General features: G+C 31.6%; 4 protein-coding genes, 1 non-coding gene and 2 pseudogenes across 7 annotated transcripts; 2 read left to right on the forward strand and 5 right to left on the reverse strand.

Moving 5' to 3' along the window:
* The first annotated feature begins 2,254 nt into the window (after nt 1-2,254).
* Nucleotides 2,255-5,498, forward strand: LOC124838797 (uncharacterized). Of its 2 annotated transcripts, none has more exons than XM_047314486.2 (7): nt 2,255-2,343; nt 2,706-2,802; nt 2,883-2,975; nt 4,068-4,185; nt 4,639-4,930; nt 5,022-5,076; nt 5,193-5,498. In XM_047314486.2, the coding sequence occupies exons 2-7, from the start codon at nt 2,725-2,727 to the stop codon at nt 5,265-5,267; spliced, it is 711 nt and encodes a 236-aa protein (XP_047170442.1). In that variant the 5' UTR covers nt 2,255-2,343; nt 2,706-2,724; the 3' UTR covers nt 5,268-5,498. The 2 variants fall into 2 exon arrangements, with proteins under 2 accessions (XP_047170442.1, XP_087953530.1); XM_088097404.1 differs by lacking the exon at nt 2,255-2,343 and adding an exon at nt 2,354-2,425.
* Nucleotides 5,499-7,245: 1,747 nt separating this feature from the next.
* On the forward strand, nt 7,246-10,579 carry LOC124838798 (nudix hydrolase 23, chloroplastic-like). Its single transcript, XM_047314487.2, has 7 exons — nt 7,246-7,499; nt 8,225-8,356; nt 9,146-9,222; nt 9,626-9,761; nt 9,862-10,002; nt 10,095-10,156; nt 10,262-10,579. The coding sequence occupies exons 1-7, from the start codon at nt 7,452-7,454 to the stop codon at nt 10,320-10,322; spliced, it is 657 nt and encodes a 218-aa protein (XP_047170443.1). The 5' UTR covers nt 7,246-7,451; the 3' UTR covers nt 10,323-10,579.
* Nucleotides 10,580-11,415: 836 nt separating this feature from the next.
* Nucleotides 11,416-11,501, reverse strand: LOC124838804 (small nucleolar RNA Z161/Z228). Its single transcript, XR_007028871.1, has one exon. It is a non-coding gene; the product is annotated as a small nucleolar RNA Z161/Z228 (small nucleolar RNA).
* Nucleotides 11,502-12,963: 1,462 nt separating this feature from the next.
* On the reverse strand, nt 12,964-15,459 carry LOC124838792 (putative L-type lectin-domain containing receptor kinase S.5). The gene has a single exon (XM_047314479.2). It carries the CDS (start codon nt 15,207-15,209, stop codon nt 13,194-13,196), a length of 2,016 nt encoding a protein of 671 aa, XP_047170435.2. The 5' UTR covers nt 15,210-15,459; the 3' UTR covers nt 12,964-13,193.
* Nucleotides 15,460-24,152: 8,693 nt separating this feature from the next.
* On the reverse strand, nt 24,153-35,766 carry LOC148194131 (uncharacterized). The gene is made up of 5 exons (XM_088097123.1): nt 35,750-35,766; nt 35,150-35,308; nt 29,915-31,889; nt 29,012-29,188; nt 24,153-24,428 (listed from the first exon to the last, which is right to left on the reverse strand). The coding sequence occupies exons 1-5, from the start codon at nt 35,764-35,766 to the stop codon at nt 24,153-24,155; spliced, it is 2,604 nt and encodes an 867-aa protein (XP_087953249.1).
* A 3,945-nt stretch (nt 35,767-39,711) lies between these two features.
* LOC124840165 (putative L-type lectin-domain containing receptor kinase S.5 pseudogene) lies at nt 39,712-41,968 on the reverse strand (annotated as a pseudogene).
* Nucleotides 41,969-46,814: 4,846 nt separating this feature from the next.
* LOC124840164 (putative L-type lectin-domain containing receptor kinase S.5 pseudogene) lies at nt 46,815-49,934 on the reverse strand (annotated as a pseudogene). Its single transcript, XR_015781522.1, has 2 exons — nt 47,789-49,934; nt 46,815-47,372 (listed from the first exon to the last, which is right to left on the reverse strand). The product of XR_015781522.1 is annotated as a putative L-type lectin-domain containing receptor kinase S.5 pseudogene (transcript).
* Nucleotides 49,935-58,794: the final 8,860 nt, after the last annotated feature.

Raw genomic sequence — 58,794 nt, forward strand, 5'->3', positions numbered from 1 at the left:
TCAACACTCTTCTCCTCCAATCTTTCATATCATCTCATCTTTATTTTTTTTCTTTTAACTACTTCACTCTACTCACTTAAAACATTCCAACCACCACAACCCCAACTCTTTTTTAACCTTCCAATTCCCACACTCAACCTTGCTCAACACTTCTATCTTCTCTGCATTCCCTGTCGTGGGACCTACACCCAAAATATATATTCAAATAAAGAGCCTCTGCATGCAAGACCTCCCTTGGCTTATTACTAAATTCCAAGAATACACCACACTCAACTCACTCCTATATCATCTTCCAACTAACCGTTATTCACTTCATTGTTCGCCCAACTCTCAACTCTCAACCCGAAAACCCTTCATTCTCTTTTCCTCCTACCACTCAAACCCGAGAACAACCCATCCTTCCTCTACTTCTTCTCTTCTTTCTTCTGGTTTACGTACAAAACTCTATCTTTTGTTGCCAAACCAACTCTTGCATGCTCACTTAAATGACCTCACCCAATACCCAAACGTTGTTAATTGAGTCACCCACAACTACCACTGTAATACTTCTTTCTTGTGCAATCACTATATGTGGTTGGACGGATGTCAACATTCGTGTACCCTCAATTCTTAAACGGATGTCAACATCCATGGACGAATATCGACATCTGTTTGTCCTTCAATGGATGTCGATATCCATCCATAGATCTTGTCATCTGTTTAAAAATCTAACACATATTCACATTCGTTTAAATATTACCGTTTAAATATTACTGAAGGATAAAAGAGAAATGAAGAGGTGCAATAAGCAGTATGTGGTGGTGGAGAGAGTAACTCTCTTTTACAAATATATGGACCCAATTGAGACAGTTGGAAATATGAGGACTTACTTGAGATTCTCGTACAAATACGAGGACCATCCATCCGAGGGTTTAAACCAATTAATGTTTTAGCTACATTAACGTCTTTATTTATAAATAATTATATTATTAATTTTTTAAGAGAGGTTTCTACTTTACTCAATAGTGTCATATCATTTAACAATTCAAATTAAATACAGTTTAAATATTTATTTTTTATTCAATCTTGTGAGATATTTTTAAGAAAGACTTAATACATATTTTGGTTACTTGAATATGTCATTTGTTCAAAGTGGTCATACTTTTTAAAAAAAGTTTAAAATTTATTGATTGGGCCGTGCCTTGAAGTCAATTGAAATGCAAATTTTAAAAATAAAAGTTTATAACGTGAAAAAGTTAAATTTAAGGTTATGGAAAATTACAATTAGGTTAGAAACAATTAACCATCAAAGCTTTATTTCAAAAACAAAACAAAAAAAACCCACAAGATGAAAGATTCTAGAAACCTAAAAAATGCAAGATCATAATACAATTTCAGATAATCCCAAAACGTGAAATCAAAAAACAAAACCCCAATTCGAAAACCCTAACCCCCAAATAGCATTAACAATCTGGAGAGGAGAAACAAGAGACAATAAATTTTCAAATAAAAACCCTCAATTCCAAACGAAAACCCTAAAATCCCCAAATTGTAACATCACGAAGAACCCTAACCATTGCGCCACTAACCTGCAGAGAAAAACAAAACACAAACACAATCCAATGAAGGAAACCCATCGTCGCGAGATCAGAATTTCAAAAATAAAACCCCAATTCGGAACCCTAATATGAACAGAACTATAACAAGAAGAATGAAAGAAGAAAGGTTCCCAATTATGCCAACCCATAAACAGAGGAGAGAAAGGAGGAGGGTGTCTCCTTGTTGGACGAAGAACCCACGCTGCTGAGTTTGTTCAAGAAAATGCAAGTTAAGATTTTCTAAAACTTTGATTGAGGTAAAGGGTAATTGACCTCAACGTGTCACGCAATAAAAAAGTAGACAACTCATTTAGTTTTGGTGAAAAGAACAATTACACTATTAAATTTTTAACACGTAAAAATAACTAACTTTTTTTACACAAATGAAGATATTTTTAATTTTTTTTAAACAAACGACCACTTTAAACAAACGACCCTGGGACCAAATTAAACATTAAGTCTTTTTTTAAACAAAACAAGGGTGATAGAAAAAAATTTCAGAACCCACGATACCTCAATTGGAAGAAAGATTAATTATGTTTTTAGAATACAATATAATTTTGAAATTAGTAATTCAAAAATTTAATTTTATTTAGTAATTATACTTCATCAATGAACGAGTAAAGTCATGGTGATTTAACTACCTTAATTATTCATGTGTTTCCACAATTTTGAAGGGTTGATGAGTTTTGGGGAGAGGAAGTGGGAGAATTATGCAGAAGGCAACTCACCACTGAGTTAATAGTTGTGAGATTGAAACACAAAGGTTGTTCCCACCCACTCACTACCATCCTTGTCTGTTCCATTCCATCTTCGTTCTTCATGACAGCATTGCATTACTCTCTAGGGTTAGCTGTCACATTTTTATCTGCACATATATTCCACTCCAACTTCTGACAAAATCAATTTATTAGTTTCAATTTTAATCTCTTCTCTATTCAACTTTATTCATTTAATAAGTTTAAGTTACAATCGAGTTAATTTTAAAAAGTGTAAATAAAAAATTGTTAAAATATTACTCTTTTAAGATCTAGTGTTGAAACACAAATTACAAAAACACTCTTGGGCATGATTCACCCTCTTAGGAAGAATCAATGAGTTTTTACCTTTCCCTTTTTTTGTTCACAGTTTCAAGATTCTGAGAAAAATGAACAAGACCAACTTCACCAGACTCTTTCATTCCACTCATCACTTGCAACGCAAAGCTCACACCTTTCGGGAATCCGTCAGTCCCTTGAACTGCACCTTGTCTAGTTCAACATAAGTTCTTCACAATTTTTTTTTCTTACGCCCTTTTGCTCGCAGAGATGCAACGATCACTCGAGAAGATTCGGAAGACTTCGTGCCAAACAAACACTGCTCCGCGATGTCAATGCTTACGCGCAATTCATGTTTCCGGTTAGTGTTGCTCAATACATTTTGGTGGGTTTTCAAAGTTCTCATCGAAACACTATTCACGGAAAAAATGATTTTTATTGGGTATATGTTAAGGTTCAAACAAAAGTAGCTACTATATTTTTCACAATTAACTACGCTTAAAGAGAGACTTCACCATGTAGAAATTATTTCCTGTTGACTTCTCCAAAATCTAATTTTAGCTTATGTATAGAGTAATTTTAGCATGAGGAGAAGATGGTTTCTTTTTTCCTTCTTTTTCCTTGAAGGGCTTGCGGGAAAGTTTCCTCCAAACATACCCGTTGTTCAAATTGATTATTTCCATCTCTTGTTGATTTTTTTCCCACTCAAACAAAGTTCTTCTCCATTTCAAATTCCAACACTAGCTATCATATTGCCATTCCCTTATTCCATTTATCGAGGTATCTTTATTTACAGAAACCACAAAATCTTGGAAAAAATCATACCAGAGTTTAACTTGATCACAGCACCTTGGCTTCCTAATGTTTTTTCTCAGATTTATTTTAAAGACGGAACATAGGGAAAGTTCGTTAGATGTCTTAGGTGTTGTTATGTGATTAAAATTTGAGTGTCATATTGGTAACCTGTCCTAGTGAGGTCCTCATTTAAAGTCAGAATTAGTTTCTGAGGTGAAACTAAAACAGCAAAAACACCTAAAGAGATGCATCTAAGTTCTGTCCTTTGTTTTATGTTATAACTTTGCGATGACAACATTTCCACTGTGAACAGAATTTGCATTTGTCCAATCTGGACTATAACCTTTGATTGCCTATTACTGGCTAATGTTCTTACTTTTCAGTTATATGATTTGTTAACTGTTTGTTCACTATGTTTTGTAGTGAACCCATATAATTTTCTAGTGTTGGTAATTTTGGATAAAGTTTGTATTGCTCTAAGCCCCCTAGTGTGGTGATGTTGAGAAGTCCACAGTATCATTACTTTTGTAGTTCTTTTTAATATGAACTCTTTTGGTCCTAGTTTTAGATGGTTCCCTTATATGCGCTCTATCCTGATTTAGTTATTTGTAAGATGTTGCATCTAATGCTTGTGCTTTCTTTTTTTTCCATGTCTTAGAGTGGGAAAGAAGATGTCGATGAGGATGATCCTTCTCCCAGTCAAGGCCCGTCCTGGTTCAGAAAACACTCTGGAAGGCACTGGAATGGCAAACAAAGATCAAAACATCGGTTCAGAAGTAAGGATGCTTGACATAGTTATGTTATAATAGTATGACTACCTTGCAATACTGGCTCTCTTGATTAGAGTTTGTTAAACGATTTCTTCTCGAAATCTTCTTACTGCGTCTTGTCTGGAAAACTTTCTCTGTTATTTTTTGTTGAAAGAAGATTCTGGATATTGTAGGGTTTGTTATGGATTTATATTTGAAGGCTCTATTGGTTAGAATTTGATAGATGGTTTCATCTGGGGATTTTTCTAATTGCATCTTGTGTAGAAAATTTTCATGCCCTGTTGGGAAGGATTGGTGGGTTTAACTAGTACAGATCATGTAGCGGTTTTGGTTTAACTTGCATCACAAGTTTTCTTAAACAAGCTGCAGTGTCTTTTTTTATTTGTAGTGCAAAGAAGATTCTGGATATTAATGGGCTTGTTCTGGATTCATGTTTCAAACAAACTTGATGTCTTTCAGGAGGTCATGAATTTTGCAAAGATGATTTTGATGTTGAGACTGGTTTTCGCTCTTCCTTCGGTGGCAATGGATCTTTCTATTGGTCCTTTATAAATGAGGAGAATCGTCAGAAGAGGTCAGGAGGTTTTTCTAATAACAGGAAATCTCAGAAGTGGAGACATCAAAGTGAAAATGAATATGGCAAATCAACCAAAGCAGAGTCTGATTGTTCACACTCAGATGTAGTTTCATATAGATTAGCCCTTGGATTGAGTGATTCTGGCCCTCTGAAACTTGAAGATGTGAAAAATGCGTGAGTTCTTTTCTGTTTTCTCTTTAATGTGTTTTCTGAGTTCTTTTGCATTTTCTCTTCAATGTGATTCTAAACATCCTTATGAAAACAGGTACCGCATATCTGCTTTAAAGTGGCATCCAGATCGTCATCAAGGCTTTTCTAAGGTATTGCCAGGCTCTAATAGCTAAGTAATTCTTGCTTTTTTGTTCTTTTCCTATTGAAGAATTTCTGTCTTACATGTTGAGTTGAGCTTACTAATTCTTTTAGTTATTCTTGATAGGTTATAGCAGAGGAAAGGTTCAAGCATTGCAGTGCTGCTTATCAATCTTTGTGTGATAAACTGACCTTGTATTAGGGAGTGAGTGCTTCTTTACTCCTTTTTCCTTTAAAATGGAGAAGTCAAACTGTAATATCAAACAGTTTAGAATAACTTGTACACATTGTTCAACCAACTAAGCTAAACCCTTGCTACAACCCTGTGGCTCTTAGCAATGAGTAAATGCCCATGCTAATTTATTGTACACAAAACCCATTTCTTTATATTTTTGGCATGTATAAATTCTATTGTTCTAGAAAATTGATTGTATGGTGCTTCATATCACCAATTTAGAACTAGATCACTTCCATTCCTTTTCATCAATTTATGTATACTGAAGGAGTGAAGTGAGATATTGTTCTCCAACATATTTCAATTCTTCATTCATATGTCTTCTGATTTTCTTTCAATAAACGGAAAGAATTTAGCTCTGCCTTCTTTCTGGAGTTGCAAACTTTCTCTTTTAAGCAAATATTTCTTTCAGAAAATGTCAAAAAATTTAGCTATGCTTTCTTTCTGTGTATGGAGTAGCCATTTATACCAATTTAGGAGTAAAATTCATAAGCCAGAAACATTTTGGCAGAAATCATGGCAATTTTACCCGAGTTAACTAACATTCTTTTTGCTTGGTGTTTCAGAAAATCAACCAGAGTTACATTCATGAGACATGCCATAGTCTGTCATCATCATTGTAGTTGAGTTGTCAGCATGGTCCTTTTCTTCTACCTCAAAATAATGCTGATTATTTATTATTGAGAGAAACCTGTCATTTTAAGAAAAAAAAATAGAGAAATATCACTTGTGGCTTAGAACAAGCCAACTAATTGCTTGAGTCATTTTAAAATATTGATTGACCTCAACAAGAATTGATAATAAGACTAAAATGGGTCCTTTGTTGAATAAATCTTTCTTGGGTGAAAATATTCTCAAAATTAGATTTTTCTCACTATAATTGATCCATGTACTGTTCTTGGGAATTAATTGGTTAAACATGAAAAGAGTCTTTCACATGTAATGTATTTTCAGTTTTGATTATATCATGGTAATTTAAACAATAATTGGATAAGAGAGAGACAAAATAAACTTGTCTGAATCTGTCTTCTATTCATCCTTGTCAAACTAGTATTGTATCCTACTAGATAAATTTATGTTTTTTTTTTTGTATAATTAAAAATTCTAATGAATAATTTATTGAAATATATAAATGGTAATTTAAAGTAAATACTCTAAAATATATAAATTGAATCTTGAAATTATAAAAATAATTTAAATTACTGTATAAAATTAATTTTAAGTAATGATCATTTCTAAATAAGAAACATTGAAATTTAGTTAAGAGGTAAAAGAGAAGAAATTGAATATAAATCATTGAAAAGTTCGGATATGAATAAAAAACTAAGAATAATTTGAAAATATTTTAAAAAGCGATTTTTTTCTTTGAAATTTGAAATTAGCGAGTAAATTCGACCTTTAAAAGTGAAAAAAAAAATATGAAAAATGAGACATAGAAAGGTTGATTTTAATTTATAGTAATATTAAAATAATTAGATAAATAATGGAACTTAAATTTATTTTGATTTTTATAATTTAAATAATGATATTTTTACAACATTTTTTTTAAAAATATTTTAACACGTGTCATTTTGTCATCTAAGATCATTATCCTTATCATTTTACGTGTACGTACAGCTTTACTTTCTGCAAAAATTTAATTTACTTTTAGTTTTTCAATTTTTTTAAAGTTTAGTAATTTTAGCCTATGATAATCCTTTTTTCAATTTTAGTCTATGATAATCCTTCATAAATGTCAATTTTATTTACAAATTTATTTATATTTTCTTTTATTTCTTCGCTTACTTTTCCTTGATAATAACAATCTGAATTTAATTCAAATGTTGTCGCAATCACATTTGTTGCTCCCATGTCATCGTCTGTCGGAAATGGTTCTTCGCTATTGAAATTTGAGAAGCACAAATCTCCACCGTCCAAAAGTTTCATCTAAAATCATAAAACAAAATGCAAGTTTGTAAACGGTGAAAGATGGAACTCCATGACCCTACAGTTATGCCACAACCCTAGAGGATAGCCTTCCTTTTCTGTTTCTCTGTAAATCAGTGTCCTTGTTCCTCGATTCACAACGTGATTGTTTCTTCTTCCTCTGCTCTTGTTTCTTGCCTTGCGAAACCTCGTAAAATCAAGGGTTCTTTTGAGTTCAATCTCCTTATGGATTCTTCTTCTGACCACTCTCCTTCGTTATCTCTTCATTCTACTGTGAGTTACTTCAACTGTTGAATTATAACAATGAATATTGCCCTTCATTGTTTTAGTCTTATCAAATATTTGGAAAATCAATCCTCTAATGTTGAAATTACGGCATGGATAATTATCTCTGGAAACTTTTATTATTATTTTTGCATAAGTTAGTTTTAGTTTATACAATTTATGCAGAAATTTATTGGTGCTGATTAGTTTTCTTATAAACTATTTCATCCTACTAATTGATTGAACTCCAGTTGCAACCTAGTGAGGGCAAGGTTTACTTCTACATAGTTTTGTGAGATCTCTAACAAATTTCACTTACTTTTATAATTAAGTTTGATGAGTTTGTTGTATGAAGGATTTGAGTAGTTGGTGGTGGTAGATAGATGAGCAATTCTACTCTTTTATATTATATATAGTTTCATTATGGATTAACTATTGATTTTATAAGAATGCCCCTTTTCTGCAGCAGATTTTCCATGGATTCAATCAGAAAGATATCTTTTATTCTCTACAAATCTTATATGAGAGTTACTATGGTACCCACAGAAATCTATGGGTTTTTGTAATATTGTTTTTTAGGCCAGTATCTTAATGAGTTTAGGCACACTAATGGTGAGAGAGGAAAAGAGAGTTTTTCAACAACGGTACCAGAATCCTTAAATTTCAGATGGTACCATAGAGTTTCTCTTATCTTATAGCTATTGGTCTTATTGTCAAGTTCCATTGCAATGTAGGGAGATGTTCAAAACGTTGAGTTCTGTCAGTGGTGTGGTGGTCCAACGAAGCCTGGAATACCTGAAGGAGAAGAAAGATTCAGAGCTATATGTACCAGCTGTGGGAAGATTGCATATCAGAATCCAAAAATGGTAAATGCTTAAAAGATCATGCCTCGTTTACTTTCATGCCATATAAGAAAACCACCTTGTTTTTTCCTAAAATCTCACAATGTTTCTGATGTTATTAAATAATACTGTTGCTATTTTCTGATGGATGGTTTGATTCTATTGTTTTTGGTGTAACTATATGGAGATTGGTAGTTTTATGGATTACCTAACTTTATATTCAAGTTGATTTAGTATGATCCTTTAGACTGATAGTGTTTGACAGTACTTATAAGTTATGACTTGTTATTTTAAATATTATGACTTTTACTAGATTTTTAAGGGAAATTTCATGCTTGCATTGAGAAAAAAAAATGTGGTTAAATCTTGACATAGCATTAGTTGATTTGAGGAAGCACATTGTTATATCAGCTTTTGGACTTTATTTAATATGTAATGCATGAATTATTTCTGAAGTTGATGTGGTTCATAATTAATCACGTGCTAATTGTTTTAAAGTGGTATGAAGTACTTCTATTTTGTGCAAAATTATGTACTAGTTGTGCAAGCAAACCCTCTGCAGAAAACTTCTCATTACTGAGGATCTCCAGATTTTAAAAGACCACAAATTTGCACTGGTCCTTTCTTTTGTGCTTTATTTTGTAAAAATACAATTATATTACAATAGCTTAAAATATTAAAACTGTGCCTTAAATTTTAAATATTAGGAGTGATGAGGCAAAATTTTCATGATTACAACATCCAAAATTATTAAGAGGACTCTGCTCACTACTTTTTCTTCTGATCATTACATGCATTTGGATGACAAAGTAGGTAGTCGGTTGCCTCATTGAACACGATAACAAGGTCCTCCTTTGCAAGAGGAAGATTGAACCATCTTATGGCCTATGGTAAGATTGCATTTCTAACTTTACTGGTCATTTTCATTCATTCCACTTACATTCTTGGCAAAACTACTAAAGGGGAGAAGTTGGAGGGAAATTCTGCTGTATGCCACTGCAAAATACAAAAATAATAGAAGAGTAGAGTTAGACAACAATTTAATGAAGAATTTGGTGATACCATGTTATTGTATCTCTTTCCTTCAGTTCAGTCTTGTAATTCTTTGTAAATTCATCTTTATCGGCAGTGGAATCTCACTGATATTGCTGGTTATTGTGAAATATTACAGTACACACTTTTTCTGCATGAACATATCATGTTGGTACCACGTTCTTTTATCTGAAACCTTTATAAAAACAAAAATGCTAACGATGTTGTGTTATGTTGATTTCATGTTTTGGTGTGAACAAGGACACTTCCTGCTGGTTATCTAGAAATGGGAGAGTCAGCTAGGGAAGGTGCCATCAGGGAAACGAGGGAAGAAGCCAATGCTGAGGTAGAAGTGATTTCCCCCTTTGCTCAATTAGACATTCCTTTAATTGGCCAGGTAACAAATAATCAGCATTTATTTATTATTTCACTCTTTTTACTTGATCTTCTAATGTAGCTACAAATTTTTAGTCATGATTATGGCATGTTTGAGGCAGACTTATATAATCTTCTTAGCAAGGTTGAAGAATCCCCATTTTTCACCTGGTCCAGAATCATCAGAATGCCAGCTTTTCCCTCTCGATGAAATACCTTTCAACTCTCTATCCTTTTCATCAATGGTGGTCACTTTAAGTTTGGTATGGTTCAGATGCTTCAACATATTTTTATGCTTAAAGTCTTAATTTTTGCATAGTAATAATATATCTTATGGCATTTTCTCATGCTGCAGTATGTTGAAGATAAGAAGGCAGGAGGAAAGCCTAAATTCCATTATGGTACTATTAACAAAAGGTATTTCCATATTCTGTGTAGAATATCTATATGTTTGTCTATAATATTGAAAACTGAAACACCAATTTTGGCATTACTAGATCATCTTTTTCTTCTTTTTGTTAGGCCTGGTACCAGTGCTTCTGACATTCATGCCTATACACTGGACCATCATATGCAGTCATGATCAATTAGGAGCTGGTACATATCTACCATTAGATTCAAATATATGAAGATTGTACCCGGTAGATTCAGAGATTCAGGAACTCCTTTCATTATAAGATTCTGCAATCCAGATTTTTAAATCAGCAGTAGTGGCATAGCATTTAATATGAAAAATTCAAATTCATGAAACTGTTGCAAGATTGATGATTACCAGCAAATCCCTGCTATTATGTTCAAATTCTTGTCAATTCTCAAAAAAGAATAATTTGTTTTCATCTAGTCCGAATTCTTTGTTCTATCCAGAAAACAAAATTTGCAGCTGGGTTTTCCAATATTTTGTTTCTTTTTTATTCCATAAAATGAACAATTCTTTGATTATAAATGTTAAATTTTGAAATATTAATTTGATGTTCAATTTAAATATATTTAGATATAACTAATATAAATATTTGTTAAATATATTAAACAAACATAAGTTAAAAAACAAATATATAATCCTAAGAGTTAAATGATTATATTTCAAATTTTGAAATCGCAAATTTTTAAATGATTATTATTTAATTTAAATTTAAAAGATTATTTATCCCAACAAATTACATACTTATTTATCATTAAAAAAACACACAAAGAACTAGACATTTACTTAAAAAATAACATACATTTACTTAAACATAACAAAAAATAAATGCAATTGAGAAATCCAAATTCTGATTGATTTTCCAGTCCCGTGGAACAGAATCCTCTTCAAATAAAAAATATACTTCGTTTGAAAATAATGGGACGAGGATACAAATTGGAGAAAAAAATTTCTTAAGAAAAACTGAGGATTCTTCCCACTTCTGTTCTAAAACAAATGCTATCATATGATAATATAAAACATTCAAATTTCAACAAGTAACAATTATCAGTAGATGAGAAAAAGAAAAGGAAATGAAGTATAATCGTTTTCTGAGATTAAATTGACGTGTAACTTCTTGTAAACTATAACTTCATTTCAAAATCGACAAGTCATTGATGATTCAGATGATTCTGTAGTAAAAACCGTTCTCCAATAAAGAAAAGCAAAACGAAATGAAAAACTCTTTCACCAAAGAAAAAATCAAACACGCCAAGAAAACCATCAGAAAAAGAGGATCATTGCATCAGGAAATCTCAGACGACCGTCGTGAGAAATTGTAAATCCGAATTCATCACATGGTTTTCAAGGGAAAAAGAGAATTTGCAATAAAATATTAAAACAATACCAAACAGTAAAGAACCAAACAGAAATCGAAGCCGCACAACATATTTTCAATCCTTCCGATTTCAAATGAAGGAGAAAAGTGTAGAGAACCATTCATCGAAGGGATTTAAAGAGGAGGGATTAGGGTTGGGAGGGAGATGGGAATCCACAGGGTTCGTATTGACGATTTTACCCTTAGTAGTTTTTAGTAAGGCCCAACTACAATTTGGGCTGTCAGTGTTCTTATGGGCCTTAGTTTTTATCGTTTCGTTCTCCTTTTTATTATGTCTGTGTTGGTTACGCAACAAATATTTCTTTCCGCTTTTACAGTACTTTTTAAACTGATTAAATTAATAAAAGGTACAAATTATTTAGTTTGGTTATTATATTATATATTTTAACTCAAATAAATCATGACTAAAATTATCATTTACATTAATATTCAAAATAATTATTCAGAAAAATACACTTTTTAACAACAAATAATTAATTGTGACACTAATTTATATCACAATTAAATTATTATCAACCATTTAGACTTATCCAATTGTTTAACAACAGTTATTTTACAAGGTAAAACTATCTAATTCAAAGTTGCTTTCACCATCAATGTTGCATACCTTTCACTATTATGAGACCATGTTAGGGAGAAGATGAAGGACGAGAAATGACAGGGACCAATAACCTTCTTAACTTTGACAACCTTTAAATACTAATAATATTGATTTTTTTTCCCTGATAACTACAATCCAGGCTTAATTATTTTTTCTTTGATATTTTGATGTTTTTTGCATATGAAAATGGTCCTTGTAAGATTAAATATAAACAAGACCCCTTTTCATCATCATAAATAAAAACTGTACAAAGTGAAAATGCCTTTTCTAATTCCTTAGTTTTTCTATGTCGACATCAAACTTTCAGCATGGACAGTCACAAGAATAATTCATTGACTAGGTGATTAATGCTTGTTGAACCTATGATTTTAGCAAAATTTTCTTTTTCAATTAATACTATATATTTTCATTCAAAAGACTTGCATTCAAAAGAATCCGAATTTAGTTCTATTCGAACAAATGTCATATAGAAAAACATATTACGAATTTGATATCATACTGTAATACAATTTTGATATGTGATAAAAATAAAGCATAATTTTAGTATTCATCCAAACAAAATACAACCGATATGATTAGTTTTAACCAGTCAAACAACTTGAACACATTCAAGACTAGTTTAATATCTCGTAAGTAGCAATATAATTCCTTCATAATAAGATACACAATACAAAGAAATTACAAAAGAATGTATCAAATGTCTAAATTTATTAACGAAATTCGAATAGAAGTAAATAGAATTTTAGTTTAATACTCAAACAGCGGGACTAAACCCTACTTTTGAACTATTCAAGCAAATGTTCCATCACGAAAGGAGATAAAAGTCATACAGTTATAAACAAAACACTTTCATTTTGAATACATGCTGAGCTCAATGACATGCAGAAACAACCTATGTACATGATTGAGTGACACCAAAGATTACACAAGTTTGTGTGCAATACATATATATCAAGCTGCAACACATTTAACACCAGTGTACGTATTTACATAGAAAAGCTAAGATCTGTGAATCCAAGAGTGCTTTAAAATCTTCAACTAACCGGTTATTATTTCATCATCTTCCAGTGATCTCAGTGAAAGGAGTGAGAGTTCCCTGGATGAGGGAGCTATCTTCAGCATCTTTGAAGGATGGAGGCATAGCAGGCCACATAAAAACTGGTCTTTCCTTAGGAACTTCAGGTGGAGCTGCTTCCCCATTCAGAACCTGAAGAACTGTTCTCATTGATGGTCTTTTGTGTGGATTTGGATGGCAACAAGCCAAGCCAAGAACAAGAACGCAGTCCACCTCTTCCTCCTTAATCTCCTCCTTCTTCAACCTTACATCAACAGCACCAACTACTTTTCCCTTCCCATACAAATCCCACACCCAATACACAATGCTGTTCTTGTAGTCATCCTGTGAATACACATTCCCTGGCCTCTTTCCACACACTACTTCCAACACAAGAACCCCAAATGCATACACATCTGTCTCCACCGTTGCCCTCCCAGTCAGGAAGGTTTCTGGGGCCATGTACCCGGGTGTGCCCGCAATCTCTTTTGTAGAGTGATGCGTTTCATTTCTCTGCTGAATTGTTCTAGCCAATCCAAAGTCTCCCAGCTTGGCATTGTAATCTGAGTCCAGCATTATGTTGCTGCCCTTGATGTCTCTGTGGAGAACCCTCTTCTCACACCCATCGTGAAGGTAGTCAAGTGCTTGAGCCACCCCATTAATCACTCTTCGCCTAGTTTCCCAGTCCAATGTTATAGAATACCCTCCTTCAAAGTCATAATTATCACCACAATCTTTGTCACCAAAGAGGTACTTGTCTAGGCTTCCATTAGGCATGAACTCGTATACAAGGAGAAGCTCTCTATTCTCATAGCACCAACCAGTGAGTTTCACCAAATTTCTATGGTGAAGGCTTCCGATTGTTGTCACTTCTGCTAAAAACTCTTGCTTCCCTTGGCGTGAGTTTTTGGAAACTCTCTTTACAGCTACCTCTTTATTTTCCAGTAGCCCCTTATATACAGTTCCAAACCCGCCTTGTCCAAGCTTGTTTTGAAGGCTGAATCCACCAGTTGCTTTCGTTAGTTCCCTTAGCCTAAACTTCTTTGGAGCCATAGAGGAATATTTAATCTGATCCTCTATCCTTGGATATGCATCTTCTGGCCCCTCCATATGGCGAATCTTTTGCCGGCGCAAGAAAAAGATCACCAACCCACCAATGATAATTAAAACAATCACGATTGGAACGGCAACATAAACCACCCACAAGAGACTTTTGTCATCATCCCTAATATCATCCCCGCTGAATTCCCACGATCTGACGCAGTTCAGCTGCGTGTAGTTACTTGTTGAGGCGGAGAAGCCAACGTAAACCTCTTTTTGAAGAAAGGAAGATAAATTGAGAGGTGCAGACACCAAGAGGGTCTCCATGGATTCTTCAGAAGTTCCACTCATGGCACCAAAAACTGATATTGTGTCATTGATGTACTGAATGTGAAATTTGACATCTTGACCTGAAGATAGATTGAGCCGAGTGTTTATTAACGAAACCTGTTGGATGGAGTTGATGCTGTTTATGTTGATGCCAACGTGATTGTCAGGGCCATCTTCTGTGAAACTGTGTCTTGTGTCAAACTCCACCGCTAGAATACCAGGCTGTGAAGTTCCATTGGAAGTAGCATTTACAATACCAATCCATTGTCCATCACTGTTTTCTGGGACAGTCCTATCTGAAGTTAAGATAAAGGCCAAGCCTTCACCACCAGGGGTAGTTTCTGGAGTTATGTTGAGAACAAAAGTGGTGTTGAAGGAAGCTATTTGGTTTTGGTTATTCTTCTCTTTCCAAAGCTGGTATGGCTCTACGTAGAAAACACGTCCAGAATAATGATGTATGGGACCTCGAATATCAGGGGACACTTGGATGGCATTTAAGAATATACTTGAATTCTTGCTCACCCATAGATTAGAATCATCTGGGAAGGAAGGAAAGTTGAACTGAAAACAGGTAACTTTGGTAAGAGCAATGGTAACGAAGAAGAGTGTTGCTGCATATTGATATTTGACTATCCAAGGGATTTGCATATTTCTGTTTTGAAGGGTTTGCAATGATTTTAGACAACCACCGGAAAAATTGAAGGCCAATTCTGAGTTCTGAAATATTTATGATGCATCATTCCTTTGTTTATATAAACCATGTATCACACATATGGGTTGGTCAATTGTTTTTTTTTTTAATTATCTAAACATTGTTGTCTCTTCCTGAGAAAATTCGCGTTTCCGGTTTGTGGAATGAAAAGGAAAAAAAAATGGCTGGTGGTGTTAACATATGCCATTAAAATAATATTATAACACTTAAAATGCCGGCGGAATAGAATAGGTTTCTCATACATATTCAGAAAAGGTTGGATATTAATTAAGTATGAACGCATTGAAATAGTTAAAGATTTTTTTAGCTTATGTTAAATAAAGTTTAATTAGGAAATGTAAAAGTCTTGGTCTCTGTAATTGGTATATAGATTAAAAAAAATTATCTTAAGATGGTAAACAACTTATTAAATTCTATTAAATAAAGTGCTGAAAATATAATGAAACTATAGTTAAGTTCTCGTGCAAATGCTTATGAATAAGTTATTTTATTGTCAAAGAAAATACAGTGAAACTAATTTCATTTAACATATTAAACATCAATGGAAAAAGATTGGAAAACGTTATTAAAAACAGTTTATACAATATCATAAACTACTTTGAAACATTTACAGAAGTGGTTATGTGATACGATAATTTTAAATATTTATGGAACTTGAGTTCGAAAGCCATAAAAATATACATGGTTTTGATCTTTGACCTGATGAGGAAGAAAGAATTTATCATGCTATTTATTAATGATTATTCAAGGTTATATTATCACATGTGATAGGTGTTTCGTCCATGGTTTTAACTACTTTTACACGTTATTCTACGTACTAACCCTTTCAGATCATAAAAGTCAAGTCAAATTATTATGCCACTGAACCTACCTTGAGTTTGCTTTTAACAGAATATTTCATATGCCAAGATCAACTAGTTAGAAAATAAAATAAAATAAAAATTATGACTTTTTCTATGCTTTTGATTCAATCTTGACGCATCATAATAATATATAAAATAAAAAGTTTGACTGAAAAAAATATAATTTTCAATGACTAAAATCACCAAGTTGTGTTTGCCAACACCAAAATCACCTTTGCAAGTTTCTTTGTTGCCGTTTTCTGTACTTTGCCACTGTACCTTAAACTCTGTCATGGTTTCTCCTTATAATTTTCTGTCAGATTGTAATAGTTATTACAAGTCAATATTTGCTAAAATAGTTATCCATAGTTGACAAAGTAAAAGTATGTATATGACAATAAAAATAACTATGTTTTTAATAAAATAAATTTTTATTGTAATTTTTTTAATTAGTCAATTTTTTTTAATTAAATATATTTAATTCTCATCATTGAAACAAAATTAAAATTCTTTTATTTTTTAAATTTTAATACATTTTAATTTTATTGAAAGTTTCCCGTGATAAGATAATATTAATTCAAAACATATATATATATATATATATATATATATATATATATATATATATATATATATTTAAAGTCTCATTTTAGATTTTGAAAAATTGAATTAAGCGGATGAAATTTAATGTTTATTAAATTTATTTTTTTATCTACAAATAAGTAATTTATTAATATGTAGTCTTACACTAAAATAATATTTAATCTTTTTTTATTGATGTTAACGAGATGTACATGATAAAGTCAGTCTCTGAGAAATATTTTTTATTGTTATGATTAAAATATAAAAATATACAGTATTACTATCTTATTGTTCATTATAGAAAAATACTGTATACTGCATTTTTAGTATATCATGTATAGTTATAATTAAAATCGGTAATATAAATTATCAATACATATTTTGTGATATTATGATTAAAAAATGGATATACCAAAGTATATATTAGGACATCTATTAAATAATTTATTGTAGATTACATGTAGTTTACACGTTTCTCCTCATGTTTAAAGAACTAGAATTGTCACGTCCATATGAATAATTACACACTCTTGATAATTTGACGTGTAATTATTAATTAAGTGTAGTAAAGCATAAACTTTATAAGTTGTTTTGTTGACTATCATGTGAGAGAATGTGCAAGTTTTACTGATCCTTCAATTATGTTAATATGAATAAGTATTCCTATTAAAACAGATTTTCATAAAATATTTTACATAAGTCAAATAATTATGCACAAATTTTAGAGGTGTCAAATATATAAAAAGTATACTAAAATAAAAAAAATATTTATATATTAATTTAGATGTGAAAAAAAGAATTGGGGAATCGAAGCTCCCTTACATCCCTTCAAATTATTTTAGCTTATTTATTTTATCCCACATTTTTTTATTGTGAATATCTGTGTTATCTACAAGTTACAAGTTGTTTGAGAGAATTACTTTTTGAAGTCAGTAAATATTAATGAGATACTCTTATTTATGTTGAAACAAATTTACAGTTATTGTAGATCTAAAAAATGCACTCTATTGACTTGTTCTTCTCTATATCAGCTTGTTATATGCTAGGTTATCAATGTACCCAAAATCATTAAATATCATATATATTTTATATATGTTGATTAATATTTTGACGTAATACATATATATATATATATATATATATATATATATATATATATATATATATATATATATATATATCAACTAATTAAATATGATTTTGTTACTAAAAGTAAAAAGTTATTACTCTACTGGAGAATCCGACTTAAATTCTCAATACATGATAGTTTGGATTTTGTTCAATTTGTTCTTTTTAAACATTATAACTTTTTTTGTTTAATAAAACATACTCAAAATCTAAATGAAACGAGAAATATTGTTTTTACTACAACGTGAATAAATTTATAAATGATCTTGTATATTATTAATCAATATATATTGAATTAATTTATTTAGCTCATTACAAGTTTAAGTAGCTTGATTATGTAATTATATAGAATGTTTGGATATTTTAATATCTCTTATGCAAAGGTTTGGAATGAAATTACATAATAGTTTGAGTAATATACAAGATAAAACTTTTCAACTATTTCGGCTTTGCGACTAAAGGAACAAATATATACACGTTTTAGAAGAATGAATCTTGAAAAGAAGGGAATGGATCTTGTTGTACGAGATTTTCATGATGATATCACCCTTTACTTCATAAAAAGATTATTTTATATCAATATAATTTCCTAAGAATATTTGTTTAAAGGTCAAAATCTCTATAAATAAACATGTCACACGAAACAATTCATTCTATTTCGGAAACATCTTTTGTTGTCCAGTCAAATATATTAGACATGCAAACAAACAAAACATAGTTTTTTCTTGGAAACTTGGTGGTGATTAGTATTCAAACTCAACAACCAAGAAACCAATATAATAGGTGGTTTTGGAACGTTATAAAGACAAATCTAACAGTTTTCTCATATGCATATATATTGTGAAAAGAAAATAGGAAAAAAGACTTCGAATGTCTTAGCTTTACGGAGACAAGTGTTTCTTAATCTGAGAGAAGGAAGAACACTTGAAGGGCAAAAATATTCAAAGCTTAAGGATTTTCAACAGTTTAGACATTTAAGCACAGAATTCCGATTCAAGAGGACGTGCATGATGAGGTTTTACGCTTTCATCCTAGTATTCAAATAAGAATATTAAAATGATAATTTAATAAGTCATGAAATTAAGGATTAAACAAAAATTTAATTTAAGTTTTTTAAACTTTCTAATAAACTAAAGGTATATTACAAAAATCTAACACCAAATCACACAAAAAATAATATTAAACTAATAATTATAACATAACAATTTTTTTAAAATATTTTTAACTTCAATCTACATATGCTGATAAATAAAATTAATAAAAAAGACATTAAATTAATATATTATAATAGTTAAAATATTTTTATATAATTACAATGATAAAATTATACTTATGATAATAAGTTAAAAAATAAAAATAAATATATAAAAAATCACCAAAATCATATTTTATACAAAAAAAAACAATAAATATATTAAAAGAAATAAAAGTATTAATTGTGTCTTAGAAACAATTTAATACATTATATAAGGTACAAACTTCATATATGATAAAAATAAAGCATCATTTTATTATTCACCCAAAAAAAATACAACGATGATAAGTTTTAACCAGTCAAACATTTTTTAATTAATATTTTTTTGAGTTAAATATATTTTTATTTTTTAAACTTGAATACAAAATTAAAATTAGTTTACTTTTCAAATTTTGATACATTGTTGAAAATCTCACATTCATCTATTAGAAATAAGATTAATTATATATATATATATATATATATATATATATATATATATATATATATATATATATATATATATATATATATCACATTGGATTTTAATTAAACATTTCCCATGATATCACACTCATAACTTATAATATATTTTAAAGAAATTTTATGTTTATTAAATCTATTTTTCTATATACTAATAAATATCTATTAATATCTTATCATACATATATATTTTAACATAAGGAAAAGTTTTGAATGCTTCACAATAACTAAAAATAAGATCAATTATAATAAATAAATAAATATCACCTTACAAAGTTTTGAAATGTTTTTATCTAAATTTATGAAATAAAATAATATTTAACTATTTTTTTTATTGAAGTCATGTATGGTGAACACATGAGGTGTCCGTTGCAATGTAAAAATCAAAGTCTCTAAGAAATATTTTTATTGTTATAATTAAAATATAAAAATATACCGAATCACTTATTAATTTATAGTTTATTATAAATAAAATATTGTATACTACATTTTTAGTATATTATGTATAGTTATCATTGAAATCGATAATATAAATTATCAATATATATTTTGTGATATTATGATTAAAAAATGGATATACCAAAGTATATATTAGGATATCTATTAAATAATTTATTGTAGGTTACATGTAGTTTATTCTCCTCATGTTTAAAGAACTAGAATTGTCACGTCCATATGAATAATTGCACACTCTTGATAATTTGACGTACAATTATTAATTCAGTGTAGTAAAACATAAATTTTATAAGTTGTTTTGTTGACTATCATGTGAGAGAATGTGCAAGTTTTACTTATTCTTTATGTTAATATGAACATGTATTCATATTAGAACATATTTTCATAAAATATTTTACACAATTCAAATAATTATGCACAAATTTTAGAGGTTTCAAATATATACAAAGTATACTACAATTTTAAAAAAAATCTTTTATTTATATATTAATTTAGATATGAAGAAAAATAATTGGGTGAATCAAAGCTCCCTTACATCCCTTCAAATTATTTTAGCTTAATTTATTTTATCCCACATTTTTTATATTTAAATTGTATGTGTTATCTACAAGTTACAAGTTGTTTAAGAGAAAATATTTTGAAGTGAGTAAATACTAATGAGATACTCTTATTTATACACTAATACAAAAACAACATACAATGTCGAATATTTTGGGACTTTCACGTTGAATTTGAGGCTAACGTCATATTGGAAGACGTTAAATTGACGTAAATTTTAAAAAATTGACGTAAATTTTAAAAAATTGACGTTAAAATAATGTCGAATTTTGTCAATATAGGATGTTAATCATTTTTTTTATTTTTTTAAATTAATTGTGATCCTTTTTTACAATTTTACTAGACCTCAAAAGCATAAACATAATAAATTTCAGTTTTTGGTATTTTATAAAGCACAAACTATGAACGTGTAGTGTACTATCAACAACAAACAACAATAACCAACAACAAACAAGTTCAATCAAATAACAACAACAAACAAGTTCAACCAAACAACAACAACAAACAAGTTCAACCAAACAACAACAACAAACAAGTTCAACCAAACAACAACAACAAACAAGTTCAACAAAAAAGCAACAAACAAGTTCAACAAATAAGTTCTTCAAAACGAAAATGAAAATTAACCTTTAAAAGGTGGGTTCGTCGGAATAAAGTGTCGTCACCAATGAAAGAGAAAGCAGAATGCGCCTATGAAGGACAAAAACACAAAAATAATCGGTCAAAACAAATGAAAATCATACATAAAGTAGTTAATTAAGATGCATTTGTATCAAATGAAAGAAAGATTACATGTGATGGTCGTCAAACTTCGTTCGAGAAAAGTTTGAAAAGAGAAGAGGGTCTCGCGCGCTAAGATAAAGTGAATGAATTTCCAATCTCGCATTCAAATTTTTATTGAATTCACTAACCTTTTGACATCTAACACTGGGGCATTCGACATTCAAACATCATTTTGTAATAGATCTCTTAGGATTTTGATAACAGCAATCAACTAATGCATCCAACCACTCCAATGCACATCACGTCGAAGCCCCATGCAGATTAGATGTTTTATTGATGATTTAAAAGAGAAAAGAAAAAAGAATTAAAAAGGGGAAACTTTTGGCTGACAAATAATACGTCGAAGCCCTTACAAGATTCGACGTATCATTGGTGGTTTAAAAGAAAAAAGAAAAAAAAATTAAAAAGGGGTAACTCTTTGGCTTATGGCTGAAAAATAGTACGTCAAAGCCCCTACAGAATTCGACGTATTATATGTGGTTTAAAAGGAAAAATAAAAAAGAATTAAAAAGGGGTTACTTTTTTGCTTCTCCTGACAAATAATACATTGAAGCTCCTACAAAATTCGACTTGTTTAAAGGAAAAAATAAAAAAGAATTAAAAAGGGGTGACTCTTTGGCTTTTGGCTGACATATATTACGTCAAAGCCCATATAGAATTCGATGTACTATTGGTGGTTTAAAGGAAAGAAGAAAAAGAATGACGCGCTGGTTTAAATAATTACCATCATAGAACATCGAATTGTATGGGCTTCGATGTTTTACAATTCTAAACGACGTCTAATAATTTCATTTATTTACAAAAATGTCACCGGTCATTTTTAACGTTGAATATTCATTGATTGAACGTTGAATGCGTGACGTTATATGTTGTTTTTGCATTATTGATATTGAAACAAATTGCAGTTGTAGATCTAAAAAATACACTATATATATTGACTTGTTCTTCTCTATATCAATTGGTTATGCTAGGTTTCCAATGTACCCAAAATCATTATACTAATGCAGTTTGTAGTGAAAGAAAATGACAATGGTTATGTTTGACAATACGCTTCGATTTTTGAATCGAAGTATATATTAGCGAGGTAAAAAGATGGTGACCTTTTGGCCTCATTTTCAACCGAGGTAATATAGTGAGAGTTTCTGCTTCGGTTCCCCAATGACCGAAGTAGAAAAGTAGAGAAAAGAAAATAGATGGGGGGTGAGGGAGAGGGGTTTTTGCCTCGGTTAAACCAAGGTAATAACATGGGTCTATGATAGTGATTCAAACAAGAACTGATGCCATAGCCCTTAACAATTTAAATTTGGTGTACCCTATTATAGAGGTTGTGGTTGAACCGAGACCTATACTCTATTTCTACCTCGGTTTTTGTTACAATCGAGGCCTATACTATGCGAGTTTTCTTAATAGCAGGTCTATTTTTGTGATATCCACAATCACAATGAAACAATATATTTACAACCCAGATTGAACATAACAATAAAATTTACAGCACATGTTTAAAGCATAATGTAAAAAGTCTAATAACTATAAATCAACTCAACTAATATGTGTTAATGTATTTTAAATCTTAATAACCACGCATTATTGTATAATTGATTAGATGTTTTGCAAGTGCCTTCCATAGTAAAGTAAGTGGCTTCTCAGGAATTGGATCAGGAGACTTGAATCTCTGTACAAGAGACATAATATTAATTAGTGTATATGAATTCCAAACAATGGAGAAAAACAAAATTCATTAAATCCAAATATTACCTTTTTCCCAGCCACTTGTAATATGGGCACGAATAATGTGTGTCATCCAATACATTACGTAGTGTTCGCACTCATATGACCGTCTTTGTCTATTACACTACAATATATCATCATAGTTATAAATAGTTAGTGAAAATCATTAGAACAAAAAAACTATAAGAAAGTATGGACCAAAATGTCAAACCTTGAAAGTCAACCATTTTACTATTAGTAGTTCATTTCTCGGACAACATCATATATGCTGCAAGGGAACTATTAAAAAAAGGCTTTAGCATTCATTTACATAACAAAGAAAGTCCAAACATTGAGGTTCTTATCAATCTACTTGCCTGAGAAGTTTGGGAGGAGACTTGTGTAATGAGCACAATCACACAGTAGTGTTCTCCGGTATGAAAAGAATAAGTAACTGCCAATGGTGTTTGAAATTGATCATAACTTAATTGTTATATATTAAAATCACAGATGGAACTTTGAAGTTAACAACAAACTCACTAGTACAGTAACTGCTAATGGCACCGGTTACTTTTCTTTATAGGCCCCGGTTCTACAATCGGGGCGTATACAAACGAGATAAAAAATAGTAGGTTTTATGCCTCGGTTGTTGGTCGAGTCAAAAAGAATAAGATTATGCCTCGGTTTTCAGGTAACCGAGGCAGTAACGTATTTTTTTTTTCAGCCGTCCTCAACCGTACTCAGTCGTTCTCAGCCGTTCAGCCATTTCGGGGTTCACAGCAAAAACAACAACATATCAGAAATGAACAACACAGAAGCTTCATAGCACAGTATACAACATCAACAAAAGACATCGTCAACAAAACAGAAGTTTCGCGGAGGCCGTCGCGACTGAAGATCGTTTCGCGTGCTCCAGATCGTGACGGTACCGGAGGCGGAGGCGACCCAGTCGCCGTTGGGGGAGAAACGCGCGATGGTGGCCGAGGCGGAGGCGACCCACTCGCCGTTGGGGGAGAAACGCACGATGCGGGCCAAGCCGGAGGCGACCCACTCGCCGTTGGTGGCCGAGGCGGAGGAGACGAACTCGCGCGAGGTTGAACGCTGATTTAGGGCTTCGCGATTTGGGCTTCGCGATCTGGAGTAGTGTCGGAGGCAGAGGCAGAGGCAGCAGTGACAGTGGCGCGGCGAGCCGTGGAAGTGGTGGAGGAACCCGCGACACAGAGGTCGCGATTTGGAGCGGCGGATGAAACCCTATTTCCGGCAGAGGCAACAGTGTCGGAGGCAGAGGCAGCAGTGACGGAACCCGCGACGCAGAGGCAGCCATGGAAGAGGTGGAGGAACCCGCGACGCAGAGGAAGAAGGAGAAGCTGAGGAAGGAGAAGCTGTGTGCGAAGACGCTAAGTGTAGAGTGTGGCAGCAGCGAAAATAAGCTTTTGCTTTGGCACCGGTTAAATGGCCAACCCGAGGTATAAAATGCTGGAAACCATCTACGATTTCGGTTCCAAATGAACCGATGCCTTTAAGTCTGACGTAGCAGGTAAAGTTGCAGGTGTAGCAGTGATATAGGCATCAGGTCTCAGATTAACCGGTGCAATATCGTTATTCTGTCTCGGGTCTTAGCTTAACCGAGGCATATATGTTAGTTTTATTTACGGTTCTTGTAACACCCGAATATTTTAAAGGGTATTACTGATAGTAGAGACTAAATTAATTTGATATCTCATATAAACAATCAAACTTTATTTCAATTACTTCAAAGTGCAATACCAAACTTACAAACTTTAAACAATATAGTCTTCACCATTGAAATTTCAACTTATAAATTTTACACAACATAATCTTCCCAATACAAATTTATTCTTTTAACAAAAAATCCCTGAAAGTTTTTCCCCGCATCTCTCTCATCTCTAAGCTTTTTCAACCGCATCTGCAACATTATCTAATCACATATAACATGAGTTATATGATCATAGTACAAACAAATAAGGGTAAGCCAACCATATCATAAAATCATTAAACTTGTAACAAAAATATTAAAATCAGGTATTTCTGCAATTGATAAAATATCATTATTCCGATGTCATTAATTCATCATTATCAAAATCATCTTTCTCATTTCCATAAATCTTACAAGTGTACCATGCTTACTCATGAAGCCTTATGGTCAGACCGCTCTCTGCCTGCTTCCTTAAGCCTCACTTACATACTATGTCTTACTTTCTGAAGCCTTATGGTCAGACCCCTCTCTGCCTGCTTCCAAAAATCTCAGGTGTTACTTTGCTCATACCAAACTCTCATGGTATAACTCGAACATACTACTCCCGGTAGTAAACATCATTTCATAAGTAATGATTTCTCATATCCACTCCAACATTTCATAAAAACCAACAATTCATACCCTCTTATCCACCTAACTCAATCATGTTCATTCTTTAATCATGAATTCATAATAACCCGTTTTGGTATCGATAAATTAAACACATTGCCAGATATCATGCTTCATATTATAAACTCATTTTGCCCATAACGAGTATAACTCAACATATTTTCACCAAACAAAGATCATGGATCAACCAAAATACATCAACATATCTTAGGAACTACATATTAAAGTATGGGCTCAATGTAATGATAAATAAAATATATATGAAATTTTTACCATGATAATATTATGCATCTACAATCAACTTGTTTTATTTTATTTTCATCCTAGTAGAGATTTTTCTTTACCCCAATTGGTCACCGGAGAGGACCCAGATGTCTGAACGCATCAAACTCACCTTCGACGCCAGCACATATGACTAGTCACAACTGACTGGACCAGGCCAGGGCTGCTCTATGATCAGGGATGTGCCAACTCAGGTTTTTAAGGTTCCTCTATCCTACCAACAAAGGGAGGCCTTCAATAATTAACAATTTATTTATTTAATTTATCTACCTTGTTTTCTTATGCTCTAAATCTTAAAATGCCTAATTTTACTTCCTCTCACAACAACCTCAAACACTGTATATATATTTAATACCCATATACAAACTATTACAGAACCCTTATTCCAAACCTTCCAACAAGATTAATTTCAGCCAACAAACTCATTCAATAAAATCATCACAATAAACATCCATAATAGAATTCATACAAGATAATTATAAACAATTAACAATAATAAAACATTACTATAAATGGTCATAGAAGAATACAATATTTGACAATCATAAAAATAATCTTAATATAAAAATTCATGGGGAAACAAGAAGTTGAATCTGGCAGAGCCGGTTAGACAACTTCTAATCCATCCATCAATACAATATAATTAAATAACAAGAACAATACATGTCTGGGGAAATAAGAAGTTGAATCTGGCAGAGCCGGTTAGACAACTTCTAATCCTTCCAAAAATGCAATAAAATAAATAAGTAAAGAAATAAATAGTTTGGGGAAACAAGAAGTTGAATCTGGCAGAGCCGGTTAGACAACTTCTAATCCTTCCAAAAATGTAATAAAATAAATACGGAAGGAAATAAAAAAAAATTTGGGGAATCAAGAAATTGAATCTGGCAGAGCCGGTTAGACAATTTCTAATCCTTCCAAAATACAATAAAAATAAATAAGGAAAACAATAAAATGTTTGGGGAAACAAGAAATTGAATCTGGCAGAGCCGGTTAGACAATTTCTAATCCTTCCAAAATACAATAAAAATAAATAAGGAAAACAATAAAATGTTTGGGGAAACAAGAAATTGAATCTGGCAGAGCCGGTTAGACAATTTCTAATCCTTCCAAAATAAAAAAATAAACCACTAATAACATACAATTGACATAACATAATCAATATCACATTTTACAATTATCACACTTGGATATTAACACACAAAAAAAACATATTCTCATTTAAAATTCAAAATCATACAGAAACAAAATACTCCATATTTAAGATTTAAAATCAGACAAAAGAAAAATATAGCATATTCAAGACTCAAGATAATACAAAAAGAAATACTCAAAGTTAGCTTCCCTTACCTCTATTCCAGACTTAGTTTCCTCTTCTCAAACCGTTCTCCGGAAACTTCCAGAATTTCCCCTCTTTAACTAGAATTTCCTCTAACTCTCTTCTCTCACAATTTCTCTAGAATTTTGGTGTAAATCTTCAGCCTCCCCCCCTTGGCTATTTATAGCCAAAAATTTTACTATTCATTTTTACTATTCATTTTTACTATTCACTTTTACTATTCATTTTTACTATTCAAAAATTATTTTTTTATTCACCATTCTTATCTCTGAATGATTACTTCTACGTGGAGTGTTCTCTTCCATAATTTATTTTAATATTTTTTTTTAACTATTCACTATTCACTATTCACTATTTACTATTTACTATTTACTATTCACTATTCACATTTCTAAAAAAAATCCTAAATAAGTTATCAAAAATTTGAAGCTCTCCCTCTAAAATTACTATAACTTTATATCCAAAAATTTACATTTTTCTATCCATTAAAATTATTATTACTAATAAAATGTTAAAATTTACTATTATAAATTTTTTTTTTCATGGATCTTACATTTTAACATACAAATATTTTCAAGGATCTTACAATCTCCCCAACAACAATTATTTTCGCCCTCGAAAATTATTTATTTAAACAAAGACTATTTAACAAAAAAAAATTACTTACAAAAGAGATATGGATATTCCTTTATCATAAATTCTTCTAATTCCCAAGTCATTTCCTGTGTGTCTTCATTCCAAAGTACCTTTACCGTGCGAATATCCTTCCCTCTTAACTTTTTCATTTGAACATCTAGTATACGCACTGGGCCAACTTCCATTGTTAAATTTTTCTTGACCTGAATTTCATCAACTTCTAACACATGCTTTGGATCTGGAATATACTTCCTCAGTTGGGATACATGAAAAACGTTATGCAAATATGTCAATCGAGGTGGTAGTGCTATCTCATAAGCCACTGGCCCAATCTTTTTGAGAATTTGATACGGTCCGAGAAATTTTGGTGTCAGTTTCCTCATCTTGATAGCTCTCCCGACTCCTGTAGTTGGCGTTACTCGTAAGAATACATGATCTCCTTCTTCAAATTCTAACGGTCTTCTTCTTTTGTCGGCATATGACTTTTGTCTACTTTGAGTTGCTTTCATCCGATCTTGGACTAATTTTATTTTTTCTGTGGTTTGTTGTAATAGCTCGGGTCCCACTGTCAGTGCTTCCCCATCTTGAAACCAACACAACGGTGTTCTACATCTTCTTCCATATAAAGCTTCATATGGTGGCATACCAATACTGGAATGATAACTGTTGTTGTAAGTAAATTCTACTAATGGTAATATCTCATTCCAACTTCCAAGATGATCTAATACACAAGTTCTCAGCAAATCCTCCAAAGATTGAATAGTCCTTTCTGTTTGACCATCAGTCTGAGGGTGATAAGCCGAACTCATCTTCAATTGTGTTCCCAGAGCCTTCTGTAGCGTCTGCCAAAACCTTGAAGTAAACCTTGGATCTCTGTCTGACACAATGCTTGTAGGTATGCCATGCAACCTCACTACTTCCCCGATGTATAACTCCGTCAGCTTTTCTAGTGACATACGTTGATTAATAGGCAAAAAGTGAGCGCTCTTGGTTAGTCTATCAACGATAACCCAGATAGAATCGTGACCTTTTGATGATTTTGGTAAATGTGTTACAAAGTCCATCGAGATACTGTCCCACTTCCATTGAGGAATGTCTAACTGTCGTAACATCCCTCCCGATTTTTGATGCTCCACTTTTGCTTTTTGACACACCAAGCAGGCTGCTACAAACTCGGCCACATCCCTCTTCATTCCATTCCACCAAAATGACTCTTTCAGGTCCTTATACATCTTAGTCATACCTGGATGTATGCTAAGACGACTTTTATGGCCTTCGTCTAAAAATAAATGTTTTAATTCACTCTTTGCAGGGATACACACTCTGTTTTTAAATCGAAGTATGCCATCTTTACTTAGAACGAACTCCTTAGCTTGATCGGTGTCCAACAACCTGATCTTTTGCTGCAACTCTTGATCCATCGACTGCTCAACCTTCACTTGTTCTAAGAAGTCACTAGTGATTACTAAATGACTACACCATATGTGATCTGGGTTTAACTGCAACCCCAAGTTCATATCACGTAACTTTTCTAACAGTTCTAATTCCTTCACCATCATCGTTGTTATCTGAGCTTGTCTCCTACTCAATGCATCTGCCACCACATTGGCTTTTCCTGGGTGATATAAAAGCTCGAAGTCATAGTCCTTCATATATTCCATCCATCTTCTTTGTCGCATGTTCAATTCCTTTTGATCGAACAAATACTTTAGACTCTTATGGTCACTAAAAACTTGGAAACTTGCCCCATAGAGGTAGTGTCTCCATGTCTTTAATGCAAATACTACTGCTGCAAGTTCGATGTCATGCGTTGGGTAGTTCTTCTCATGCGCTTTTAACTGCCTAGATGCATAAGCTACAGGTCTCCTTCCTTGCATTAGAACGCACCCCAATCCTTGATATGACGCATCGCAGTACACCTCAAAAGATTTGCTAGAGTCTGGAATGATTAATACTGGTGCTGACGTTAGTCGTTGCTTCATATTTTCAAAACTGGCTTCGCACTTGTCAGTCCACAGAAATGGTTGATCTTTACGAGTTAACTGAGTTAGAGGACCTACAATCTTGGAAAACCCTTCGACAAAACGTCGGTAATAACCGGCTAATCCTACAAAACTTCGTACTTCAGTTACAGTTTTCGGCCGCTCCCACTTTAGCACAGCTTCCACTTTTGCTGGATCCACTGAGATTCCTTGAGCAGAAATCACATGACCCAAAAATTGTACTTTCTCTATCCAGAACTCACACTTTGATAGTTTCCCATACAGTTGATGTTTTCTTAAAATTTCCAACGCCACCCTCAAGTGTTCTGCATGCTTTTCCTTATTCTCTGAATAGATAAGAATATCGTCGATAAATACTACCACGAACTTATCTAAACATGACCGAAATATTCTGTTCATGTAGTCCATAAAAATCGCTGGGGCATTCGTCACACCAAACGGCATTACCACGTACTCAAAGTGTCCATAGCGAGATCTGAAAGCCGTCTTTTGTACATCTTCCGTCTTGACAAGAATCTGATGGTAACCAGATCTGAGATCAATTTTTGAAAACACCTCTGCTCCTCTCAACTGATCTAATAGATCATCGATTCTTGGCAAAGGATATTTGTTCTTTATTGTAACCTTGTTCAACTGTCGATAATCCACGCACAACCTTGAACTTCCATCCTTCTTCTTCACCAGCAATACAGGAGCTCCCCATGGAGACACACTTGGACGGATAAACTTCTTCTCCAACAGATCTTCGATTTGCTTTTTCAACTCTGCTAGTTCGGCAGGAGCCATTCTGTATGGAGCCATAGAAACCGGGCCAGCTCCGGGCACTAGATCTATTGTGAAATCGATCTCTCGACTAGGTGGTAAACCTGGCACTTCTTCTGGAAAAACATCAACATATTCTTCTACCACAGGTATTCCGATGATTTGTTCTTCAGTATTCTCTCTTTTCTCCTGAGCTAACACCACATAGCAGGTAGCTCCATCTTTGATATCCTTCGCAGCGACTCGAGTTGAGCTTAGTTCTAAATTGTTCAAATTTAGAAACTCTATCTTTTGTTTCCCACAATCAATAAGAACGTGATTGGCAGTCAACCAATCCATTCCTAAAATAATGTCTAGATTTTGAAGGGGTAAGCAGATCAAGTTCACTTTGAACTTGCGTCCTGCAATTTGGATCGGGCATCCGACACAGACTGAACTGGTCGTAACTGGTCCCGATGCTGGTGTAGAAACTACTAATTCACACCCTAGATCAAGCATCGGTAATCCGAGTCTTTCTAGACATGCTAGGGATATAAAGGAGTGTGTGGCTCCAGAGTCAAACAAAACATATACGCATTCTCCTAACAGCATACAGGTGTGTAAGATTAATGTACCTGGCTTAGTAGCCTCTTCTGCAGACATTGCGAATACTCTTCCTGTTGCCCGGGGCTTTACTTCAGCAGAATCTTGTTGTTGTGGTTCTCCCACCTTCTTTTTCTTTGGACAGACATTAGCAAAGTGTCCCGGATCATTGCAGATGAAACATCTCTTCCCTTCAATTCTTTCCCCAGTAAGTTTAGGGCAGTCACGTCTGAAATGTGCCCCTCCACACTCAAAACACTTCACTGTTCCTCGATATGATAATTGTGGTTTTTCATAAGGTTTCTTGTTGAATTTCATTGAAGATTCTCCCTTTGCAAGTCTGGAAACTCTACTTGGATCAAACTCCAACAATTCTATCATTCTGGCTTTCTCTACCAATGCTGGAAACTCTTGTATTTCCAATGGCATAAGTACCTTCTTCAGTTCATGCCTTAGTCCTCCCTCGAATTTTCGACATCTCCATTCTTCTGTGATATTCTGAGTATAAAACCTCGAGAGATAATTAAATTTTACTACGTACTCTTGTACTGATAACCTTCTTTGTTGTAAGGTCAGAAACTCCGCCTCCCTTGCAAATTTTGCACTGTTTGGAAAATATTTTTCCAAGAACCTTATCTTAAAGTTCTCCCAATTCACAGTCTCACCACGAACCGTCATCAACTGTTGCATACTTTCCCACCAATATTCAGCCTCACCCACCAAAAGAAATGATGCATAAGTTAATTTTTGTTCTTCTGAGCAAGTTATTACCCGAAAAATCTTCTCGTTCTGCCTTAGCCAAGAGTCAGCCTCATCAGGAGTAGCCTCCCCATTAAATTTAGTTGGATCATGCCTTAAGAAGTCATTCAAGCTAGAATGATTTTGAGGTACTTGATCAACTTGTTGTTGCTGCATCTTTGTCGAGTTTAAATGATTTCTTCAAAAAGATAACAATACAATTTAGCATATGATATCAATTTCCTCCAAATAGTCATTTTCATCATAACCATTAATAGTTTTACTAAGAATAATAATTTCACTCCCCATAGTCCCAAAATACTTTCGAAAACCATTGCTCTGATACCATAATGTAACACCCGAATATTTTAAAGGGTATTACTGATAGTAGAGACTAAATTAATTTGATATCTCATATAAACAATCAAACTTTATTTCAATTACTCAAAGTACAATACCAAACTTACAAACTTTAAACAATATAGTCTTCACCATTGAAATTTCAACTTATAAATTTTACACAACATAATCTTCCCAATACAAATTTATTCTTTTACAAAAATCCCTGAAAGTTTTTCCCCGCATCTCTCTCATCTCTAAGCTTTTTCAACCGCATCTGCAACATTATCTAATCACATATAACATGAGTTATATGATCATAGTACAAACAAATAAGGGTAAGCCAACCATATCATAAAATCATTAAACTTGTAACAAAAATATTAAAATCAGGTATTTCTGCAATTGATAAAATATCATTATTCCGATGTCATTAATTCATCATTATCAAAATCATCTTTCTCATTTCCATAAATCTTACAAGTGTACCATGCTTACTCATGAAGCCTTATGGTCAGACCGCTCTCTGCCTGCTTCCTTAAGCCTCACTTACATACTATGTCTTACTTTCTGAAGCCTTATGGTCAGACCCCTCTCTGCCTGCTTCCAAAATCTCAGGTGTTACTTTGCTCATACCAAACTCTCATGGTATAACTCGAACATACTACTCCCGGTAGTAAACATCATTTCATAAGTAATGATTTCTCATATCCACTCCAACATTTCATAAAAACCAACAATTCATACCCTCTTATCCACCTAACTCAATCATGTTCATTCTTTAATCATGAATTCATAATAACCCGTTTTGGTATCGATAAATTAAACACATTGCCAGATATCATGCTTCATATTATAAACTCATTTTGCCCATAACGAGTATAACTCAACATATTTTCACCAAACAAAGATCATGGATCAACCAAAATACATCAACATATCTTAGGAACTACATATTAAAGTATGGGCTCAATGTAATGATAAATAAAATATATATGAAATTTTTACCATGATAATATTATGCATCTACAATCAACTTGTTTTATTTTATTTTCATCCTAGTAGAGATTTTTCTTTACCCCAATTGGTCACCGGAGAGGACCCAGATGTCTGAACGCATCAAACTCACCTTCGACGCCAGCACATATGACTAGTCACAACTGACTGGACCAGGCCAGGGCTGCTCTATGATCAGGGATGTGCCAACTCAGGTTTTTAAGGTTCCTCTATCCTACCAACAAAGGGAGGCCTTCAATAATTAACAATTTTATTTAATTTATCTACCTTGTTTTCTTATGCTCTAAATCTTAAAATGCCTAATTTTACTTCCTCTCACAACAACCTCAAACACTGTATATATTTAATACCCATATACAAGCTATTACAGAACCCTTATTCCAAACCTTCCAACAAGATTAATTTCAGCCAACAAACTCATTCAATAAAATCATCACAATAAACATCCATAATAGAATTCATACAAGATAATTATAAACAATTAACAATAATAAAACATTACTATAAATGGTCATAGAAGAATACAATATTTGACAATCATAAAAATAATCTTAATATAAAAATTCATGGGGAAACAAGAAGTTGAATCTGGCAGAGCCGGTTAGACAACTTCTAATCCATCCATCAATACAATATAATTAAATAACAAGAACAATACATGTCTGGGGAAATAAGAAGTTGAATCTGGCAGAGCCGGTTAGACAATTTCTAATCCTTCCAAAATGCAATAAAATAAATAAGTAAAGAAATAAATAGTTTGGGGAAACAAGAAGTTGAATCTGGCAGAGCCGGTTAGACAACTTCTAATCCTTCCAAAAATGTAATAAAATAAATACGGAAGGAAATAAAAAAAAATTTGGGGAATCAAGAAATTGAATCTGGCAGAGCCGGTTAGACAATTTCTAATCCTTCCAAAATACAATAAAAATAAATAAGGAAAACAATAAAATGTTTGGGGAAACAAGAAATTGAATCTGGCAGAGCCGGTTAGACAATTTCTAATCCTTCCAAAATACAATAAAAATAAATAAGGAAAACAATAAAATGTTTGGGGAAACAAGAAATTGAATCTGGCAGAGCCGGTTAGACAATTTCTAATCCTTCCAAAATAAAAAAAATAAACCACTAATAACATACAATTGACATAACATAATCAATATCACATTTTACAATTATCACACTTGGATATTAACACACAAAAAAAACATATTCTCATTTAAAATTCAAAATCATACAGAAACAAAATACTCCATATTTAAGATTTAAAATCAGACAAAAGAAAAATATAGCATATTCAAGACTCAAGATAATACAAAAAGAAATACTCAAAGTTAGCTTCCCTTACCTCTATTCCAGACTTAGTTTCCTCTTCTCAAACCGTTCTCCGGAAACTTCCAGAATTTCCCCTCTTTAACTAGAATTTCCTCTAACTCTCTTCTCTCACAATTTCTCTAGAATTTTGGTGTAAATCTTCAGCCTCTCCCCCTTGGCTATTTATAGCCAAAAATTTTACTATTCATTTTTACTATTCATTTTTACTATTCACTTTTACTATTCATTTTTACTATTCAAAAATTATTTTTTTATTCACCATTCTTATCTCTGAATGATTACTTCTACGTGGAGTGTTCTCTTCCATAATTTATTTTAATATTTTTTTTTTAACTATTCACTATTCACTATTCACTATTTACTATTTACTATTTACTATTCACTATTCACATTTCTAAAAAAAATCCTAAATAAGTTATCAAAAATTTGAAGCTCTCCCTCTAAAATTACTATAACTTTATATCCAAAAATTTACATTTTTCTATCCATTAAAATTATTATTACTAATAAAATGTTAAAATTTACTATTATAAATTTTTTTTTTTCATGGATCTTACATTTTAACATACAAATATTTTCAAGGATCTTACAGTTCTGCCACCGCGCTTTTATACGCTTCGGGTTTACTTAAACCGAAGCGTATATAGCGATTTTAAATCCCCATTTTTTACTAGTGACTTCACTTACCCAGATATACAAGGGACAGAATATATGTCATTCCCCCTTCGAAAGTTGCCGATGAGGTATGTTTGGATGTCATCAAATTTATTTCCTTCGTGAGTGTCTTGGGGATCAATGAACCCATAAACATCATTGTACCCCAAATTGTTACTACCAAATATATAACTGAAATAAAAAATTACATTTGATATAAGTAACTTTATATGTAAATCAATTTTATATAAATAATTGCTCATAGACTTGCATCATCCATAGTTGAATTAATGTAATATTCAACTCTTCTTTTCTCGACGCAAGTTATGTGACATTTTGCTTATGCAAGTACAATGAGATTTCAGAGCCTCTCCCAAATACATGTTAAGAAATGGACTTTAAGCCTAACTCATCCCCACAAAACCGGCTTGTAAGGTGAGGTTTGCACCCACTTATATATTATAAATTGGCCTTATCTGTAGTCGATGTGAGAGTTCCAACACCCCTCACGTCGAGGTATAGACATAATCTCGAGCGTGAGACTAGACATTAATGGGTGGTTCGATAACGGCCCGATAGCGGGTGGAACAACATGCCCAACAAACAACAAATATTGCTAGGATAAGCTCTAACCATATATCTGATACCATGTTAAGAAGTGACTTTAAGCCTAACTCATCTCACAAAATCGGCTTGTAAGGTGAGGTTTGCACCCACTTATATATAATAAATTGGCCTTATTTTTAGTCGATGTGGGGGTTCCAACAATACATTAGGATCATATTGAACCATCATCGACTTATCTGCAATGATGTCACAAAGTTTGTGTAATGCATCAAGAAGATTGTCCTCAGATAAACAAATTTTCTTCTCTCCATGCGTCTATTATTACGTGAAAAAATATGATAAGTTTCGACATCAATAACATGTAAACATTAAAATTGAAAAGTTTAAGGTAAGAGTCAATACCGAGAATTAGAAATAGAACCAACCAAATGTTTAGGCCAAGTGATAAAAGATTGGAATGTCTATGTCACAATAAAAATCTTATATGTTGGTAGAGGAACTGAGACATCTGGCATAATCATGTCGTCTACTAATACCTTGACTTTATCATCTTGTAGCTCTATATAGAATTACAAGTTTAAGTAGCTTGATTGTGTAATTGTGTAGAAAGTTGGGTTATATATATTTTAATATCTCTTATGCAAAGGTTTGGAACGAAATTACACGAATGATATAAAACATAAAACTTTTCAACTATATTTCGGCTTTGCCACTAAAGGAATAAATATATGCACGCTGGAAGAATGAATCTTGAAAAGAAGGGAATGGATCTTGTTATACCAAAAAGTGTGATATCACCCTTTATTCAAAAAAAATATTATTTTATGTCAATATAATTTCCTAAGAATATTTGTTTAAAGGTCAAAATCTCTGTAAATAAACATGTCGGACTAAACAATTCATTCTCTTTCGGAAACATCTTTTGTTGTCCAGTCAAATATATTAGACGGGAGGAAACAATAGCATCATGCAAACAAACAAAACATTGTTTTTTCTTGGAAACTTGGTGGTGATTAGTATTCAAACTCAACAACCAAGAAACCAATATAATAGGTGGTTTTCTGACGCTTTAAAGACAAATCTAATAGGCCAGTTTTCTCATATGCATATATTGTGAAAAGAGGAAAAAAGACCTTGAATGTCTTAGCCGTAAGGAGACAAGTGGTTGTTGATATGAAAGAAGAACGAACACTTGAAGGGCAACAAAATTCAAACTAAAGGATTTTGAACAGTTTATAGATTTAAGCATAGAATTCCGATTGAAGAGAGGGATGTGCATGATTAAGTTTTGCTATTCATCTAGTAAGAGAAAAATCATAATATATAATTATGAAAGAAAAATATTGAAATATCATGTGTCTTAGAAATAAGTCATGAAATTGGACAGCTTTAACATACGTTAGGTTTTCACTAGTGGAAAAACAGCTTATAACGTCACGCGTTTAACGTCTAATCACTAAATAACCATCGTTAAAAATGACCCGTGACAATTTTGTAAATAAATGCAATTATTAAATGTCGTTTAGAATTATAATTCGACGTAAGACGATATAAAATGTCGAATACCTCAGCATTAGATGTCAAAAGACCAGTGAATTCAATAAAAATTTGAGCGGGAGATTGAAAATTCATTCCCTTTATCTTAGCGCGCGAGACCCTCTTCTCTGCTCAAAATTTTTTCGAACGAAGTTTGACGACCATCACATGTAATCTTTCTTTCATTTGATACAAATGCATGTTAATTAACTACTTTAGGTATGATTTTCGTTTGTTTTCACCGATTATTTTCGTGTTCTTGTCCTTCATAGGCGCATTTTTCTTTCTCTCTCACTGGTGGCAACACTTTACTCCGATGAACCCACCTTTTAAAGGTTAGTTTTCGTTTTCGTTTTGAAGAACTTATTTGTTAAACTTGTTTGTTGTTTTTTTGTTGAATTTGTTTGTTGTTGTTTGGTTGAACTTGTTTGTTGTTGTTTGATTGAACTTATTTGTTGTTTGTTATTGTTATTTGTTGTCGATCCTATATTATCGTTGATAGTTATGCTTTTCAGGTTTCGTAAAGTTGTTAAAAAGGATTACAATTAATTAAAAAAAATAAAAAAAATTGATTAACATCGTTCAAAATTCGATGTTAAATTAACGTCGTATATTGACAAAATTCGACGTTAAATTAATGTCAAATTTTGTAAATTCGACCTCAATTTAACGTCTCCCGATATGATGTTCTCGAATTCGACGTGAAAGGACAAAAACATTCGACGTTGTACGTTGTTTTTGTACTAATGTTTCTAATAAATTAAAAATGTATTACAAAAGTATAAATCAATGTCACTTAAACCAAATTGCATAAAAAATAAATATTAAACTAATAATAATTCAAATTTAGAATATTTTTTTAACTTCAACCTATATTATATGGTGATAAAAAAAATATATGACAAAAATACTATATTATTATATTATAGTAAATGAAATCTTTATATAATTACATTGATAAAATTATAATTATGATAATGAGTTAAAAAATAAAAATAATTATATAAAATTATTAAAATTGTATTCTATACAATAAAAATAAACAACAAATAAAAATATTAAAAGAAAGTAAAAAATGATTATTGTGTATTTTAGAAACAATTTGCTACATGAATAAATGAAATTGTACCATGAATAAATGAAATTGTACAATGAAAACTGAATGTGTAATTAGGCATATGATAAAATGGAAAAATAACTTGAAAAATCTAAGAAAACTTTTCAAATATCAAGTTAGTCAAACTTTTGAAAAATAATAAATTTTTTTTAGTAAAATAACAGTTCTTCAAACAAACAAAAATGAAAGTTCAAAGAAAATAAGTTTCTTATATTACCTAACGAAAGCGTTTATGTGTTTGACCATTTAAAATTAAGAATTAAACATTATCATGTAAAAAAACATTAAAAGATAGTAAAAATATTCCAATTTTGTTGTAATTGATGATACGTTGTTTGAACATAAGTGCATAAAGATTGTGATAAGAGGAGAAGTACCACATAGATGTAAGTAGAGTCGACGGATACATGACAATCTAAACAACTAGAAGGGAGAAAGAAATAATGTGTAACGAAAGAAAAAAATTATAAAACTAAAGACTAAAAATAATATATATATATTATATATATAATATATATAATATATATATATATATATATATATATATATTTATTTAAATGGAAATAAGATGAAAATAGAATAGGTATTAGAGCCAATATAGAGGTGAGAATCATAGGAATATGTATATATACAATCCTATTTTCATACTCAATGAAAAAAAATTGGATATTATCTAAAAGAACTAGAAAAGAAAAAAAGAATTATAAAACTAAATATTAAGAGAATAATTTATATATAATATATATATATATATATATATATATATATATATATATATATATATATATATATATATATATATATATATATATATATATATATATGTTACCTGATAACTATATGTGTATTTATCCAAATAACTAGAAAAGAGAAAAGAATAATATCGTAACGAATGAAAAATAAGATTATAAAACTAAAAGATGAAAAAAAGGTTCTTTAATTATGAATTAGTTCACAAAATAATCAAACAAAATAACTTCAATTAGTAGACAATAACTTCAACTGTTACATAAAATAAACAAAAGTTCTTTAATTATGAATTAGTTAAATCACTGTTCCAAATCCCTTTGAATACTAGCTCAAACAATGATTCATCTATTACATAACATAGTATCTATACTCATTCCGTCCTATTTGTTTATTACATTACAATATTAAATACTTACATAATTAATAATTTTAATTGAAAACCATTATAATAAAAAAAAGTAGACAATTTTAAGTGGCAGCTGAGTTTTTGTAATCTTTTAGTTTGTCTTTCAATATATTATATCCGGAATATGAACTAAACAAAACAATAAGATACTCCCCAAACTTATAGCTTTAATTGTTATCAAGTAAAAGATAATTTGGCGAATAAAGACATATAGTCGTAACAATTGAGAAGCAACTATATACATAATTGAATGAAACATAAGATTACACAAGAATGGTTCACCAAGAATATTGGGTGTTGTGTACGTATTTACATATAAAAGCTAAAAGCTAAGAAGATCTACGAATCCAAGAATGGTTCACAATCTTCAACTAATCAGGATAATCTTGATTAGTTCTCAGGTTTCTAAAAACGATTTCATCATCTTCCAGTGATTTCAGTGAAAGGAGTGATAGTTCCCTGGATGAGGGAGCTATCTTCAGCATCTTTGAAGGATGGAGGCATAGCAGGCCACATAAAAACTGGTCTTTCCTTAGGCACTTCAGGTGGAGCTGCTTCCCCATTCAGAACCTGAAGAACTGTTCTCATCGATGGTCTTTTGTGTGGATTTGGATGGCAGCAAGCCAAACCAAGAACAAGAACGCAGTTCACCTCTTCCTCCACAATCTCCTCCTTCTTCAACCTTGCATCAACACCACCAACTACTTTTCCCTTCCCATACAAATCCCACACCCAATACACAATGCTGTTCTTGTAGTCATCCTGTGAATACACATTCCCTGGCCTCTTTCCACACACTACTTCCAACACAAGAACCCCAAATGCATACACATCTGTCTCCACCGTTGCCCTCCCAGTCAGGAAGGTTTCTGGGGCCATGTACCCGGGTGTGCCTGCAATCTCTTTTGTAGAGTGATGCGTTTCATTTCTCTGCTGAATTGTTCTAGCCAATCCAAAGTCTCCAAGCTTGGCATTGTAATCTGAGTCCAGCATTATGTTGCTGCCCTTGATGTCTCTGTGGAGAACTCTTCTCTCACACCCATCGTGAAGGTAGTCAAGTGCTTGAGCCACCCCATGAATCACTCTTCGCCTAGTTTCCCAGTCCAATGTTATAGAATACCCTCCTTCAAAGTCATAATTATTACCACAATCTTTGTCACCAAATAGGTACTTGTCTAGGCTTCCATTAGGCATGAACTCGTACACAAGGAGAAGCTCTCTATTCTCGTAGCACCAACCAGTGAGTTTCACCAAATTTCTATGGTGAAGGCTTCCGATTGTTGTCACTTCTGCTAAAAACTCTTGCTTCCCTTGGCGTGAGTTTTTGGAAACTCTCTTTACAGCTACCTCTTTATTTTCCAGTAGCCCCTTATACACAGTTCCAAACCCGCCTTGTCCAAGCTTGTTTTGAAGGCTGAATCCACCAGTTGCTTTCGTTAGTTCCCTTAGCTTATACTTCTTTGGAGCCATAGTGGAATATTTAATCTGATCCTCTATCCTTGGATATGCATCTTCTGGCCCCTCCATATGGCGAATCTTTTGCCAGCGCAAGAAAAAGATCACCAACCCACCAATGATAATTAAAACAATCACGATTGGAACGCCAACATAAACCACCCACAAGAGACTTTTGTCATCATCCCTAATATCATCCCCGCTGAAATCCCACGATCTGACACAGTTCCGCTCCGTGTAGTTACTTGTTGAGGCCGAGAAGCCAATGTAAACCTCCTTTTGAAGAAAGGAAGACAAATTAAGAGGTGGAGATACCAAGAGGGTCTCCATGGATTCTTCAGAAGTTCCACTCATGGCACCAAAAACTGATATTGTGTCATTGATGTACTGAATGTGAAATTTGACATCTTGACCTGAAGATAGATTGAGCCGATTGTTCATTAACGAAACCTGTTGGATGGAGTTGATGCTGTTTATGTTGATGCCAACGTGATTGTCAGGGCCATCTTCTGTGAAACTGTGTCTTGTGTCAAACTCCACGGCTAGAATACCAGGCTGTGAAGTTCCATTGGAAGTAGCATTTACAATACCAAGCCATTGTCCATCACTGTTTTCTGGGACAGTCCTATCTGAAGTTAAGATAAAGGCCAAGCCTTCACCACCAGGAGAAGTTTCCGGAGTGATTCTGAGCACAAAAGTGGTGTTGAAGGAAGCTATTTGATTTTGGTTATTCTTCTGTTTCCAAAGTTGGTATGGCTTACTGTAGAGAGCACGTCCAGAATAATTCTCTATAGAATTACGATTATCAAGGGTTACTTGGATGGCATCTAAGAATATTCTTGATCTCCCGAGCAGCAGTAGATTAGAGTCATCTGGGAAGGAAGGGAAGTTGAACTGAAAACAGGTAACTTTGGTAAGAGCAACGGTAACAAAGAAGAGTGTTGCTGCATATTGATATTTGACTATCCAAGGGATTTGCATATTTCCGTTTTGAAAAGGCAAAGAGTGGCTTGATTTTTGAAGGGTCGCCAAAAAGGGATTAATTGAAGGCCTATTCTGAGTTCTAAAATGTTTATGATGCATCATTCCTTTGTTTATATAAATCATGTATATATACTTGGGTAGGGTCAATTGATTTTTTTATAATTATATAAACATCATTGCCTCTTTAGGTTATCCTTTTCCGAGAAAATTCTTGTTTCCGCGGTTTGTGGAATGAAAAAGAAGAATAAAAAAGCACGGCTGGTGATGTTATATATTAAAATAATATTATGGCACTTAAGAGTTTCTGAGGAATAGTAGATTTTTCAGACATAAAAGAAGTTGCATATGGACTGAGTATGAAGACATTATGAAATTGTACAGATCTTTTAGTTTATCTTAAAGAAATTTTTATTGGAAAGGTAAAAGTCTTGGTCTGTAATTGGCATAGATTAATATCTTAAGTTTACTAAAAGTGCATAATGAAACACTAGTTGAGTGTAAATATTTATGAGTAAGTTATTCTATAGTGAAAGAAAATACAGTGAAACTATTTTCATCTATGAAAAAGACTGGAAACAGTTAAAAATTGCTTATACAGTATCATAAACTGTTTTTATAGCTTCTCAAACATTTTCCACAAGTTGAGTTTGTACAACTTGAATTCCAAAAGCCATTAAAATATACATGGTTATCTTTGACTGCATGAGTATTCCGAAGGCATTTATCACTTGTGATAGGTGTTTCATCTATGATTTTAACGATTTTAACGATTTTAACGATTTTAACGTTGTATAGATGCTACTAATTAACCCTTTCAGTTAACAAAAGTCAAGTCAAATTGTCATGTTACTGAACCTACCTAGAGTTTGCCTTCAACACAATATTCAGTCACAAATCAACTAGTTTGAATATAAATACAATATTGACTTTTTCTTTGCTTTTTCTTCAATCTTCACGCATCATATATAATAATATATGAAATAATAAGTTCGATTGGAAAAACGTTGATTTTCAATGACTAAATCATCAAGTTGTGTTTGCCAAGACTAAAATCACTTTTCCGAGTAGTTTCTTAGTCGTCGCCTTTTGCATTTTGTCACTCTCGACCTTAAACTCTGTCATGCACTATGTAGCATAGACACTTTTCATAATATGAACAAAAATACTGTGATACATGTAGTCTAGAAAATACAACGATGATAAGTTTTAACCAGTCAAACATTTTTTAATTAATATTTTTTTGAGTTAAGTATATTTTTATTTTTTAAACTTGAATACAAAACTAAAATTAGTTTACATTTTGATACATTGTTGAAAATCTCACGTTCATCTATTAGAAATAAAACTAATTTAATATATATATATATATATATATATATATATATATATATATATATATATAAAACCTCACATTAGATTTTAATTAAATATTCATCCATGATATCACACTCATAACTTATAATATATTTTAAAGAAATTTGTTGTTTATTAAATCTATTTTTCTATATACTAATAAATATCTATTAATATCTTATCATACATATGAGATGTATATATTTTAACAAGATGTATATATTTTAAGGAAAAGTTTTCAATGTTTCACAATAACTAAAAATAAGATCAATTATAATAAATAAATAAATATCACCTTACAAAGTTTTGTAATGTTTTTATCTAAATTTATGAAATAAAATAATATTTAACTATTTTTTTTATTGAAGTCATGTATGGTGAACACATGAGGTGTCCGTTGCAATGTAAAAATCAAAGTCTCTAAGAAATATTTTTATTGTTATAATTAAAATATAAAAAATACCGAATCACTTATTAATTTATAGTTTATTATAAATAAAATATTGTATACTACATTTTTAGTATATTATGTATAGTTATCATTGAAATCGATAATATAAATTATCAATATATATTTTGTGATATTATGATTAAAAAATGGATATACCAAAGTATATATTAGGATATCTATTAAATAATTTATTGTAGGTTACATGTAGTTTATTCTCCTCATGTTTAAAGAACTAGAATTGTCACGTCCATATGAATAATTGCACACTCTTGATAATTTGACGTACAATTATTAATTCAGTGTAGTAAAACATAAATTTTATAAGTTGTTTTGTTGACTATCATGTGAGAGAATGTGCAAGTTTTACTTATTCTTTATGTTAATATGAACATGTATTCATATTAGAACATATTTTCATAAAATATTTTACACAATTCAAATAATTATGCACAAATTTTAGAGGTTTCAAATATATACAAAGTATACTACAATTTAAAAAAAAATCTTTTATTTATATATTAATTTAGATATGAAGAAAAAGAATTTGGGAATCAAAGCTCCCTTACATCCCTTCGAATTATTTTAGCTTAATTGATTTTATCCCACATTTTTTATATTTAAATTGTATGTGTTATCTACAAGTTACAAGTTGTTTAAGAGAAAATATTTTGAAGTGAGTAAATACTAATGAGATACTCTTATTTATACACTAATACAAAAACAACATACAATGTCGAATATTTTGGGCCTTTCACATCGAATTTGAGACTGACGTCATATTGAGAGACGTTAAATTGACGTAAATTTTAAAAAATCGACTAAATTAATATCGAATTTTGTCAATATACGACGTTAATTTTTTTTTTATTTTTTTAATTAATTGTGATCCTTTTTTACAATTTTACTAGACCTGAAAAGTATAAACATAATAAATTTCAGTTTTTGGTATTTTATAAAGCATGAACTATGAACGTGTAGTGTACTATCAACAACAAACAACAATAACCACCAACAAACAAGTTCAATCAAACAACAACAATAAACAAGTTCAATCAAACAACAACAACAAACAAGTTCAATCAAACAACAACAACAAACAAGTTCAACAAATAAGTTATTCAAAACGAAAATGAAAACTAACCTTTAAAAGGTGGGTTCGTTGGAATAAAGTGTCGTCACCAATGAAAGAGAAAGCAAAATGCGCCTATGAAGGACAAGAACACAAAAATAATCGGTCAAACAAACGAAAATCATACACAAAGTAGTTAATTAACATGCATTTGTATCAAATGAAAGAAATATTACATGTGATGGTTGTCAAACTTCGTTCGAGAAAAGTTTGAGAAGAGAAGAGAATCTCGCGCAATAAGGTAAAGTGAATGAATTTTCAATCTCTCGTTCAAATTTTTATTGAATTCACTAACCTTTTGACGTCTAACGCTGGGGCATTCAACATTCAAACATCATTCTGTAATAGATCTCTTAGGATTTTGATAACAGCAATCAACTAATGCATCCAACCACTCCAATGCACATCACGTCGAAGCCCCATGCAAATTATACGTTTTATTGATAATTTAAAAGAGAAAAGAAAAGATAATTAAAAAGGGGAAACTTTTGGCTGACAAATAATATGTCGAAGCCCTTACAAAATTCGACGTATTATTAGTAGTTTAAAAGAAAAAAGAAAAAAAAATAAAAAGGGGTAACTCTTTGACTTCTGGCTGAAAAATAGTACGTCGAAGCCCATATAAAATTTGATGTATTATATGTCGTTTAAGAGGAAAAAGAAAAAAGAATTAAAAAGAGGTTACTTTTTTGCTTCTGCTGACAAATAATACATCGAAGCTCCTACAAAATTCGACTTGTTTAAAGGAAAAAATAAAAAAGAATTAAAAAGGGGTAACTCTTTGACTTCTGGCTGAAAAATAATACGTCGAAGTCCCTTCAAAATTCGACATAATATTGGTGGTTTAAAAGAAGAAATAAAAAAGAATTAAAAAGGGGTGACTCTTTGGCTTCTGGTTGACAAATATTACGTCGAAGCTGATATAGAATTCGATGTACTATTGGTGGTTTAAAGGAAAGAAGAAAAAGAATGGCGCGCTGGTTTAAATAATTACCATCATACAACGTCGAATTGTATGGGCCTTCGATGTTTTACAATTCTAAACGACGTCTAATAATTTCATTTATTTACAAAAATGTCACCGGTCATTTTTAACGTTATTCACTGATTAGACGTTGAACGCATGACGTTATATGTTGTTTTTGCACTATTGATATTGAAACAAATTTGCAGTTGTAGATCTAAAAAATACACTATATATATTGACTTGTTCTTCTCTATATCAACTGGTTATGCTAGGTTTCCAATGTACCCAAAATCATTATACTAATGCAGTTTGTAGTGAAAGAAAATGACAACGGTTATTTTTGACAATACGCTTCGATTCTTGAATCAATGTATATACTAGCGAGGTAAAAAGATGGTGACCTTTTGGCCTCATTTTCAACCGAGGTAATATAGTAAGAGTTTTTGCTCCGGTTCCCAAGTGACCGAAGTAGAGAAGTAAATAAACGGGGGGTGGGGGAGAGGGGTTTTTGCCTCGGTTAAACCGAGGTAATAACATTGGTCTATGATAGTGGTTCAAACAGGAATTGAGGTCATAGTCCTTAAAAATTTAAATCTGGTGTACCCTATTATAGAGGTTGTGGTTGAACTGAGACGTATACTCTATTTTCTACCTCGGTTTTTGTTACAATCGAGGCCTATACTATGCGAGTTTTCTTAATAGCAGGTATGTTTTTGTGATATCCACAATCACAATGAAACAATATATTTACAACCCAGATTGAATATAACAATCAAATTTACATAATGTAAAAAGTCTAATAACTATAAATCATCTCAACTAATATTTGTTAATGTATTTTAAATCTTAATACATGTAGTCTAGAAAAAAAAATGTAGTTTTATGAATTTACATATTAGATTTTACAAATTATGTAATCTAACAATTAATATTTATATACTCAAAATGATCTATAAATAAAGATAACTAAATTAATGATTTAAACATATTTTCACCTAATACAAAAATAAATATAATTTATCTAATATTTAGAAAATAAAAAATAATCTGCCTAAGCGACCATTGTGCATTAGATCATACACAAGGAGATCTCACCCTTCCCATGGCACCGTCCAATTAGGTTCAACAGATTTTTATGATTGACGTTTCCTGTGATGGTGTGATTTCTGCTATAAGATTATTGGAGTCTAATCAGAAATAGGTCAAATTATAATATATATAAATGTGTATAAATCTTATCTTATGGTTACAGTCGGTTACCACATGACATGAGAGAGTTCTTTGAAATCCTTTCCACAGCAACATCTTTTCCGTTTAAAGTGCCTTTATAAACCATTCCAGATCCTCCTTTCACGAGCTTGTTTGAAGGGTGGAACTTCTTTGAGGCAGACAGAATCTGCTTCAGATGAAACTTATGTGGAGCTTTAGATGAGCATCTAGTTTCAAGCTCATATCCATAATAGATTTATGGGATCCTTCTCAACATACTCCCAACTAGATAAATACCATCATCTTATTACGTTGATACGATTATGTGAAACCTGAAATTTTAAGAAGTAAACTTTTAGTTTTATTTAACTCCATAATTTTATTTATAAGAAAATATTGGTATTCATCTATATATTTTAAATTAGTTATATCTTTATATTAAGTGATTATTTTAATATATTCTTCTCACGTCGAGAAGATATACATATAAAGGATGAGACTTAATATTAATTATTAGTTTGATAACGAATTTAATAATATATCAAAAAAAAATCTGATTAGGAGGTTATGATAAAGAAGATATTACAAACAAAGATAATTTGACTCAAACATCTAGTCATAGCAATTGAGAAGCAACCTATATACATAAATGACACAAACAATTACACAAGTTTGTGTGCCGTGTACGTATTTACATATAAAAGCTAAGATCTATGAATGCAAAAGTGGTTCAAAATCTTCAACTAACCAGGATATTCTTGATTAGTTCCCAGCTTTCTAAAAACGATTTCATCTTCCAGTGATTTCAGTGAAAGGAGTGAGAGTTCCCTGGATGAGAGAGCTATCTTCAGCATCTTTGAAGGATGGAGGCATAGCAGGCCACATAAAAACTGGTCTTTCCTTAGGCACTTCAGGTGGAGCTGCTTCCCCATTCAGAACCTGAAGAACTGTTCTCATCGATGGTCTTTTGTGTGGATTTGGATGGCAGCAAGCCAAACCAAGAACAAGAACGCAGTTCACCTCTTCCTCCACAATCTCCTCCTTCTTCAACCTTGCATCAACACCACCAACTACTTTTCCCTTCCCATACAAATCCCATATCCGATACACAATGCTGTTCTTGTACTCATCTTGTGCATACACATTCCCTGGCCTCTTTCCACACACTACTTCCAACACAAGAACCCCAAATGCATACACATCTGTCTCCACCGTTGCCCTCCCAATGAGAAACGTTTCTGGGGCCATGTACCCGGGTGTGCCTGCAATCTCTTTTGTAGAGTGATGCGTTTCATTTCTCTTCTGAATTGTTCTAGCCAATCCAAAGTCTCCCAGCTTGGCATTGTAATCTGAGTCCAGCATTATGTTGCTGGCCTTGATGTCTCTGTGGAGAACCCTCTTCTCACACCCATCGTGAAGGTAGTCAAGTGCTTGAGCCACCCCATTAATCACTCTTCGCCTAGTTTCCCAGTCCAGTGTTTTAAAGTTATAATTATCACCACAATCTTTGTCACCAAAGAGGTACTTGTCTAGGCTTCCATTAGGCATGAACTCGTATACAAGGAGAAGCTCTCTATTCTCATAGCACCAACCAATGAGTTTCACCAAATTTCTATGGTGAAGGCTTCCGATTGTTGTCACTTCTGCCAAAAACTCTTGCTTCCCTTGGCGTGAGTTCTTGGAAACTCTCTTTACAGCTACCTCCTTATTTTCCAGTAGTCCCTTATACACAGTTCCAAACCCGCCTTGTCCAAGCTTGTTTTGAAGGCTGAATCCACCAGTTGCTTTCGTTAGTTCCCTTAGCCTAAACTTCTTTGGAGCCATAGAGGAATATTTAATCTGATCCTCTATCCTTGGATATGCATCTTCTGGCCCCTCCATATGGCGAATCTTTTGCCAGCGCAAGAAAAAGATCACCAACCCACCAATGATAATTAAAACAATCACGATTGGAACGCCAACATAAACCACCCACAAGAGACTTTTGTCATCATCCCTAATATCATCCCCGCTGAAATCCCACGATCTGACACTGTTCCGCTGCGTGTAGTTACTTGTTGAGGCCGAGAAACCAATGTAAACCTCCTTTTGAAGAAAGGAAGACAAATTAAGAGGTGGAGATACCAAGAGGGTCTCCATGGATTCTTCAGAAGTTCCACTCATGGCACCAAAAACTGATATTGTGTCATTAATGTACTGAATGTGAATTTTGACATCTTGACCTGAAGATAGATTGAGCCGATTGTTCATTAACGAAACCTGTTGGATGGAGTTGATGCTGTTTATGTTGATGCCAACGTGATTGTCAGGGCCATCTTCTGTGAAACTGTGTCTTGTGTCAAACTCCACGGCTAGAATACCAGGCTGTGAAGTTCCATTGGAAGTAGCATTTACAATACCAAGCCATTGTCCATCACTGTTTTCTGGGACAGTCCTATCTGAAGTTAAGATAAAGGCCAAGCCTTCACCACCAGGGGTAGTTTCCGGAGTTATGTTGAGCACAAAAGTGGTGTTGAAGGAAGCTATTTGGTTTTGGTTGCTCTTCTCCTTCCAAAGCTGGTATGGCTTTATGTAGAAAACACGTCCAGAATAATGATCTATGGGATCTATAATATCAGGGGTTACTATGATTGCATCAAATAATATACTTGAACTCTTGCTCAGCCATAGATTAGAGTCATCTGGGAAGAAAGGGAAGTTGAACTGAAAACAGGAAACTTTGGTGAGGGCAATGGTAACGAAGAAGAGTGTAGCTGCATATTGATATTTGACTAACCAAGGGAGGTGCATATTTCTGTTTTGAAAGCTTGATTTCTAAAATCTTTATGGTGCATCTTTCCTTTGTTTATATAAATCTTGTATATATATAATTGGGTAGGGTCAATTGATTCTTTTTTTTAATTATATAAACATTGCCTCTTTAGGTTATTCTTTTCCGAGAAAATTCTTGTTTCCGCGTTTTGTGGAATGAAAAAGAAGAAAAAGAAAACACGGATGGTGATGTTATATATTAAAACAATATTATAGCACTTAAAGTGCCTGCGGAATAGTCGGTTTGTCAAACATTAAAATAAGTTGCATAAGGACTACGAAGACGTTATGAAATTGTAAAGATCAGTTAGTTTATCTTAAAGAAAGGTTGATTGGAAAGGTAAAAGTCTTGGTCTGTAATTGGCGCAGATTAAAAAATATATTAAGTTTACTAAAAGTGCATAATGAAACACTAGTGGAGTGTGCTTGTGTAAATATTTTTGAGTAAGTTATTTCAACGTAAAAGAAAATACACTGAAATTATTTTCATGTAACATATTAACATCTTTGGAAAAGACTGGAAAAAGTTTAAAATAGCTTATACAATATTATAAACTATTTTTTATAGCTTCTCAAAGATTTTACACAAGTTGAGTTTGTACTTCATGAGTATTCCGAAGGCATTTATCACTTGTGATCGGTGTTCCATCTATGATTTTAACGATTTTAACGTTGTATATATGCTACTAATTAACCCTTTCAGTTAACAAAAGTCAAGTCAAATTGTAAATGTTCCACTGAACCTACCTAGAGTTTGCCTTCAACACAATATTCAGTCACAAATCAACTAGTTTGAATATAAATACAATATTGACTTTTTCTTTGCTTTTGCTTTAATCTTCACGCATCATATATAACAATATATAAAATAATTACTTCGATTGGAAAAAATTGACTTTTCAATGAAAAAATCATCAAGTTGTATTTACCGATACCAAAATCACTTTTCCGAATGTTGAAAATTCAAGTGTGAGTCCAAGTCTCGGGATAGAAATAAAAAAATAAAACACTATATAAAGATGAAAGACTCACTAACTTATTCTCTTGAGGTTTTGGATAGAGAATGATGTCGATCACTTATGTGGTTAGACTCAGATTTCATTGGTGTTTAAGTCTCTTCGGTGTCTAGAAAAAAAAAGATGAAATCTCTAATATCCGAGAACATGAATTTACATATTAGATTATTACAAATTATTTAATCTAACCATTAATATTTATATACTCTATAATCTATAAATAAAGATGAAGGGTGGAAGTTCTTTGTGGCAGATAGAATCTCCTTCAGATGAAATTTATGTGGAGCATTATTAGATTAGCATTTAACTTCAAGCTCCCTTGTCCCTTTTTGTGTTCAATTCTCCGATACAATGCACCAGCAAGCTCACTTATTCCTCCAACCATGATAGGAGGCTAAAGGTGTATGTGAGAAGAAACAGACGGGAGAAGTAGTTAGTTAGTTAGTGGGTCAATAGCCTAACTGTTTTATCAGTTAGGAAGGGAGATGTATCTGTTAGGAGGTCAAACTTGTATAAATAGCTAGAGAGGAGAAGGATAGGGACTTTTGGTAAATTCTTGTATCTGAATCAGACTTGTAGTCTGCTTGGGGGAAGATTAGGCTTCCACGTTCCTATATTCTTGTATTCTTTCTTGTTTCTCTATAAATCAGAGGAGGTCATTCAGTATTCTGGTGGATTCTGTGTGAGTTAAAGTGTGGGAAGGTTATAGGTTTCATTACTCGAGACCTATCAAACCACAAGCTCACTTATTCCTCCAACCACAATTATTGGACTCAATATCCATAACCATAATAGATTTATGGGATCCTTCTCAACATACTCCTTACTGATAAATAACATGATGTTATTTTATTTATATGAGTATATATTCCTGTGAAAACTGAAATGTTAAAAAATAAATTTTAAATCTAATTCAATTTTATAAAACTGATTTATAAAATGAAGTTTATATTTATTTTGAATGATTCCATAACGAGTAAAATTGTCTAACAAATTTCACTAGAATATTATAATGATCGAGATATTGCAAAAGAAGACTGTAATGTGGACTTTTATGAAGTATAAAACAACTGCAAAATTGTTCCTCTATGCGAAAACGAAATTGAGTGGTGTCTACCTCTTCGGACGAGGCTTCCGATACAATCAATTCAACGTTGCAAATCCTTTTCCAATGCTTAGCCTGAAAATAAACAGTAACAACAAATGAAAGCATGACATGAGCGTGATTTTGGGCATGTAGCAATAAATAAGAGCTATGGTTTCAACTTCATTGAGCTGTTTGAGCTTGATATTCTGCAAGTTGCAGAAAATGAGAGCTATGGTTTCAACTTCATTGACCGGTCTAAAGATGACTCGCCTTAAATATTCCTACATTCATTCGTGTAAAAACTGTTGGGGTCATTAATCAATCTCTTGTATATTTCTCTCCATTTCACAGGACAAGTATTTTATTTTCGTAACCTAATCAAATAGTTTTAAATAAATCAAATAAGTAATTATGTTATATTAATTTTATTTTAATAAACAAAAGGTTACAACTGTTTATACAACTACTATTACCAATTTCAATAGATGAAAAAATGTAACACTTCTACGTTTAAAATAAATAAATAAAAATATGTATGTTACACTTTGAAAAATCTTGTATTTTTTAAATTGAAAGACTTGATTAAACAATTTATTAATAAGGAAATTAAAATATATGTATGATGTCATGTAACTTTTTAGTGTTGATTTTTTTCATTAAAATATATGTTCCTTTCGTTGAAGTAGTACGAGATTATTTGTATTTTGGACTTTGTTTGATGCATGTATGATTGTGGAGTTATTGTTATGAAATATATGGAGTTGTAAGATGATGTTGATAAATACAAAGGAAAAATGATGTTCAATTATACAAGTGTAAGTAACCAGACTTCTTATACTTTGGACCTTTGATAAAAAATTGGGCATTTTCTTAATTCTTTTTGCGTCTGATTGTTTTCAGGAAGAACTCCAACACTTTAAGGAGAAGTTTGTTTGTGATTGGATTTTGGATAATGACAATGTCCGCAGAGACGAAGTGTTGCAACAATTAGGGTTGTTATAGATGTTATTGTAGGAGTGTTGCAATGTCGATTGTGGTTTTCTTCCATTATGTATTACGTATTTAACACTTACGAGTTTGATAACCTATTCATTACCTTTAAAGTACATAATTGTTGTTACATAATTACATTTAATGATAATAAAATTGTAATTTCCTTTATTTCAGTGTTGCTTTGAATATCATCCTGCATATGAAGATGAGAAAGAGCATTTTATGTGCTACACATTTGTCTATAATAGGGTTCTAGTTGTTAGTGATTTCTTATTTTTAGTGTAGTCCCCACCAAATCTGGATGTTTATTTTGTTAGGAAATTCTATACTCATAATTACCACCACCTATTTGTTTACTGAGGTTGAGGTTGACGTTGTTTGCGTATTTAGTTGTGAATGAAAATTGATGTCATGAATTGCGGTGACCTCTATGTGTAGAATTTTAGTTGTAGGTCCCCAATTATTTGATCCTTGGTGTCCACCCAATTGTCCAATAAGAGTTTTATAGATTTTGGTTGGTTGGTGATGAAGTTGGTTAAAAATGTGTTCATCATTGCCTAAAGATAAGTTGGTTGTGCATAAATTTGTTAACGAATATTTTTTCCACTTAAAAATATTGTATAAGCCATCACCAAAGCCACCACAAAAGCATTTTCAGTGGCTATCTCTAATGTCCACCCGTCCACTACCTCATGCTTATGCAAAATCTGCACCACCAACTTGCCCTTCCAAACCACGCTTCTCCTTCTCGACTTCGCAGTCCTCTACCATCCCATCTCGTCGTCTACTCCTGCAGTGCTGCTCGTGCCTGCAAAATCTCCCTGCTAAGCTCCTTGACCAAGTTTCTTGGGTTTCTTTACTCTTGACAAAAGAGAAGAATAAAAGGGGATACAATACATTCTGATGTGTTCCCAAACTTGTCACACAACATGATCACACCTACATTTTGATTTAAACAAAAGAAAGAGAATGATTTAAGGTGGGAAGGAGAGATTAGGTGAAGAAGGAGTCCAAGCGTACGGGAAACAAGGTGTATGTGAGTTTTGGATTACATTTTGGAATACATATCTGGAAGAAATATCCAAATCTCGAAATATATTTAGGAACATCCAATTTGTATGGATTATGGATTGTACAATTTAGAATGTAATTTTGAATTATAATTTTGTATTACATATTGTATATTGCAGAATGTAATTTTGTATTATAGAATGTGAAATCCAAAATATAATTTACATTTTAAATTGATTTTCAAATTTTTATTACTAATTGTAAAATCTAAAATGTAAATTTGTATTACTGTTAATAGTCTTAAATATATATAGACTACCCCTTCCGGAACTATAATTAAAACAGAGGTATAACTAGAATTTTAAAAAATATGGAGGTGTAGGAAGGAAATATAGGGTGCAGGAAGAAATTCCCCTTGTTGAATGGGTTGATTGTTTTTGGGCTTAAATATGGAAAGATGGGTGCACGGGTTTGGCTTTTAAATAAAATTGAGAATCTCACCCAGTTTTCGCAACTTCTGCATCGTAACGTTTACATTCTTTTTGGTATTTGTTCATCATAACTTTTTCTCATTGTTTATTGAAGGTTAAAATCCTATTTTGTCCTTTAATTCTTATTATAAATTCAATTAAGTTTCTAATTTTTATTTTATTTTATTTAATTCTTTAATTTTTTAAAATAATCCAATTAAGTTTTTTTTATTAGATTGATATTAGATTTTTGTTAGAATTTATACATAAACTTATTTTACTTAAAAAGTTTACATATTCACATCTTTTATTTTTTACATAAACTGATTTGTTATATAAATTTTAATAAAAATCTAACGTTAATATAAAAGAAAAAAAAATCTAATTGGATCATTTTTTAAAATTAAAAGATTAAATTGAACTAAATATGAATTCTTTATAACAATTAGAGGATCAAAATAGAATTTTAGCCTCTATTGAACTATTGACTTGGTGTAGAGAAAGTTTTGACAGTAATAAAAAAAAAGTTGATCTTTTTATTTATTTATTTAAGCACAATGTTCCCAAGTGATCATAACTTGATTTTTAGATTTTTATTTTTTTTATTTATTTTTGGATTTTTAGATTTCTAGCTTTTTAAATTTTTTTACATTTTTACATTTTTACATTTTTAGATTAATTATAAAAATGTTAAATAGTAAAGTAAAAAAAATAACATAGGACGAGAACTCAACCATGTCACATGACAAGATAACCACGTCAGTAATTTAACAGCTTCATTACTTAGTTAATAAAAAATTTAACAACAATGAGTCAATTTAAAAATATAACTTTATAGATTATAAAAATTTATTTAAAACTCAATTAAAAGTTTTAAATTTACAAAAAACTTAAAACATAATTAAGCTTAATTCATATTATACAATGATTAATAAATATTGATCAAATATATTAACTACAATTAAACATAGGAAAGTATATATTAATTATGATAGGATATCAAAGACAGGACAAAATTAAAAATGAATAGAAGACTAGTTATTCCACCAAAAATAATGTTGAATTGAGCAATTAAATAGTCTTTTCCCTTTATACATAATGTAGTTTCGGGGAGTGGGAAACCTGACCCTTGTAGTTTTAATGAATAACACATAATAAGAATGGTCGCAAAGTTGTTCAGTCTAAGTAAGAAATGTGACAATTCATCTAAATGAATATAAAATCTCATTAGAATCATTTAAGCCACTTCCAACAATTCAAAAGACTCATTGATTGTTTTATGATCATCAGCTTTACTATTTTGTCTGCTTTGGAGGAGCAAGAGCCACATGATTAGAAGTCGGAAGATTCAATAACAATGTTCAAATTACAATAAATGAATCATACATTAAAATTTTGTAATAGTCAATGACTATTCTAGTATTAGTTAAGAATAGTCAAATGTGCAATAAATGAATCCTACATTAACATTTTGTAAGCTCAATATCATAGTGTATCTTAGATGGATGGAAATTTGTTGTTAATGATGATGGCTAATAGGGAAACAAAATGATGATCCCTTGAAGAGTTAAATGGTTACTAAAACAAAATTATCATTACATGATTTTACTAATTTGTTTCAAACATTTTCTTAGTTGCTAACAAATGTAACAATCTTCCTAGAGCTGTCAAAACGGGTAATCCGACTCGATCTGGTCCGACTCACCACGGGTTAGTCACTTAGTGAACTAACCCAACCTGACTCACTTATTAGCGAACTGAAAAAATTCGAACCCAACCCGACCCATCACGGGTTAGTGGGTTAAACGGGTTGGCTCACTAACTCATTTAATTATAAGTTTTTTTAAAATAAAAAAATTACAATCTTTTTTAATTCAAATCTAAATAAACATTACACTAAAATGATATTAAACTCCAAAGACAATTCAAAATAAATAAAAAAAGTATCATATAATACATGCTTAATCCAAAAACATGTACAAAAGGCGAACAAATAAGTTTTTAATATTGATAATTTTTTGTATCACTTTTCCATTTATAATATTAGAGTCTTGAATAAATAAATTTATAATATTTTTCTCTATTAAAACATTTTCTTTATCACCATCTACAATATGATAAAAAAATGTTAACTAATAATATTGAAACACAAAAATGATAAATAATTAAATTAAATTAGGTGGGTTGGTGAGCCAACCCGACTCACGCCGCCAGTAGTAAGCCAGATTGAAAACTAACCCACATAAAAAAAATTATATTTTTTTCAGAGTTAACTACATATGAATATTTCTTGTATAATAATAATTATTTTGGATAGATATTCAGAGTTAATTTTAAAAACTAATTTAGTATTTACTAGAAGTCTCTTAATATTAAAGAAGTTTGTTTGTTTCATATGAAAAAAATCATTTAATTTTGTTTGGTTGAGTTTCTCACCCCCTTAAGATAATAAATGAAGTGATGTTTGGACAATTCCATATTTGTTCTTCAATTTATGATTTTTATTCTTATTTGTTTTCAATCTTTGATTTCATTTGAAGAGATTATTTATATAAGGAGAGATAATTGATTATGTTAGAAATTTTAAACATAATTGATTGTACTATACATTGATTAATCAATTTAATTATTTTATGTAATTAAATTTTAATTATAACGATTAAAATTCATTAAACATACATTCATCCCCATATTTAAAAATAGATAATATAGTTTTTTTAAAATATTCCTAAACTGTTTTTTAAATAGTATTCTAAATTGATATTTGATTTAAAACATGTATTACATGTAAATAATTCAAAAATTAATTTGAAATGTTGTTTAATAAGTAAAAAAAAATTATATGATGATGATTATATATATTTGTTTATCTTTAATTATATTTTAAAATATAAAAAAATAATATAAACTACTAATATGCTGAAAATAACTACACACTTAATCACCAACACAAAACACTACAAAGTTTTACATTTTTTTAACAATGTAACAGATTACAAACTATACATCAAGTGTCTCTTCCCCGTTAAGAACTAATAATATAAATTGTGATAAAAAAAGTTATTTAAACCAAATTTACTTTTAGAAAAGTTAGGGAAATAATGGATGATAGACTAAAACTGATTATAGATAAAAAATGGAGACCAAGATATATATTATATTTTTTTTTTATCCAGTGTAGATAGAATGCATCTGTGAAAAGAAGAAAAAAAATGTTAAAAACGTTTAATTAAAGATATTTATTCTACTGCTTAGGGATGACTAAATATCAACCGTGGACAATTGGTATTCGCAGTGTAGGTAGCTATTATTTTAATACCTGTTATAAACTAATCGAGTTCAGTATTATACTACTTGTATTTACAAGTATTTATTATTCACAAAAAATTAAAATAAAAATTTAATTTATATTTTATTAAGTTAAATTTAATTAAAATTAAAATTAATTTATATTTTATTAGGTTAAATTTAATTAAAGGTAAATTTTAATTTATATTATATTTTATATTTTTTTGTAATTTCATTAGATTTTATTTTAAAAAATTATAATTTCTTTTTAAATATTGGTGAATATATATGACTCTATGTTTTAAAATATCTGTGAATATTTTTTAAACCGGTTTGAAGAGTAACTGGACGAATAATTGGTGATTTTTTTTATTGTTGTCTGATGTGATTGTTGTCATTCTTATTCTTATTTAAATTTATTTATAATATATCATAATATTATTTTTAAATTAATTACTTTCTCCTCGATTTCCCCATTATGAATATATAAGATTCAACCATAAAATAATTATATACGAAGAAAGTTGTGATTCCAAAATTGTTATGTTTAACAAATTAAATGCCTATTACCTTATAAAATATATTATTTGAATTAATTTATATTATATAACTTGTAGGTGCACTAGGGTCTAAAGTCATGACCTAGTATTTTCATGGATTGAATTATTAGTTTGGTTTTTGAAAACACTTATTGTGGCAATGTTAAAATCATCCTAGAGAGCGTTGAAAAGAAATAAACATGAAAAAGATAAGGTCAATGTTAAACCTGCTACTTTTTTCTACTCTGAGAGCTATGATCATGTGATGTTGCTCATTATCACACATCACCACCCTCCATTATACATGTTAACTCACCTCTGCATCATGGCCTGTGGGAAGAGCATGTCATGGGGCTCTTGATACTACTGTTTAATGCAAAATGCAGCATCCATTGTCATACTTTCTGTGTTGCACTCCCTCCTTCACTATAATCACAACACATAAAGATGCTGCTAAGTCCAAACTCAGGGAAGAGAAAGAAAATTGTTCATCGATCATGGTTTTCATGCTCCACACAAGAGGGAGTGAATCTAGAAAG

The sequence above is a fragment of the Vigna umbellata genome, chromosome 8 (assembly GCF_029865625.1).
Source record: "Vigna umbellata cultivar VRB3 chromosome 8, Vumbellata_1.0, whole genome shotgun sequence".
Lineage (NCBI taxonomy): Eukaryota > Viridiplantae > Streptophyta > Magnoliopsida > Fabales > Fabaceae > Vigna > Vigna umbellata.

What these genes read in the sequence shown, in the direction of transcription:
- LOC124838797 (XM_088097404.1), top strand. Translation starts at nt 2,400, where the DNA reads ATGACAGCATTGCATTACTCTCTAGG. An exon ending in GCATTGCATTACTCTCTAGG is followed by an intron (nt 2,426 to 2,705) that starts GTTAGCTGTCAC and finishes TTTTGTTCACAG; the next exon opens with TTTCAAGATTCTGAGAAAAA. An exon ending in ATCAAAACATCGGTTCAGAA is followed by an intron (nt 4,186 to 4,638) that starts GTAAGGATGCTT and finishes GATGTCTTTCAG; the next exon opens with GAGGTCATGAATTTTGCAAA.
- LOC124838798 (XM_047314487.2), top strand. Translation starts at nt 7,452, where the DNA reads ATGGATTCTTCTTCTGACCACTCTCCTTCGTTATCTCTTCATTCTACT. An exon ending in CGTTATCTCTTCATTCTACT is followed by an intron (nt 7,500 to 8,224) that starts GTGAGTTACTTC and finishes ATTGCAATGTAG; the next exon opens with GGAGATGTTCAAAACGTTGA. An exon ending in TGGTGGTCACTTTAAGTTTG is followed by an intron (nt 10,003 to 10,094) that starts GTATGGTTCAGA and finishes CTCATGCTGCAG; the next exon opens with TATGTTGAAGATAAGAAGGC.
- LOC124838792 (XM_047314479.2), bottom strand. Translation starts at nt 15,209, where the DNA reads ATGCAAATCCCTTGGATAGTCAAATATCAATATGCAGCAACACTCTTC.
- LOC148194131 (XM_088097123.1), bottom strand. An exon ending in TCTGTCCCTTGTATATCTGG is followed by an intron (nt 31,890 to 35,149) that starts GTAAGTGAAGTC and finishes TGACTTCTTAAG; the next exon opens with GCATGATCCAACTAAATTTA. An exon ending in GTGAGTTCTGGATAGAGAAA is followed by an intron (nt 29,189 to 29,914) that starts GTACAATTTTTG and finishes TTGGGGTTGCAG; the next exon opens with TTAAACCCAGATCACATATG.